Source organism: Vigna umbellata, chromosome 6, assembly GCF_029865625.1.
Source record: "Vigna umbellata cultivar VRB3 chromosome 6, Vumbellata_1.0, whole genome shotgun sequence".
Classification (NCBI taxonomy): domain Eukaryota; kingdom Viridiplantae; phylum Streptophyta; class Magnoliopsida; order Fabales; family Fabaceae; genus Vigna; species Vigna umbellata.
The window spans coordinates 9,655,817-9,727,555 of NC_142170.1; the positions used below are offsets into that span (position 1 = coordinate 9,655,817).

The 71,739-nt window shown below is 32.5% G+C and overlaps 7 protein-coding genes and 1 pseudogene across 17 annotated transcripts; 5 read left to right on the top strand and 3 right to left on the bottom strand.

Annotated features, from left to right (window-relative positions):
* The first annotated feature begins 649 nt into the window (after window positions 1–649).
* LOC124829344 (uncharacterized) lies at window positions 650–1,718 on the top strand. The gene has a single exon (XM_047302831.2). The coding sequence runs from the start codon at window positions 853–855 to the stop codon at window positions 1,360–1,362; it is 510 nt and encodes a 169-aa protein (XP_047158787.1). The 5' UTR covers window positions 650–852; the 3' UTR covers window positions 1,363–1,718.
* Window positions 1,719–8,663: 6,945 nt separating this feature from the next.
* On the top strand, window positions 8,664–12,919 carry RHF2A (RING-H2 group F2A). Of its 3 annotated transcripts, XM_088092933.1 has the most exons (10): window positions 8,666–8,860; window positions 9,149–9,307; window positions 9,398–9,444; window positions 9,879–10,005; window positions 10,572–10,634; window positions 10,745–10,853; window positions 10,934–11,322; window positions 11,438–11,545; window positions 11,630–11,988; window positions 12,547–12,919. In XM_088092933.1, the coding sequence occupies exons 2-9, from the start codon at window positions 9,255–9,257 to the stop codon at window positions 11,940–11,942; spliced, it is 1,209 nt and encodes a 402-aa protein (XP_087949059.1). In that variant the 5' UTR covers window positions 8,666–8,860; window positions 9,149–9,254; the 3' UTR covers window positions 11,943–11,988; window positions 12,547–12,919. The 3 variants fall into 3 exon arrangements, with proteins under 3 accessions (XP_087949060.1, XP_087949059.1, XP_047158784.1); XM_088092934.1 differs by lacking the exon at window positions 12,547–12,919 and having other exon boundaries at window positions 8,664–8,860; window positions 11,630–11,990; XM_047302828.2 differs by lacking the exon at window positions 9,879–10,005 and having other exon boundaries at window positions 8,668–8,860.
* Window positions 12,920–15,742: 2,823 nt separating this feature from the next.
* LOC124829343 (fasciclin-like arabinogalactan protein 15) lies at window positions 15,743–19,496 on the top strand. Its single transcript, XM_047302830.2, has 3 exons — window positions 15,743–17,553; window positions 18,909–19,028; window positions 19,166–19,496. Exons 1-2 carry the CDS (start codon window positions 16,254–16,256, stop codon window positions 18,980–18,982), a joined length of 1,374 nt encoding a protein of 457 aa, XP_047158786.1. The 5' UTR covers window positions 15,743–16,253; the 3' UTR covers window positions 18,983–19,028; window positions 19,166–19,496.
* A 3,483-nt stretch (window positions 19,497–22,979) lies between these two features.
* On the top strand, window positions 22,980–25,024 carry LOC148196768 (uncharacterized). Its single transcript, XM_088093507.1, has 3 exons — window positions 22,980–23,160; window positions 23,317–24,024; window positions 24,207–25,024. Exons 1-3 carry the CDS (start codon window positions 22,980–22,982, stop codon window positions 25,022–25,024), a joined length of 1,707 nt encoding a protein of 568 aa, XP_087949633.1.
* A 234-nt stretch (window positions 25,025–25,258) lies between these two features.
* LOC124848590 (G-type lectin S-receptor-like serine/threonine-protein kinase At5g35370) lies at window positions 25,259–28,651 on the bottom strand. Its single transcript, XM_088093208.1, has 2 exons — window positions 26,048–28,651; window positions 25,259–25,672 (listed from the first exon to the last, which is right to left on the bottom strand). The coding sequence occupies exons 1-2, from the start codon at window positions 28,522–28,524 to the stop codon at window positions 25,567–25,569; spliced, it is 2,583 nt and encodes an 860-aa protein (XP_087949334.1). The 5' UTR covers window positions 28,525–28,651; the 3' UTR covers window positions 25,259–25,566.
* A 4,319-nt stretch (window positions 28,652–32,970) lies between these two features.
* LOC148196769 (uncharacterized) lies at window positions 32,971–38,455 on the top strand. 9 transcript variants are annotated; one of them, XM_088092731.1, is made up of 11 exons: window positions 32,971–33,464; window positions 34,304–35,345; window positions 35,424–35,690; window positions 35,806–36,284; window positions 36,366–37,025; window positions 37,109–37,367; window positions 37,448–37,615; window positions 37,693–37,797; window positions 37,900–37,948; window positions 38,031–38,126; window positions 38,224–38,455. In XM_088092731.1, exons 5-6 carry the CDS (start codon window positions 36,558–36,560, stop codon window positions 37,238–37,240), a joined length of 600 nt encoding a protein of 199 aa, XP_087948857.1. In that variant the 5' UTR covers window positions 32,971–33,464; window positions 34,304–35,345; window positions 35,424–35,690; window positions 35,806–36,284; window positions 36,366–36,557; the 3' UTR covers window positions 37,241–37,367; window positions 37,448–37,615; window positions 37,693–37,797; window positions 37,900–37,948; window positions 38,031–38,126; window positions 38,224–38,455. The 9 variants fall into 9 exon arrangements, with proteins under 9 accessions (XP_087948857.1, XP_087948861.1, XP_087948859.1 ...); XM_088092735.1 differs by having other exon boundaries at window positions 35,292–35,345; XM_088092733.1 differs by having other exon boundaries at window positions 32,971–33,227; window positions 33,337–35,345.
* Window positions 38,456–39,670: 1,215 nt separating this feature from the next.
* LOC148196770 (protein NODULATION SIGNALING PATHWAY 2-like) lies at window positions 39,671–41,618 on the bottom strand. Its single transcript, XM_088093508.1, has 2 exons — window positions 39,789–41,618; window positions 39,671–39,691 (listed from the first exon to the last, which is right to left on the bottom strand). The coding sequence occupies exons 1-2, from the start codon at window positions 41,298–41,300 to the stop codon at window positions 39,671–39,673; spliced, it is 1,533 nt and encodes a 510-aa protein (XP_087949634.1). The 5' UTR covers window positions 41,301–41,618.
* A 23,067-nt stretch (window positions 41,619–64,685) lies between these two features.
* On the bottom strand, window positions 64,686–65,794 carry LOC124846328 (NEP1-interacting protein 2 pseudogene; annotated as a pseudogene).
* Between the last annotated feature and the right edge of the window lie 5,945 nt (window positions 65,795–71,739).

The window sequence follows — 71,739 nt, forward strand, 5'->3', positions numbered from 1 at the left end:
ATTCGAAAGTTTTTGTATAAACAATACAATTCATATTATAATAATGAATCAAAAGCCTCGCATCATTAAAAGGTTTATATACAATTAAGAAAAGGAATGAAAATGATTTAATACTACATCCATAACACTTCCTCTTGAGCAAAAGCCTTTCCAGTTTAAAGTATGAATCTTGTACAGTCGCACCTACATATATGAAGTTTATTTTTTATTATAACATAAGGATTGGTGTGGACCATGCCATAAATAAATTATCTTTGAAGTTTATCTATTACTTAAAACGCCTGAATAATGTTATATCCATTTTTCAATAATCAGGAAACGTGATTTTCTATGACAAATAAAGTAAACTACAAACTTATATAAGCGGCGGTTAGATTCCACAAACTAAGTGCTTATATGTAATTTATTATTATAAAGAATTATAACGGCTACAATTTATATTCAAGTAAAGAACAATTTGTTTTTAGAATAATTGAACGAAAAAAAAAATTGTTTCATGAAAGTGTAAATATCATTTTGCATGTATAAAGGGGTAGCAACCTTAGAACAATATAATATATGGCCTTAAGGAAAATTACTAAGAAGGATGAAAATCGATGTTATTTAATCAATGAGTACATGGTATTTATATTGTTGCGTGAATTTTTTAATTTTGTTACAAATTTAACTAACAAGAAAGAGTATGTTAAAATACACAAATATTTGTATGTGTATATATATAAATATATATTAAAAAGGGTTTTGTTAGCCTGTGAAAAGCTTGGTACTCCCTTGGTTCAAGCTCCCCCATCCATTCACTTCGATTCCACCGCACATTTCTCAAACCCTTCCTTTCTTCTTAACAATGGAGGGATGACCTCTCACTCTTTTCACTCGCCGCCGCCGCTCCCCATGGCACGCCAGCAGAAGGTCCTGCGCCGCTCCCCGCCGGTCACCCGGTGCCGGGAGCGCTGCCGCGCGGGAGAGGTCGCGGGAAATGCAACTGCTGCGTGCGCCGCCGTGTGCTGCTGCGTACCTTGCACAGTGATGGACGTGGTAGTGCTCGCCGCCTACAAGGTCCCCGCCGGTCTCGTGAAGAAGGCCATGCACAAGAGGAAGCGACGCCAGTTGCAGAAGAAGAACAAGAAAACGGAGGCTCTCTTGGATCACGGGCCCGATGGTGTTTCTGGGCCCGATGATGTTTCTGGGCCCAGGCCCTCTCTGGAGGAAAACCTCTCGGAAAACGTGGCGGAGGACACTAGCAAGCTGGAGGAGGAGATGTGGGCCCAGTTTAACGGAACGGGCTTCTGGAGAAGCGATTCTCAGCGCCTCGAACAACAACGACAACAACCCACTGCGGAATGCCCCTGCCAGGCCCAATGATTTCGACCTTTGCGCGCAACTGAAACCAAACCATTTTGGAGCGTGACGTGGACGCGCGATGATTTGTGTGTGCATAAGACAGTGATTAATCAAATATATTGGGTTTAGTGGATAATAATTTTTTTTCTCCTTGTGTCTATTTTCTCATTATTGTGATAACGTTGAGAAAGTGTTTTACGAATTTCTGAAGTGATTAACATGTAGTGGTTGTAGTTGTACTGAGGAAGAAGGGTAAGTAGAAAGTAGGTTCCATTGTCAGATATTGGCATGTTAAGTTTGAGGTAAAAAAGTGAGTGGCGAGAGTAATGATGTATTCATTTTAAGGTTCACATTCAAATAGATTAATGTTGTACATATTTCTTTTTCTCGTTGTTTCCCTTGTTCAAAACGGGAGTAGTAGGTCATATAACACATCAAAAAGCAACATTGCAACATGCTTTCTTGTCTCTTCTCAATGCTATTGCTTTTCAACTTCTTCTCTTCAAACAGCTTTTTCAGGAGTTTTGCTCGCCTTCACTTCAATTAACTTTCATAACTTTCTTATTTGACTTTTAATACATCTTTAATACGGTTACATTTCTCTCTTAGTCTCTCCTTTCTCTTTCCTATTTAATGTAAAATCTAAACTCTTGCAATCTCTTTAATGACTTGCGTTGAAGACACTTTTAAGAGAGATTACCAACTACCTAACCCCTTATTCAACTTTTTAGGATTTTTAAAATTCGGTGTTTCTTCTTATAATTTTGTGTGTGCAATATCACTTTTTATCTCAAATGCAGGGGTTTCACTATTTTTCTACGTTTTCTTTAGTTAGGTACATTTTAGTAATGTGTATCGGATTTTAGTAGACAAAACTAAAAAAATAAGAAACCTTCAACCCTTTACTCACCTCACTCATTCATCTCAACCATTTCTCTTTCATCTCTCTCACTTCAACATTTTCTTTATGATCCCTAATGTAGTCCCAACTGAAAAAATCATAAACATTCACCTATCTCTAATCCACCTTCCTTACTTGTCCAATTTGTTTCTCTCTTATCTTCATATTCACACTCACCCACACAATTCAAATTGAACTGAAATCTTTCGGATAAATCAATGCAATTAGGAGGATTCGATGAAAGGACATCAATTCAAATTCTAAATTTTCGAATTGAGAGAGATGTTGAGAGAAATCAAGAGTTCTCGCTATTTCTTATATTCATGGATAGGTTGGGGCTACAATATCATAAAAAATACCTAAAAAAACCTAAAATACTGACAATTTGAAATGAAATATAGTTCCATGTATTCTTTTTGTACTAGATTCAATTAAATTGGAATGAAATCTTTCATCATTTTTTGAATTATTCTTTTTTATCTTAGTTGTTTTCATCTTTTGCTTAGATTTGAATCCAAAAAGAGTTATAAGTTAATTAAAAGCAACCGGAGAGAGAAACAAATTGGATAAGTGAGGAAGGAGGATTAGGATTAAGCAAATGTTTCCGATTTTTTCAGTTCGGGTTACAGTAGGCATGACAGAGAAAATGTTGAAGTGAGAAAGATAAAAGAGAAAGGGTTGAGAGAAATGAGGAAGGTGAGCAAGGGTTTGGGGTTTCTTTCTTTTTTTTTACTTTTGAAAATGAAAATTATTTAAATACCTTTCACACACATACACACACACATATATATATATATATATATATATATATATATATATATATATATATATATATAACTCTCCATCATCCTTTAAACATATTTGATATACATATACTAATAATGCAAAATTAACTTTTTATATTTTTTATATTAGTATTTAAAATTGTAGATAAGATAACACTTTCATATATTAGAAAGTAAATACGGTGTCAATTTTTGTAATAAAAAAGACAATTTTTAATCTATTTAAAAAGTGAACGTAATGACATTTTTATAATAAAAAAATGTTTTCCATACTATTTTAATTATAGGATTGATGTTATCTGTTTATTAGGTCATAAGTAAGTAAAGATTTAATGAGTTAAGTAATTAATGCGTAATAATTACAATCATTTATCTTTTTATCCAAAACTAGATTTCAGGGCCTAATCACAATCCAATTGGTCTTAATCATGTTTTAATGTAAATTAATCTACATCAAGTCTAATTGTTGTTTAAAAGTAATCATTCGAGCTGTATGGTACAATCCTAAATGTGTGAATTGTCCGATCCTAAGTAAATCGAATGACCATACAATAGTTCTAGTTATAACTACTATAAAATGTATTTTTTATTTGTAAACACATATAAAGGGTTCTCAAAATGCTAACCATCATTCTCCTTTTTCCTCCCCTTCTTAAATCCCTAACATGTCATCCATTCACACTCTCAACACCATGGATTTGCATAGTCGCAAATGTTTGAGCATCATCGTTGCCACAATGCCTACAACCATGACCATTGTCTCCACCACCTTGAGTTGTTAGACAACTATCTAGCCTACTCGATGCCAACATCAACACTGAGAAGTTAACACGAGTTGCCATCCGCCATGACCTCCATCGTTTCATCCATAACTGCTCCCCACCGTTTTAGGTCTAGATCGAATGATTTGTGCATGTTGTCGCCATAAATCACTCTGTTATGGTGCACAGTGAATCCGTCAAGGCATACAAGGTCCTTACTGATATTGTCGAGTCCATCCTATGAGCTATGAACTTTGACCTGGGTTACGACCTAGAGAAATTCTAGACGGTGTGATGGTGTGTACTAAGGTTTCTTTATTAAGGTTTACGTTTTGTGTTGGCTTTTTTGCATTGATTTTTTCTAAGGTGATAATAAATGATGAATTTTAGAGTAGTTTGATTAAATACTTATTTCTTTGCAATGACTCAAAGGATTGCAGAAGAGTCAGGTCTCTCTCATGAAAAAATATTTGTTTATTTTGTTTGTCTTTCAAATGTATGGCTAAGAAAAATCTAGGATGAAGGCATTTAGAATTTTACTGTTTCAGTTATGCTTATAACACTTTCTGTTTCAGTTATGCTTTTAACACTTTCTACATCGATTACTAGCTTAACTTGTATAAATAATGACACTTTTATACTGATTTTAAAACTTATACTTCTTGTATTTATAGTAGTTCTGAAACCAATATAATTTTTTTAAGTTATATAAAAAGGTTTTTTATACTAATATGAATTGTATATGCAATATATTATATAATATGTAAGAGAGTGTTCTTCACATAAATACAGATTATCTTTACCATGTAAATGAAATTATTTTCACTTTAAAAACATATCAAATAACTTTTGTTAGACGAATTTCAAATATTATAAGTAACTGTAATAACAATACATAAAGACTCCAACTTTTAACACCTTGTACAGTAAAATATGGTAAAAAATAATGTCGAAAATAATATAAATATGATTGATACGTCTACCACTACATCAAGATTACATTAATTTGATTATGTAAAATCGATATATGTATTGTTTTCTAAGTTTAAATTTCAATTCCAAAAGGTTAACGGTTGCAACTCTACTTTTTATTCAACTCAATTTAGTTTAAAGTTTGAAATTTATTTGTTTTTATATTAAGTTTTAAGTCATTTGTATGACATAATTAATTTTGTTTGTGTAAAAAATCAAATTATTGTTGAACTTATGAACATAAAATACAAAAATTATTATAATTTAATCTACCACTAAAAAAATATGTGCCTATATTTTTTGAGAAGAAATTATATATTCAAAATGAAACTAATCTTTAAAACAATAGTATTTACTAATATGACCCAAACTTTGAAATAAAGCACTACCATGTCAACAAAACATAAAAATTAATTACCTTGCAGTAATGAATAAAGTCTTAAAATTTAGTTTCAGCTAATTTAAATAATTAAGTCTAATTCAAAGTTTGAGTTTATTTCTTTAACTTAAAAAAAAGTATGAGTGAGTAATTAACAAGTAATAATCATAAACAAGAGTGGTTTATACCACCGGTGAGATGTTTTGGTTCTCTGTTTCATTTGTTAATACAGCGGAAAATACGACATCAAAGTTAAATTTTAATTGTTTAAAGATTTATTTGATTGAATTATACCAACTAATTAAAACTTTGTTTGATCAACCTTAGTATATTAATCCATAATTTTTGGATGAGAAAAAAACATTTAAATTCATAAAAACAAAAATTATTGAATCAGCAATATTCTCTATTAGTTTGTAAGTAAAAAAAGAATAATATATATATATATATATATATATATATATATATATATATATATATATATATATATAAATGTGTGAAGATAAATGAAAATAGTGTTAAGGTTTCTAAACTTTTTTATACAATGGACCATTCTATCAACGTAGACAGTGATTGTTAATTTGATGGTATCAGAGTATAATTTTCTTCTTTATCGCAGTCTCTTTTCTTGATTTTTCAAACTCAATTATGGAAGCACAGTTTGTGCAACTTTTCTATGATTTACAAAAATTAGTCATAACTATAAACAAGACTTTCTGTTTTAACCAGTCAAGAGTTGACAATTTATTGAGAAAACTTTATAATAAACTTTTTATATGATATTATGTTTTAACTTTAAGTTTATTAGTTATAAGGTTAATAAATTTTAATATTGTTCAAACTCATTATCTAATGAATGGTGGTCCAGTTAGTTAAATTATTATTTAAATTTTATGATTTATCATTTATGTTTTGATGATGATTTATTTTGATTATTCAATAAATAATCGTCAAATCTATTAGATGATTTTTCAAATTTTATAATTCTGTTGTCAATTTGATAATTAACTATGTATGAGATTGGTCATACAATCCAATAATATATGCTTGAAAAGATATTCCAATGGGTCATCTCTTTGAAGATAAATTAAATTTTAATTTTTGCATTTAACATTTATAATTCCTAAGAGCAATAGCTGATATTTTTTTTGTGGGCTTTCTGTAATCTTCTAGCTCGAAAATAAATTTGATTTTTTTAATAGAAGAGTTATTGGTCCCTTTCTTTTCGGTTTTTAGGAGAGTTTTTTTTTTTCCTTTGATGGCAACAGGTTTGAATTATTCACACATTGTGAACGATAATAGCGTGTTCAATTTCGGGCAAAAGTCATACTTATTCCAAAAAATAATTAATTTACAAATCATAGAACCGAGGGCAAAGTTATTTACGCCTTTAATTTTGGCTACGAAAAGTCAAACCTAAATTAATCTTCCCAAACCAAATTTCTCAAAAACCTAGACTGAGTAAAAGAAGACTCAGACTAATTAGAGGGAAGAAGTAAATACTGTTAACAGAATGAATGTAATATTCTGACTTATTGAATAATGTCATAGTTAAATTTATTAAACATATAGATGGACCGATAAAAAATAAAATAAATTTAAAATATATAAGTAAATACAATTTTATTTTTTAAACTAATTGTAAAAGATTGGATTAAATTTAAAGTTTATATTTTATGATAGTAAATAACTATTTGAAATATATTATAATGATATTTATTATTTTTTAGACCAATTGTGACTATTGTCAGGGATGATAAGGGGTAAGGTGGATAGAATTTTGTTATTTCATATTCATCTTAAAAAAAAATTTGTGTCATCCTTCTTTTTTTCAGGATCGAATACACACTTGTACGTGTGTCTGCCTCTTTTTAAGGTTTTAATATTAAATAATTAATTTTTCTAAAATAAACAAATATATCAGGAGAGAAACATTCAATATTAGAATGATGTATTATATTTTTTAATATTAAATATTTAAAAGTAAATTATAATCATATATCTTTTAAATTAGAGTAATATATAAAATTTATAAGACCAAAATATTTATTAAATTTGTAAAGTTCATAAAATAAAGTTGATAAAGTTTAAAAATACTTTTAAAAAACTTATTAAAAGGAAACATATAATTAAATTTAAAAATGTTTTAAATGTCTCTTTCCTAGGTTGTTTAAATTATAGTGAATTTTTTTATGTATAAATAAAAGTAATAATAATTGAAATTTAATATAGATATTTTGTCTTTTGAATATGTTGGATAATGATAAAAATTATTTATGACAATACATTAAATTATTACATGATAGTAAATATTTGTTTTATACGATTTATAGTGATAGAATTACACTTATGATAATAAATTAAAAAATAAAAATATTTATATAAAAGACATCAAAACAATATTCTAAACAATAGAAGTAAACAACAAATAAAAATGTTAAAAAGTCAAATATGTGTTTTATAAACAATTTGATATATTGAATATAATTACATGAAAAATATCTTAGCGATTAAACTTTTCAAATATCAAAATTAGTTGGAAGATGATAAAAATTGTTTTAAAAAAATTAAATGAAAAAATTAAAAGACAATAGAAAAGATAAAATTTTATATTGTCTAGTAAATAAATGATTTATGCTATTAAATATTTAAATTAAAAGTTAAACATTTTTATGTGAAGAAACGATAAATAAAAATATTAAAAATAAATATAATTATTCAAATATAAAATATAAAAAATATATAATTTTCATACATTTGATTGAATAGAAAATAACATGAAGATCTGAAGTAATTTCATAATAAAATCAAACAATTAAAAAGAGATAAAAAAATATGTAGCTAAAAAATAATTTATATATATATATATCCCAATTTTCATATCAATTCAAAAATTTAAATATTATTCATATTCATAATTATACCAAGGTGGAGATTTTTTTATTAAAACAAAAATAAATTTAAAAAATATTTATGAAAACAAGTATATTAGTCATCTCTACATACTACCTTTTATTAAATTACCTATATGATATTTGAATGAGTGTCTGAATGGGAAAAATGTATTGAAAATCCTAAGTTTTGTATTCAGAAAGTGTTAATGAGATTGTAGAATAAGACCTATTATGAAAAGTTTGATTGGTGTAATTGCGCGTGAGCAAGTGGTAGGGATTAAACAGTTCCTTATGATTAAATATGAAATGAATGGAAATTTCTGTCACTTGTTTGTGATTCAAAGTGACATAGATAATTTGTACTATTTTAGAAAATCATTAAAAGGAATTAATGTAATTATATAAGAATTTGAATGTGAAAGGTAAATTAAAGGAGGGATGGTGATATAGATAATGTGAATGTATGTATGATGATGGGGCGGAGCAAAAGAGAGTGACGCGTAAGGTGAGAGACTCGTCAAAGAGATTCGTTTGGGAATGCCACGTGTCAGAAGAACAGAGAGTGGTGGACGAAGACCGAGCGAGCTAAGGTAAGGTTAGCTGACTCCGTGTTTGGTTGGTTTCTTCCAAAAAGTAAAACATAAAGGAATGGGTAACCCCCATTGCCTGCACCCACACACTCACTTCACACCGCACCACACCACACCGCACCGTAGAAAACTTCTCTCTCTCTCTCTCTCTCTCTCTCTTTCGCTCTCGCTAGGGTTTTCTTCCAATCGCATCTCGAATCTCGATTTCGCTAAGTCATCGCGCAATTCTCCATGGAGGTAACACCGTTTCGATTACTCAGCTGTCTACTCTGAATTTTTCTCCTTTCTCTTTCTCTCTTTCTCTCTTTTTCTTTTCCCACGCCCTGTCCTTTTCGATTAGGGAATCTTTCTCTTCCGAGACTCTTTGATTTGATCTGATTCCCTAGGAGTGCTAGTTTGATTTGTTTCGCTGTGTTCCGAATCCTGTAGCGTGGCGGCGTGGGTTGTCAATTCGATTGGGATTTTATGTCTACAGTTCTTGTTGTTGTATGTTTGTGTCGATTTCAGCGGGGTGTTGTTTTGTAGGGTGCTGGGATGGAAGGGAATAATATCAGTGATGACAGTAATAAGTCTGAGGCGCATTTGACTTCCGCCGCTGCTTTTGTGGAGGGTGGAATTCAGGACGCTTGTGATGATGCCTGCAGCATATGCCTTGAAGCCTTCTGTGACAGTGATCCTTCCACGGTATGGTGTCAGTTTAATTGTTATGGTCGTGATTACTGTTGACTGCTTGTAAACCCTATTGATCAGGCTATTCTTATACCCTTCTTGCAGGTTACCAGTTGCAAGCACGAGTTTCATCTTCAGTGCATTCTCGAATGGTATTGTTATTCGGTTTCGATAATTAATTCTTTTTGAGTCAATCATGGGGATTAATGTTGATTGGGCTGGGCTGGACTTTGGTGGTAATGATGGGTGTTTCACTTATTACTATTATTATTATTTATTACTATTATTATTATTATCATTACTATAATTATTGCTGTGAATCTCGATTGTTAAAGCCGCTGCTATGTTTCTTGATCAGTGATTTGGGTTCCTAAAGTAAGGAATTTGTATGACTGTATTTTCTGCTGATGTACTTGCAGAAGGGGCTTCTTAATAGAGTATTTTGCGGATATGTTTGTCTATTTTGAAGGAAAACATGCGTCTGGTGCTCAATTTAAAATAAGCTGTCATTATCAGCTGAACGAGAGAGTGTCATGAATTATTGTTATTTCTCTGAAGTTGGAATGAAGCTTTCACTGTTGTGCAGGCTTGAAAATTCCAGCGCTCGAGTATGTCAATGCCAATGACTCTCGGGGCTTATATCAACAACCAATTTCATATCGTTCCTTCAAGTCATTATATCGCCATTGTTTGAGGCACTTTATTGATCTATGGTTAGTCAAGGTTCTTGGAAATATCAGATGAATTTTATGAACAATAAACCAGTAGGGCCTGAACTTGACTGGTTTACAATTTGATAACTTTTAACAGTGTCCAAGTGATAAAAGCAACTTATTAATACTGTCCCAGAGTAAAAACTTCAATCATTATACAGTTGTTACACGTAAGTACAAACTTGCTTAGCTACTAGATCAATTCGTTGTTGTCCAAGTGATCATTTTCCGCTGAACAAAGGAAATGTTTTGGGCAGTCTTCCAGTCTGTTATATGAGTTACTGTTGACTATTGATGCTCTGATTTTTGAAGTCTGTAGATATGGACATTTATAGCATGCTCCTGTTAGGCTCACAAATATGTTATACACGTAATTTCATGTTTCTTCCATGCCTTGTGGTTTATTCTTTAGTTTCATGTACATATTCTGGTGAAAAAGAAATGTTGGTATCAAGGGAAAAAAACATTGGCTAATCTGTGCCCGCAGCCACAATCAATTGTTACGTAAATCGCTTAACAATCTTTGGAGGAAGACTTTGTATTGAGCTCTAACTTTTATCTTTTAGGTGTCAAAGAAGCTCCCAGTGCCCCATGTGTTGGCAACCTATCAGTCTCAAAGATCCAACAAGGTTTGTAGTTTTCGTGATGTTCTTAAATTCTTGTTTATTTATTAATCTGCTTGTCATTATTTGCTTTATAGATTTATTTACTTGCTTCTCTGCTTTTTTTGTATTTGCAGCCAAGAATTACTTGAGGCAGTGGAAAGAGAGCGAAACTTTAGGATCAATCCACCTAGAAATGCCACAATATTTCATCATCCAACACTGGGGGATTTTGAGTTACAACATGTTTGTAGTCTACTTATGCTAGTTTGAAAGTATTTTGAACTGTTATCATGCATTACGGTGATTTTTGGGTTCTCATGCAGTTGCCAGTTGGAGCTAGTGATGCTGATCTTGAAGAGCGTATAATCCAACACTTAGCTGCGGCAGCAGCAATGGGAAGAGCACGCCACATTGCTAGAAGGGAAGGGCAGAGAAACAGGTCATCAGCTCAAGGTCGCCCACACTTTTTAGTTTTTTCGACTCATCCTAATTCGCCTCCCATGGCTCCTACTTCTTCCTCTCCATCTCAGAGGGGAGATGATGAAGCAACTCCTACTATTGCTGTTGCCAATCTGTCTCCATCTCCTGCAACAGGAGAACAATCATCACAACTGACTTTAGTTGCTCCTGTTCAAGCAGAGCAGGTCTCTGCTTCAGGATCTGGATCTAGTGCTCTTGGTACAGAACATCAGGGATCATCGTACAACAATAGGTCATTTTCATTTTCGGTTTTGAATCTCTAGATTATTTTTAAGTTTATAAATTCATAATTGCCTTGTATTCTATATTTAGAAGTTCTCAACTTTTGGGTCTGAAAATTCATACAGGAGATCACCTAATCAGTCATCTCCAAGTAGTCAAGACAGAGCAGGCCCATCAGAATTGCAGTCATTTTCAGAGTCTCTGAAATCTAAACTGAATGCTGTGTCATCAAGGTAGTAGACTTTTGTATGTTGCATGTGGGTCTGGTAAAGTACAATATTCTGCCATTATAATTTCTATTTTTTCTCGTATTTCAGGTACAAGGAGTCAATTTCCAAGAGTACCCGAGGGTGGAAGGAGAGATGGTTTTCTCGTAACAATGCTATGTCTGATATTGGATCTGATGTTAGGCGAGAAGTTAATGCAGGGATTGCAACTGTGTCCCGCATGATGGAACGGCTGGAGACCAGAGACAGTAATAGAAGCAATATTAATTCAGCTCCAAGTAATTTAGAGGATGATTCAGTTCAAGGACCTAATGATCAGGCTTTAACTGGCACTGAAGGGGGCGGTCTTTTGGGAGACAATAACACAAAAGCTTCTTGTGCTGCAGGTTCTAGTTCGAGTTAAGCATACAGAAGGAATTGCAAAAACTGAGATTTGTTCTGTCTAAAAGGTTAGATTTTTACTAGACTAAAATTTATTTAATGTGAAGTACTGAAGATACATGTTTTGATCGCACCTTATCAGAACTATTTTTTGTAAAGTAATTACAGTCCCACTCATTCTTCAAAGATTTTACTTGCATTTTCTTCTTGGCTTTCTGTATTTTTAATCTTTGTCTCCATCCTTTCCTATAAAAAATTTGACAACTTTTTTTTTACAACATTTTAACATCATCTACGTGTCATTTTGTGATTGATCCATGTTAGTGTTTATAATTATTATTATTTTTTGTGGAGTAATTTTGGACTAATCACAGAATCACACGTTAAAATGTTATTATCCTAAAAAAATGTTGTTATAACCCCTTTAGATTTTGCTTTTGAAGCTTTATGAAGGAATCTAGATATGAATTCTTGTTTTAGCTGCGCATGGAAGAGATTTTGTTAGTTCATTTTTATGGAATTGAATTTCCCTCTCAATAGTCCTAATTATCATTGTGGCATGCACTGGTTGTTTACCTGATTGATTGTTTATAATGTCGTGCTGATGAATGTTTCTACTATATCAGGTAGAAATAGGATTGCCCATTGGGGATGTGAAATTCCATGGATGTGATGCATTGCCTATTGGCTGGCGCAGGCCAGGCAAGTGATAATCCATTGGCCTGCAGAAGAAGACCTACAATTATGATTTTGGAAATAAAGAACTTGAAAAGGCTGCAGTGGTCTCTTTCGTTTGAAACTTAGGAACCTATATATGATTGTATATTCACATTGTAAACTTATTTATAGATATTTTTCAGATAATCTTTTTTACATAAAGTGCTATGTCCTCATGTGTTCCCAAACTCAACGACAATTGGGGGCATTAAGTCATACTCTGAAATTTCTGTTTGATTGTGAAACACGATCAGTATAGACTTTGCATCATCGTTGTTAAAATTGCGAGCATTCTTGGTAGGATAGGCCGATTTAGTGAAAAACAGAATGGGTGTTTCTTTCTGCACTTCATAAAATTCTTGGAAGGTGTTTCAGAATTTTATTGAGTGCCGAAAGTTAAAATCGTATTGGTTTAAATTCTTTTAGCTGCTATCTTTCTTGGTTTTGATGTGTTTGTTGCAGCGTGAGGTAGGTTTTTGAGAAACGAGTTGCAAAATTCACAAATTCTCATTCAAATATCTAGCACCTTTTCTCTCATCTCTCACTCGCTCAAACGCAATTTCTCAAGAGTCACTATTTTGAAGTATTGTTTTGTTCTTCCGCGTTTCGCCTCACAACTATCTGCTTTTCTTTCGATTGTCTGTCCCTGTGCCTAGAAGCTTCTCGTTCCTTGTGTTCTGGAAGTTCTTTTATGGTTATTTTATGCGTTTAATGCCTGATATCAGTATACATTTCCTATTGCAAATTAATCAGAAATAGCTATGTATATGATTTTTCAAAAGTCTTATTGCTTAGAGTAAAAATAAGAGAAACAGTAAAATAATTTTAGTAAATTAAATTAGTTTATCTTTAAATTAAAAAAATAGAGAAAGAGATTTTGCAATACAGTTAATTTAATTTATAGTGTAGTGCAGACTATTTTGTTTTACATCTTATTAGCATTTGTGGAAGTCTTGGAAAAATATTATGAAATCTTTTATAATATGTTAGTAATTTTTTTCAGTTTATATTAATGAAATATACTAGTTTGTATGAAGATAGTTTTTTATAATAAAATATTTACACATATACATGATAAAAAATAATCTTTAATAATACGTTACATTTTTAATTTAACTTTCTGTAATAAAAAATATCTTTTTATTGCTTCATCGAATTGTTTCCTTAACTCGTTTCTTCATCATATGATCTGTACGGTTGTCTGTAACGGAAGAAACACGGTCATCTAGTTTTACCTCTCCATCGTTGTCTCTCCAGCATACAAGGTTTCAGATATTTTGTTTACTCTTTTAATCAAACATAGATAAAAGGAGGAGATTAGTTTGCACGGAAAATTCATTAAAATTGTTTCTTTTAATGGATAGAAAGAGACGTATGCTGTCACATAAAAATGGAAATTATATGTGAAAATATTTAACTTAAAAAGAGGTTTAGTTTACTTTTATTTTTTCTCAATTCTAACATAGTGATATTTTTACCTCTATAAAAAGACCACTTAATATATTACTATTTTAATATTTTTCAATTTAAAATACTAGTATACATACATACATATATATATATATATATATATATATATATATATATATATATATTACTAAAATAGGCTGACTGATGAATATCGAAAGAATATGGAGAAACTTGGAGGATCATTTATAATTATAATAACTTTGTAGTGCAAGGGCATTTTGGAGAATCCATGTTGCTCATTGTATATTTTAAGGCGTAACACCCATTCGGTCAAGTCTGAAGTTAGAAAGGACAAATAATTTTTAACAAATGGTTATGTGAAAGGAGTTTAATTTTTTTAATATTATTAGCTGAAAATAAATAAATATAAATTTAATCATTTTCATAAAATTCATTAAATTTATTATACGAGAATAGTCAACTAACAGATATTGTACAAATATTCTTTAAACCATTGGATAGACTATCCTCTTATAGACTTTTCATGTTATGAAGTAACTAAAGATAATGACTGATATTTTAACATACTTTTTATTTGATATATCCATAATTTGTGAAATTATTTTTATTTACTCTTTTAAAATTAATTTAGAATATAGTGGCACCGACAGTTTTGGATGAAATGTGAGAATTGGGATAGTGCACGTGCCAGATCACACCACACAACAAAAGATGTTGTCGTGTGTTAGTGGAAACAAAAGTGCTCTAAACCTCGCAAAATTCAGTATTCGAGTATAAACATTATGACAAATAAACTAGCAAATGACTATTGTTTAAATGTTCTTTATGCTATTCAAGAATATGCCAATTCACATTAAATATATAATACATATGTATTATGTATAACTTTTAAAATGAATAAACAATAATATTATGGAGTCAAACTCACGTTGGCGAGTGTTTATTCCTCCCAACACGAATTCATTCAATACAAAGGAAAATACTCTAATAATGTGAAAATATTAATGAAGAAACAAAAAAAATAGACCATCTTCGTTTATTTCATTTAAAGAAAAAGAAAAGAGGTTGGGATCCACGAATATTAATTTTCCACTTAATCTAGTACAATTTTAAAATACCTAAAATTTTCTAATTGTACTTTTTTATGTATTTTTTTCTATAAAATTCAATAAACTTATCTGTCAATATTGATAATGAATTAGTCAATGATATTAAACTTATTCTAAAGTCATGTTTGGAATTGAAACACACACTACACATGTCCACTAGAATCATTTTTTAATTTAAGAATCGGGATGCTTGTGATAATATTTTGACGTTCAAGTCAAATATGCGTAAGTAAATGATAAATATAGTATTTAATAAATTAAACGGTGAACAATATTACTTATAATATCTTTATAAGATTTTTCCTAGATAATTCTAGATTACATAAATCAAGATGGTAATTTTAAGATTTTGCTAACTTGATTTATTCATTTAATTTTTCATTAATCATATTAACTTTATTCAGAAAAACTTTAATTAATCATATTAATTTTATTAAGTCTATCTAGATTATTAATGTAAATAAGAGCAAGTGGGTTATTAGAGAAAATAAGCATATAAGGGAATGATTACACAAGAGAAAGCAATAGCATGGGATGCCAAGTGGGCACCACCAACATTAACTACACTCTAACAATTTCTTCTTCTTCTTTAGTACGTAAATATCTTGCCCCCTCCAACACACCATGACTTAACTAGTACCTTTTTTTTCTCCTCATCAAATTTTCCAACAACACTGGTTAATGTCAATGTTCCAGCTGGCCAGTGGACCCCACTCTAATGCTGTCCGATTCTTCCTTTCCAACCAATACAAAATCGCCACGTGTTCACCCGCTTCCCAATGCAACCGACACATTCCCTTGCGTTAATCTGCTATGCGCTAAATTCTGCCGCCAACTCAATTTCACTGATTTTCGTAAAAAGAAAAGTCACGAGTTCGATCAGAATAAAACCACCGGATTAAAGAACTAAACACTTTTAAACTCATCCCAAACATGGCACAGTTTCTGTGATTAGCGTACATGTTGTCATGCTTCGGATTATTTATCCACCAGACCGAAAACCAACAAAGGAATCGTACAGTCGCTGCTGCTCCTGGTGAAGTGGTGGTTGGGTTACTCTCAACCGCATTCCGGCCATGGGTCGCCGCATCTATGGCGTCTCCGACCTCCGTGTCTTCTACACCGTTGTCTGCGTTCTCTGTGTTTTTCCTCAGGCAATAACGTCGCGAGACTCATCTCCCTCGTCACCGACGGCTCAGATTAACTCCAACTCAATCTTAGTTGCTCTTCTGGACTCGCATTACACAGAACTTGCAGAGCTTGTGGAAAAAGCCATGCTGTTGCAGAAACTAGAGGAAACCGTGGCGGCAAGCAACATAACAATCTTCGCTCCGACCAACGAAGCTTTGGACCGGAATCTCGACTCTGATTTCAAGCGCTTCCTTCTCGAACCCGCCAACCTTCACTCCCTCCAAACGCTTCTCCTCTCTCACATCGTCCCCAGCCGAATCGGATCCCAAACCCTAATCCGCCACGTCACCACTCTCTCCAACCACCAAATCCGTCTCTCCGAAAACCTCACCACCGTCGACCAGGCCCGCGTTACCCACCCGGATGCCCTGACCCGACCCGACGGCGTCATACACGCCATCGACCGCCTCCTCTTCCCCCGCTCCGTCGAGGACGACTTCAACCGCCGCCGCACTCTCCGTTCCATCTCTGCCGTCAAGCCCGAGGGAGCCCCGGAGGTCGACCCGAGAACCCACCGTCTCAAAAAGCCTCCCCCACCGGCGAAACCTGGCTCCCCGCCGGCACTTCCGATCTACGACGCCATGTCTCCGGGACCTTCCCTGGCTCCGGCGCCGGCGCCGGGACCAGGTGGACCGCACCATCACTTCAATGGCGAGAAGCAGGTGAAGGATTTCATCCACACGCTCCTCCACTATGGTGGATACAACGAGATGGCGGACATTCTCGTGAATCTAACGTCGTTGGCCGTTGAAATGGGTCGTTTAGTGTCTGAGGGTTACATTCTCACCGTTTTGGCTCCGAACGACGAAGCCATGGCGAAGTTAACGACGGAGCAGTTGAGTGAACCGGGTGCGCCGGAGCGGATAATGTATTATCACATTATACCGGAGTATCAGACTGAAGAGAGCATGTACAATGCAGTTCGAAGGTTTGGGAAGGTTCGTTACGATACTCTGCGGTTGCCGCATAAGGTGGTGGCGCAGGAGGCTGATGGGTCCGTTAAATTCGGGCACGGGGACGGGTCGGCGTATTTGTTTGACCCGGATATTTACACGGATGGTCGGATCTCGGTTCAGGGGATTGACGGGGTTTTGTTTCCGACGGAAGAGGAGGAGGAGGAGCGGGTTAAAACCACTACCCGTTCGGGTCAACCCGCTGCAAAAGTTGTTTTCAAGCACAGGAGAGGTACGGTCCACTGTTGCCTATGTTGTTTTTTTCTTGTGCTTTTCTGTGGATTAGGGAAAAGGAAAAAGGGAAGAGGTGACAGCGATGTCTTTGGCTGTCTGGATTTCGTTATTTTTTGTTTTTCTTTTTAAAGTGTCTTTTATTGTGTGGCTGCTTTTGGTTAACTACGTTGATTGGCTCACGTCGTTGTTATTTTTAGTTTTTGCTGTAGAATTGAATTCGGAAAATCCTGTTGAAGTTATGATTTGGGTTTAGTTTTGGCCTTGTGGGATCTAGGTGGGACTGGAAGAGTTGAAATTTGTTCTGTATTAGGTTGGTTTCTTTTGGGGTAGAAAACTAAATGAAGACATGTTTGTCTGGGATATCTTCAATTAGACGTTTCGTGTTGGGTTTGTGATTACATGTTTGGTTCCAGCCAATATGATTCAATTCACGTTAGATATCATTTAGAATCATGGTTTAATTCCAGCTAATATGATTTTAGGTAACTGATTATATAATTTTGGGATATGAAGTTGAAGCAACTTTAAGGAACTTTGGTGTTGCATAAAAATAACCGAGTTTTACTACTAATTTGTTATTAGAATGATAACATCCATAAATAAATCACGTCATATCAAAATCAATTCTATTAAAAATCTACTTTTCAAACACTCCCAAATTGTTTGATATGATAAATGAGGAATTGATTATTCTTGTTAGACAAATGCAGGGAATGGGAATGGGAACTACTTCACGTTATGATGGGAGGACTGTATTATTTGCTTGTTGTTACAGTTCATACCATGCCAAACTTCTTTATTTTTGCCTTCTATCGTTAGATATTTACATGTGTGAGATGAAGTTTCCTAAAGGTGAAACAGAAGTATTTTTTTAGGAGAAATTAAGGTTTTTTTGTCTTGACTTTAAATAAGAAAAGGGTTGAGAAACCCAGTGGCGGGGTTAGTGAATGTATTAGAGTTTTCTGAGTTGCCTTTGATGTGACATTTTAGAGTAGAGTAAAACGTAGCTGTTGCTGATGAAGATTTAGGCCTACCAAATAGTAAATGTGAAATATGCACAAAATTGGTTTGCCTAGCTTTTGCATCTTCCCAGTCAAGTCAATGGCCATGTGCTACGACCATGTATATTTTCATGTCTTTCCTTTTAAGCAAATAATGCTTGTGACTCTCTGAGCTCGACCTACATCCTTAACATATCAAAATGTAAATTCTGTAGTCAAATGATTCTTTTGTTTTTGTGGGGGTAAGTTATTTATACACATCTCTTTTCACATGCTAATCTAAATAAAGCAACTGTTTGTCCAAGGTTTGGTTCTTTTTGTCGAAACTGATTTCGTGAAATGTCATGTGCAGGAAAATTACTTGAAGCAGCATGCTGGATGCTTGGAACCTTTGGACAACATTCTAGATTCACCTCTTGTCAATGAAGAAGCTCACATTTTTCTGGCTTTCCCTAACCCTGAAAAAAATGATGTGAGATTTCAACTAGATAATTATCTTATTAATAGGATCTTATTCAGTGGAATGGTGACAGCATATATAATTTTACAAATGAGTTTTCTTTCTACCATATGTCTATTTACACACTGCTTGCACATGCTTTGATGCAGATCCAGTGGAAATCCGTTCAATGTAAAAAGTCAAAAATGAAGGTCATCTTTTGTTGAATGGGATGTTGGCAGCTGCTTTGGGTGTGATTTTCCCACATTTTTGTCCATTATTTTCTTTTGTGCTTTTGAGTCCTTCAAGTCTTCATACCATATAGTGCATATATGTACTTAGATTCAGCTTCAATTTCATAGGTGGTTGGTTTGTTGGTTGCTGGGATGAGAAGGTTTTCTGCAAATAATCAGGGAATTTTTCTTTAAGACATGTGCCCATTCAATAAGTAGTTTTACTGAAGAAATGGAAATGCAATAATAAAATGATTCTTTACTGTAATCTGACATTCCTTGCCTGCCAACTTATATTTTTCTGTTCTCACTTTCTTCCTTTTCTATCTGTATGAGCAAGACCATGATTGATATATATATATATATATATGTGTGTGTGTGTGCGCGCGCGCGAGCGCGCTGTTTAAGTAGCTTTGGCAAACCATTTTTTCTAATCCAATAAGTTATCATACTTAATCACCATTACCCTCGTGTTAAAATAACAGCTAACCAAAAGACAAAAGTGATTCTTCGAAGTTTCAAAGGGACTCAAAAGTTTAATTGGTTGACGGAATAATGACAATAAGATGATGACATAATTCTTTTATAGATTAAAATTAGTTTATGTTCAGGTTAATTTATAAAAGTTTTCTTATTTAAATATTTTATGGTGTTTACTTTGGAAGAATAATTTGGGGGAGAGTGAGTGGATGAATTTGAGGATGAATTTATTGTTGTTTTTTAGTGGATTTGGAGCTGAGTGACAGTGAAAATTAGTGTAAGATTTGATCAATATGACAAATAATTATAATTGTTTAATTGATAAAAATTAAAGATTACTAAAATATCTCTAGTTATAAAGTAATATAAAATGATAATTGTTAATGTTATATTTATGAATAAAAATGTTTATAAAAAAGAAAAATTAAAAATTAATTATTAAAATTAATTTTAAAAATATAAAAAAATTGTAATAGTGTAGTGATCGTTGGTGGGCAAAGGCATAAGGGACAGGAGGAATTGTTTTAGGTTAAATAAACTAATGTAGGGTAAAAGAAGTTTTGTACATTAGGTTTAAATAAATTTTTTTAGTGGTTTTGATCAAAATTTTTACCTTATTTTATAAACATTCATAAAACTATGGATGTAATTAGGCTTTTGCGGTTGGTTATCACTTCTTTCTCCCATGTTGTCGCTACCATGTCTCTTTCATCTGTTACTCGTTTTCTCCAAGCGTCAATTGCCCATTTCTTCTCTTCTCTTTTGTTAAGTTTTCTTTTGTTAACGCCTCCACCACCAACCTTGGAACCAAACACCAAAACGCCAAGCTAGGTTGCATCCTTCACCTTCGTTAGTGTCCACCACGAACCTTACAACCTCCACCTTCGTCAAAGATCATGGCGCCTCCACCATGATGCTTGCAACCCAAACTGCTCCAAGGGAACCAATTACACCCACTTTGGAACCGAATACAACATCCAACATCCACACCAAAATGCCATGGAACCGAATACAATGCTCAAGAATTGAATACACCTATTCTGAAAATTGGGGAACCGAATAAAGAGAAATGGGAACTAAATACATGTTTATGTGTTTTTCTTCCTAAGCTTGGAACCAAATACACCTCAAAAAAATTTCATCTTTAACCACTATTCTTCGTCTTCTTCATCTTCAAACATGGAATAATGCACAATGGTAAGCTCAATGTGTTTTTCGTATTACCAATGCACTTGTAATCGGTTCTTTATTAGTTAGAATCAAATATGTCAATGTGTGGAATTATAAAACAACTAGAGGGCAAATGAGAGTTTATACCCTCCATCCCTCCAAATCTCACCACATTCACAGGTGATGGAAACCTTCTCCATCATACAATTTCCTGCAAATCAGTCATTGTATTTCTTTTAAAATGAACACAGATTTCACCTTAATTTGTTGCTCTCAAAATTCGTTAACATTAAAGATGGAATTTAATTTATGAATAATTTTACTTTAGTTATAGGAAAAATTAATTCATTTTATCTTTTATTTTCTTTCTCTTGAAGACATTATTAAATAAGACTTTAAGTAGCATATGATACTTAAGATGTCTTCAATAGAGAAAAATGTATGTAATGCCACTTGACACCAAGTTAATCCTAGCTAGAACACAATATTTTTTAGCTATAACATAGACATATGTCTAAGCTAGCTCTACTAAGCTTACTTGTACTCACGATATGTAACACATGAAGTATAAAAATTGATTATGATCGTATAGAGGTATAATAATTTTTTTTAACAAATAAGAAACTTTGTGTACTATTATAAGATTAGAAAACTTATAAGCAGAGATGAACTTACAAGGACATAAAGATCATTAACGATCTTTTTGGTACCTATTATTAAGGGGAAAGCACAAAGGACTAGATATATGAGGTCAAATAAGAAGAAATAAAAAAAGGAAAGAATGAAGGAACTCAAACTAACAATGTAAATTAAATATATAGATTTTTTTTGGATCCACATTAATAACAAAAAAAAGTATTGAATTATAGTATAAATGGATATTTTCTTTAGTTGGTATCAAATTTGTTAAAAAAAAAGGCCTAACATTTTATTCATGAGAATCATTCTACTAAGAGAGAAATAAATAAGGATACATAAACAATATAACATGGAAAGTTCAAATACGCTTAAGCCTTTGATCATTGACCCTAAGTATACCTGCAATCTCTAGAACAAGAATTTAGTTACACCTAACAACACTCTACTACAAAATTATAAGAAATGTCAAACACTAGCTCAGGTTGTCTTAAACTTGGGGAAAGAAACAACATAGACTTATAATCCATTATATAGTTACCAACACTCACTCCCTTTCTTATACTAAGAGATATGAAATTTTTACAAAATGCATTATTTTCATCATACACAACAAACTCCATCATAATTAAAATAGACACATTTTTATTGTCTACATTAGCAATCATACTTCACCATAAGAAAGTATCATCACTTAGGAATTAAATCATTCCAAGAATTTCAATACACCCTATATCAACGTTAACTAATACACGTGCATCATTCCCATACATCATGCATTAATTTATCCAATATCTCTGTAAAATTACCACAATACAATCTCACTTTAACATTGTCCAACCAAATACCGTCACGTATTAGAGTCCTCCAATCTCATATATGACCAACTAAGAGTTGTCACCCCTTAGAGACTTCAACCATTGAAGTCGTGTAGGGGTCACACGACTTCACCTATTGAAGTCGTGCCCCCTCCCCACAACTTCCCTTTTTTCATTTTTATTTTCTTAAATCCTATTTCTACAATTTTCCAGATTTTAATTACTTATGTAAAAATATTATTTTGATACATCTAAATACTACATTATTTATTTCTTAACATCATTAAAACAAATTATTTTCTCAATATCTATAAGTAATAAATAAAACGTGTGATGAAAACCTTATATAAGACCACACTGCAAATGACTTTATACGAAATGAAATCAATGTAATACTACATGACAGTGCTATATTGACAGTGCTATATTTGTGTTCAGTACATCTATTTTAGACCGTAACACCCACTTATCAGTACTTATTATTTCAGACCGTAACAACCAGTTACCAGTTATCAAAAGTAACCTTTCACAGTGACAACTTCTATATATATCTATCTTTAACAATACCATCTTCGCATCCAAACTGAACGCCCAAGAGCTCTCCTTCTACTCCAATCTAACATATTCTCCCAAACATCTATAACATTATGGCATCAGGGAACTTTCCAGCATCTTCATCATCGCAATTCATCGACGAACAACCTTTGATATTAGATAACGTTGATGACTTCAGCACCGATGATGAATTAGACAACATACTTGAAGATGACAACAACGACGACCACATCACACAATCATATGCACATGTCGTTGCAGAGTTGAATGAACGTATGCAGTTCTAGTCAAAGGACGAAACTATTGCTGCAATCAAACATTATCACATAACCAACGGTTACAAATACACCGTCGTTGAATCGAAGCCCAACATTTATGTTATTCGTTGTGTGGAATATCACAACGGTTGTCAATGGCGTTTGAGGGCAGCTTATAGCAAAGTCCGTAAATATTGGGAAATCAAAAATATAGACGGACAACATACGTGTTTCTCAACAATACTATCTGAAGATCATACAAATCTTGATAGTACTCACATTGCCGCGATCATATCAAATTCAGTCAGGACAAACTCATCCATTCCAATCAAGAGTTTGATTGCAGATATTAAAGGTCGATTCGGATATTCTGTGTCATACAGAAAAGCTTGGATCGTTAAACAAAAGGCTCTTGCTATGGAGTTTGGAGATTGGCAGAACTCTTATAACCATATGCCAAGGTGGTTGCATGCCGTCAAGGAAGCAAACCCAGGTACAATTTTACAATGCACTGGTTCTCCAGTGCAGATTGATGGACAAACCGACAATAATTGCTATATTATGGAAAGAGTTTTCTGGTCTTTCGGTCCTTGCATACAAGGATTCAAATACTGTAAACCCATTCTCCAAGTTGATGGTACATTTCTAATGGGTAAATATCAGGGAACTTTGCTCACCGCCATAGCTCAAGATGGCAATAGAAATCTTTTCCCATTGGCCTTTGCCATTGTAGAAGGTGAGACAAAGGAGGCCTTGATATGGTTCTTTCAACTACTTCGAGAACATGTTTGCCATCAGCAAAATATTTGCATCATCACTGACAGAGGAAAGGGTATCCTATCGGCCTTAAGATCAGAAGAAGTTGGTTGGGAACAAGATGGTTTGAACTCTGTTTATTGCATACGTCATCTAGCATCCAACTTCAACAACAAATTTAAAAATCACGACCTCAAAAAACAATTCATCAATTTAGGTATTACTACAAACATTCTTCATACATTTTTACTTTTATAATTTTGTTAACATTATTCTTCAATTTATTTATTCATTACATCATTACAGCTTACGAGGTCAAGCAACCAACTGTGACGGCAAAACTTGCTGCATTGAGAAATCAATACCCACAACAAGTTGCTTGGATAGATAAAATCCCATTACAAAAATGGTCTCAGGCTTTTGATGGAGGGAGAAGATATGGACATATGACGACTAATCTTGCTGAGTGCACCAACTCCATTTTAAAGGGAGCACGTTCATTACCAATATGTGCTCTCATCAGAACAACATTTGAGAGGACACAATCATGTTTTGTTGAATGCGAATTAAAGGCGAACTGTATGCTACAAGCAGGACACCAATTTCCTGAACAAATCGCCGACATCATTAGGAAAAACCAACAACAATCCGCATTTTGTCATGTTCATCGCTACAACCGTGAAAATTCTGAATTTGATGTTCAGGAAATTTCAACACCTCACCACTACCGCCCTGTTCCACTTTCCTACAAGGTCAGCCTAAATGAATGGTGGTGTGATTGTGGTCACTTCCAAGCTACTCGTCTCCCATGTCATCATGTCATTGCTGTTTGTGCATTTTCGCATATCCCACTAACCCAAGTAATCGATCCAGTGTACAGTCTTAACAACATTTTCAAGGCTTACGAAGTACAATTTCACCCAATCCAAAATCAAGATTATTGGTCTGCGTATACAGGTCCAAACTTCATACCAGATCCTAAAATGCGACGCAAGGCATCCGGAAGACCATCCACAAATAGGCTTCATAATGAAATGGATCAATCCAATCCAGATAAGCCAAAAAAATGCTCTTACTGCCGCAACGAAGGTCATCATAGGGAAAATTGTCCCTTTCGTCATTAGTTTTTTTCTTAATCTTACCCAATTGTAATCAAATCGATTATTGATATATTAATATTAAAATTTCTTATTAATAATTATTTTCTCTTTTCGTTTAACACAACCAATACATAACATATGTAAAATGCAAAATCATTTTCAAAAACCAACCAAAAACACACTGGTAATCGATTACAATAAGATTGTAATCGCTTACCAGAGTGATTCTTGCACCACAAAAACACTGGTAATCGATTACAGAAGTGTCGTAATCGATTACCAGTATGTTTTCTGCCTACTTATTTGAAGTCGTGCAGGGGGGTCACGATTTCAACACTCTGTAATCGATTACAGTGTTCAGTAATCGATTACAGCACCCAGAAGTCGTTTTTGGGTTGCACGACTTCAACACTGAACAAATGTACAGTGTGAAGTCGTGCTGGGGGGCACGACTTCTTCATTTGAAGTCGTTTTGGCCCCCACGACTTCACTTTGCGTCAATTTTTGCCCATTTTACTAATATTGAAGGCATATTTGCCTACTTTGGTGAAAAAACCCAGGATTCCCTATCTCGGCCCTGAGATATTTTGTGAAGACATGTAAGAAAAACCATGGGACGGTGAATCACTTGGTATGCTTGTAGATCTACGTGCTTCTTGATGCATCAAAGAATGATAGCAATATAGGCTTTGGCCCAAATTCTGATGTGTTGAATGGGCCTAGCAATGACAACAGAGGAAATATGAGAGAGAGGCCTAGTAGGGAGCACAATATGCCAAATTATCTCCAGGACTACATCACCAAGTAGAAAGATTTCTAGTATTTTCTATTTTGTCAGTATTCACTATAATTGCTGAGCTGTACTTTCTGTTATTGATGCTCTCTGTTTCCACAATTCACGGGTAGCCAATCATTGATAACGTGAACATTGTTAAATACCCAAACTTGAAATGAATAGAAAGAAGAAGAATTTTCATCATCTTTCTCTGTTAATTCTAGGAGGCTCCTTGATCCTTGAAATCAAGGCAACTTATACCTATCAAAGAACCATACTCATTTTCTTCCGCTATTGTGGAAGCCTCAGTAAACCTTCGCCCATAAAAGCGCAGGAAGTTCAAAGATTCTATCCTCGGATGTGGCAATGGAGTCCCACCTTCCAACATACCAACAACAGTCACCATGTTTGGCCTCAGTACAGGTTCTTCATGAACGCAACATAAGGCAATGCGAATCACTTTCTCCAGTTCTTCATATGTCACACGTCCTTCTAGTCTTGGATCAGCCAACTCCAGGTAACTCTTCTGTTCATGCATCTCCAATGCAAATAGAGGAAAATAAACCAACCCAGTTGTTGATGATGTCGAGGAATGGCCTCCACCACTGTTGCTTTCATCCATGCTATGGCTTCTTGACCTGAAATAACAGTTCTTTCTTCCACTGACGAGTTCAAGAAGCACCATTCCAAAGCTATACACGTCAGTTTTCTCTGTAATGGCAGAGTTGGTGAGCCACTCTGGAGCAAGATAACCACGTGTGCCTCTCATTGTTGTGAACAGACCGGACTGTTCGGGGCTGAGGAGTTTGGAGAGTCCAAAATCAGATATCTTAGCCTGAAACTGATCTTGCAAGAGAATGTTCTCGGGTTTGATATCACAATGGATAACCTTCTGCTCACAGCCACTGTGAAGGTAAGCAAGTCCACGCGCTGTTCCAAGCGCCACATCAAACCTCTCTTGCCATTCTAACACGGGTCCACCACCGAAGAGGTTTCGGTCTAGGGATCCACGGTTCATGTACTCATAAACCAGCAACCGGTGTCTCCCTTGAGCACAGAAGCCTTTCAGTTTGACCAAGTTCACGTGGTGGATGTTTCCAATGACAGCGATCTCAGTGCAGAAATGTTTCTTCCCTTGAATACCTATGTTCACTATTTTCTTTACTGCTACAGCAGATTTGTCAGGAAGCACACCCTTGTACACAGTTCCAAACCCACCTGACCCAATAAGAGTCTTGAAGTTTTCTGTGGCTTCCTCAAGCTCTTCATAATCAAACCTTGCAGGTAATCCAGGAATGTAGAAGGCATCCAAGTCCCCTGAAGAAGGTGAGTTTTTCCCTAGTTTCACTTCTTTAATCTTTGACAGAAGAATCAATCTTCTCCACCCAAGGAAAATTATGGCCATCAAAATAATGAATCCAATAATAGGTAACACCACCGCTACTGCCACAGGAAATCCCCCATTTTGAGAATTTTGCTTATTACCACTATCATCGTCAGTACCAGTTTTAGATTCAACAACGTTAATTTTAATAAACCCCAACATGTCTCTGTTATCTCCATCACTTGCCTGAATGGACCCCAACTCATTCTCAATCGTGTAGCAAGAACCAGATGTGTTTTTATACAAAATTCCCAAGCAGGAACAGTTATTGGAACAAAATTTTTGACAGGAAGATAAATCCCCTTTATACATAACCGGATCCGAGTAAAAAGTGCCAAAGTATTGAACATACCCTATATTAGAAAACGAAACAACTGAAGAATTTTCGCAAGCAAGTGGCAAGGAATGGGATCCATTGCTCAGCACACAACCACCAGAAGTACCTGAGCCTACGCGGAAGTTTGGGGGACAAGAACAAACAGGTGAAGAGGAATCAGTGCTCTTAGTGCATAACCCTGCTCTTCCGCAAGCCAAGGGAGTTTGACAACCATCATCTGGCCCCACAAACTCCTGCGTCAAGCCAGCGCTAGAAAAGCTGTTGATAGTGAACTGCCCAGAGGAACCCAACGTGGCAATTCGAAAATTAGCCAGTGGCAATCCCAGTTGAAAAGCTGTTCCACCATCTCCAAATAGATAAAACCCTGAATTGTTTACGGCCATGTATTCCACCATATTATTTGAATTCTTAAAAACTTTTGTATCAGTTGAAAGTTTCCAGTAGGTCTGTCCATACCATTGCAGCACTGCATCAGAGGAAGAAATCGTGAGCTTGAAATCTCCTGTTGACAAGTTTGAATTCGATGCTGCACTTGACAAAGACGCTCCGACAGGTAAACGCTGTCCAATAACAATTGTATCGGTTGGGCTTTGGAAACTCTCCCAGAGAGAACCATTGGACGTATCCTGTAAGACGAGATTTCCCATCTCGGTCAGCACAAGCCTATTTGCTTGTGATTTGAGTGATGGCGTTGACCATTTGGTGTTCCCATCGTAGTCGACAATTGTGATCCCTTTGACAGTTAAAAGCATTTTTCCAGAATCTGAGATGGGGGCATCACGGTTAGCAGACCAAATGATAGTTTTGGACGCATCGTGAATGACACACAGGTAGAAACTTGTTTGCTGACCACCGGGGTTGAATATAGCAGCCTTGAACGTGTTATTGGGAGACACCAGGAACGTACCAAAGTCATCGATGAAATGAAGATACGAGGCAGAGAAATTTGGAGTGATATATGAAAAAGTGTGAGCCGAAATGGTAGTGCAGAAAAACAAAATGCAAGAGAGAGTTAAGATAGGTTTCATGGTGTAATTTGAAGAAATGCAGAACTGAGACACGTAAGAAATGGCTTTGTGGTTTCAATTTTATTTTCTGGTATGCTGCTGCTACCCATTTCTGCGTTGACTATTGAAAAATTGTTACAGCCCTCACTGATAAACTCTTTCAAATTCCAATTCATAGTGAAAGCGAAGGTGTGGTGGCAAATATTTATTCTATAAGATGAATAGGCAGAGAAGACACGGGGATAAAATTTAAGGAACAGAAACTTTTTTTAACGTAAGAGTCATTGCCATTTCTTTCTCACGTTGTATGATATTGTATCAGCACTCCTTCCACAAACCTTCTTCTCCTCAAATTATTGTTTGTCTAAATAAAGCAGACTAATTTTAAAAAACAGTGACTTATGGGGCAGCATGACGTGAGTATTTAATATAATATAATCAGAAATAATTGCAGTGCATGCATGCATCATACATTCCTCCACAACTCATGTGTTAGTGTATACTTTATTTATTTAACAAAAAAGAAAGAAACAGTAAACCTCTTTCTTTTTAAAGACTTAGTATGGGAGATTGGAAAAGGAGAAAACATGATACACAAGTTGTCTGCATCATGAAGTCAAGGGTGGCACGGCCTCCAAGCGCAGATAAAAGGGACAGTGAAACGAAAATGCCAAATGGGTCAATTCCAGATTGCGTGTTCACGCAAACGTTGGAGTTGGAGATGATAACTATCAAACGAGAGAAAGTACCTCTCGAAGAAAACGATTTTCGAACAGAATCCTTCTAATAATCTCTTGTTGTTTACTTTTCTCATTTGTTGGATTGGAGAAACGATATTATTTATTTTTTAAAAATTGATTTGATTTGGGCTATATCTCTAGATGTCAAAAATGTTACTCCCACTATAATTATCAATTAAACTTCAATAATATATTATAAAATTTCATTAACAAAAAGTAGATTCACCCAGAAAAATCCATAAGAATGCTTAAAAAAATAATAAATTTATTTAATTATTGATGTGTTTAACAATTCAACATCTACAAAAAGCTAAAACATACACACAATACATAATATTTACTTTTTATTTTAGTTGCATGTTGAAAATCACAAACAAAGTACATGAGAAAATTTGGAGTATGCTATAATGCATAACATAGTAATCATTCTAAAACTTTTTTTTATTGATTGTTGTGTAATATATTATTTTTAGTTAGGCTAATTTTTTTATAAATTAATAATCATGATTATAATGATTTTTAATGAAAAACTAATACCTAGTAGATTATATCATGAAGTGGATTTACCATCTAAAATATGTATACATTTATAGAAGTGGTAAAAAGAAAAGGTTATTGACTCTCCTATGAATTTTATTTCTTTTATTGAAGTGAGAAACAATCATATGTCCTCTAGTCAGTTTGACAAGCTTGTCGTGATTATTTGTGCAATTTGAATAATATGAAAAAATGTATAATCATGCAAAGTTTCAAAACCCTTTTAATTTGTCCTTTGTTATTCAGTTCATCTCGTAATTTGCAAGGATGGTTTATACTTCTTCAACTAAATCCATGTATTAAATATAACATTTTAATGTGTTGAATTTTTTTATATTCTAACTCGGTCTTATACCCTTCTCTTTTGATCTTAGTAATTTGAGAATTTGTGAAAGTAAATATTGATTGTGTTGCAAATGGTTGTTCATGTTTGGCTGCTTGTGGTGGTAGATTGGTAGCTTTCTGCTTTTTGGGCTTTCAATTTTTTTTATAAAACTTATGGGAGTTATTTATACTATAGAGTGTATTTTGAAGGAAAAATTTTCACGTCTTTGGTGAAATTTGACTCAATTTTGGTGTGTAACGTTTTTTATAATCAAAATATAATTCATTAAACTCTTAGAGAAGGATGGAGAAAGTGTCTAATTCTTAAAGATATAAAGTTTAAAGTTTCACATATTTGTAGAAAAGAAAACCATTACGTAGATAAGTTGACTAATACAAGTTTGGTAAATAGAGAAAACTTTAAATGATATTCTGTTTTACCTTAGAGTATTAGTTTGAATTGTTTTTTTTAACAACAGATATCAACTTGTAATGTATAGTTTTGGTTTAAAAGTGTGTCATGTAATCTTGATAAGAGGTTTAGTTTGGCTCAATAATTAATTATTTTTTATTTATTTATTCTTTAATAATATTTATTTTGTGATGGGAAATGATTTTTTTTGGGTGTCAAACAATTAAAATGTAAAAAAACATAGTTATGTCATGAGTTTTAATAATAATAATAAAAAAAGACTTACAATAATTTAGAGGAATGAGAAATCTTATATTATATTTAATTAAATTATATATTTTTGTATTAAAATTTTGGAGTTAACATTCAACCTTTTGTGTAATGAAGATAATTACAAAAGTATTGAAATTAAAGCCATCAATTGTCAATAAAACCTCAATAAGACATATCGATCATCCTTTCTTAGTAGGAATAATTTTTGTGTTAATACTAATGTTTCACTTTGTAGGATGATAGATGGCATCTTGAAAACTTATGTAATGTTTTAAACTTTCTTACATGTAATATTCACTTATTTAAGGTAGATACTTTCTTACTAAACAAATATTCATTAATATAAAATATAATTGTTATTAAAATACAAGTTGATAGCTTTATTCCTTGTCAACCTTTCATGATTCTCTTGATCACTAAACAAGAAAACTAAGAACTTTGGACATTAGACATGTAAATTTCTTACTCTACTATGTCTCTTAATAAGTTAGTGATAATACTACTAAATTTAATACTTAATACAATTTAATCTATATTTTTTATGTCGAAGTTTATTCAAGGTTGCCTAGGTTGCTTATAAGAAGCTATAGTTCATTACACTTAATGTAAGTAATATTCCACTATTGTTTAATTATAACATAAAATATATTTTAATTGTTTATATTTAATTTACAATGCCCGTATCAATACAAGAATTATGAGTGTGGATATTATATAATAAACACATGCACATAATCATATCAATAACGTTATTGATTTTCCTATGGAGAAATGGTATAGAATTAACTCAAAAAATTTAATTAATTAACTAATTTTATTGATTAATTTAAATATGTTGAATACGTAGTTATTCAACAATTTATTTCTATTAAAAGATAAGGAATATAAAAAGTATTAGGATCCAATTAGCTTCATTCTTAAATATTTTTCACAATTTATCATCTTATTATTTTATTTGAAAATATTTTACTTGAGGATTTTCTTTGTTATACGTGGAGGAGAGGAAATTGTATATTGTTATTGTGGGAGAGAAATTACTTAAACAAATAAAACATTTTGTATATTGGTTAGGGTTATTGTCTTAAGCAACATAGAAACTAAGTTATATATAGTCATAACTAATATAAAAAGAAAAAAAATATATTACAATTTCTTTAGGTATTTTTTTATGTTGATTGTTTAACTAAGATAAAAAAAATCAAATATATTATATTATGTCATCAATTTATGTCAATTTTATAATTACATAAAAAAATAATTTAATTGTCATAAAAGAAAATTCTTAGTAGAATAGTGATTGCACATATTATTTTAGTTCCTACCATATTTTATGTATATTTTTCTTTCTCCTCTTTTACTTCATCCTAATAATTAGATATTTCTTCAACATTCCGGCCATTGGAAAACTCAGAATTTTCAAAATAAAGAAGTGATTATATAAGAAAACGAGATATGCAAACTAATTAAATCAACTAACGCGGCTACAGTTAATGTCAAATAACTACGTGAACAACAATACTATAAGACGTTTGTTGAACATGATAATGATATACTATTTGTATTAAAATGTGTTACAAATTTGTATGGTTCTAGATAGAGTATTCAAAAATAAAAGTGCAAGTGTTTATTAAATATCTATATTAAGGTTTTCAGCCTAGGGGCAGGTATTTAATAAATAAATAAATAAAGAGTCGTTGTCTATATTTATTAAGAAAATATTAAAAATTCATTTAGAAAAGATTGATTTGCGAAACTAAATTTTTGAATTTGAGAGTCTAATATGTGTAGGGGATGTGTTATCCTTCTGCGATGTCTATTATAAATATGATTATTTATAATTAATTAAACATACTTTTTTATTTTAAAATATTTGTCTCGCTCTAATAATTAAAATAAATATTAGTCTATATTTTAATATTTTAAAAATTTAAATTTATTATCATTATTATTGTTATCAATTTATATATAAGAAAAATTACCAGGTAAATTATTATATCACTACATAAATAATATATTTTAAGAAGGGTTATTTTTCGGCGATTTTTGAAACCCAAATAATTCCGGCGGTTTATAAGCTAAACCGCCCCTAACATTTATTTATTTTTTTAAATAATTTTTTGAGATAATCACTAAATATTTTCAATTAACCCTAGTTTCCTTCCGCACGCCTTCGTTCCCGCTTCTCGTCTCTGTTGTCTCATTTTCTTTTAATCGTATCCCTTTCCAGCGTCGTTTGTTCATTTTCAAGGTATGAAGTTCTTGGGGGTTGATCTCACTTTGGCAATCAAGCAAGTAAACTAGGAAACAAATCTGTCACTTTTCTTCTCACTTTGTCTCACTTTCTCACCGATTAAATTTGCTCAAATCCACCCTCAGTTCAATAGGTAGGGTTTTCTACCATTTTCTACCGATTCGTCTTTGTTCCTCTTAGTCTAGAGGTTTGTATCGTTTAAAAACATTCGTAACTTTTGATTTCTTCATTTCCACTGACTAATTCATCTTTTCCACCGTTTAAATTGTTCTCTTCCGCGAATCCTTCGAACCTAGGGTTCGTAGTTCGTTTCCCCTTCTTCCGCGGCTTCCTCTGTTTGCCCACTCGATTTTCACCAGATTCATGATTTCTCACCAATCCGCCATGACCAGGGGTCATCATGTGGTATCAGAGCCTAGGTTAGGTGCGTTCGCTTGAGCTAAGTGTTTCTCTTCACTTTTCTGTTGTAAATTTGACTTTCAGAATTTTGTTCGACTTGAATTGATTTTGCAGCTTAGCTAGGATTGGCTTGTAATTGTTTTGTATAATGGGTACTATTTTTATTCATCAAAAATTTTATGATTTACTTTGGTTACAAATGAACAGAGTCACATTGATAGAAATGCTGATATCACTGTTTCATGTGCTGTTGTGGGTAACAGGTGTGTTCATGCATATATGTTTCTTTTTTGTTGCTTGATAGTACCCTCTTTTATATAAAGAAGAAAGTATAGTTTTTTTTTATAAAAAGGACCGGAGCAAGTATTATAGTTGTTCTTTCCAGGGTGAGTAAATAGAAACGACTAATTTCCTTGTAACAAAATTTACATATTTATTTATCTGCTTTACAACCCTGCATCAGATTATGGATTGGTTAAAGTAGATGATAGAGGCCGCATCATTCAATTTTTTGAAAAACCAAAGGGTGATTATGACGACAATGGTAATCCACAATCTAACGTAACTTTTTGTCTTCATGCTATCTAGTAATTTTGTTGTGGTTTCTCACTGCTAGAAAGAAAAAGAAAATTACCATCTTCAATTTCAGGAGTTTTTCGTCCTTGTAGGAGTGAAAATCTTTGCATTATAGCATTTTCCCTGAACTTGCTGGACCAAAATAAGCCTTCATTCCTGATGTTTCGTCCTTTTCTTTTTTCTTGACATATTTATTTGATTGTTGTACAAAACTTGTTGCCACCATAGTAATATGTTCTTAATATATATTATCTTATATGTATTCATATTCCTGTGGTATTCTCGCAGGTTCATGGATTTTATCTTTGCATACTCTGTATTGGGATTTAAATTATGTTTTAAGGAAGAGAGACAACACATTGTTTTAAAAATTGTTATTGTTTGGTTAAATTTTTTATAGGCTCCACTAAATCATCATTTGGGTTCACTTTTTATTAGTGAGAATACTAAAAAAATTTACCCAACAAGAAGAAATGTGTTCAAAAGATAATCTAGCTATAGTTAATGCTTCCTTATGTAATTTAATGTATGCTTCCTTTGTCAAACATGAGTTTGGTTCCATCAGGTTTCATGTTTCTCAATGTTTCAAAATGGATCATTATGTGAATATGGAGTTGTCAGATCTTTTAATGGATGATTTTGTAGGAGCAGTATCAGTATGATTACCTGACATTTTATTCTTAAAGTGTGCATTTTTTATCCTTAGAGAGGGAAAAAAATCTTACAGGTTCCAAGAACTGTAGAGCATATTTATTATTCTTTCCGGCACACCCTCTCTTTTGGGAGTGGTTGTCGTATGTAGAAACCAAAAGAGGCTTCCCTCTTGGACAAAGGAAAAGACACTGTCAGCCACTTAAACCAAAAGAGGCTTCCCTCAACGTCTATAATATTATAAACGTTGGGACCCCTCCAACGGACGTTTCAGTGGCTGAAAAAGTTAACTCTTCAACTACCCTGTCAGCCACTTAAACGTCTGTTGTGGAGGGGCCCCGACGTCTATAATATTATAAATTCTGGTGTCATGACAGATGACTTTGGTTTCACATTGGTAGACTTGGACAAGATGAATTACACCGATAAACCATTTATCATGGCTAGTCAAGCAAGACAAATATTCTACGTAAATGATCCAGCGAATAAAAAATGGTCAGTGGTTTTAGAAGGAAAAAACATGCATGGACATGATGATGACGATTCTCTTAATATACTTGAGACAACATCTGTTGCATCTAGACTCATTGAAGACCCAGTTGATGACGTTGCCGATGTCATTCAGGCAATTCGTAGTGATCACAATGAAATGATTTGGGAGAAAACAATATCTTAATAGGTTGTTATATTTTTTGTGTTGACTTTATATTTATGTTCATTATAATTGAATTATTACTAACCTTGTATAATTTTTCAGGTATGTCGGCCTCAGACTCAGGATCGGGACAGACCAGACGTGGTCGAGGCGTCACACGATTGGCAGATGTGACATCCAGACGCGTTGATGGGAAGAGGAGACATGTTGACATTGACCCCAGATCAGGTCAGGCATCAGGGCCAAATGCTGATAGTTTTAGGAGTTATCTGAGTAAGTTAGCAAAAAGTCATGTCTCTATCCTTCATGCAACTTGGGATGACGTCCCAAAGGTCGACAAGAACCTCTTATGGCAAGATATTCAGGCATGTTTACTTAAAAGAATTTTAATATACTTATTTCTTTCATCTTTTCTTATCAATAACATGTTTTTTGTTTTAAACAACAACATTATGATATTCCAAACACAATACAAATTAGAAAGAAAGTGTTATCGCATATAGCGATAAGATGAAGGGATTTCAAGACAAGGCTGACACGACTATATGTCTTTGGAGACAGACAACATGAAAATTCATGTCAGCGATATACCTTCACAGAGGAAAAGTGGATACAGTTTCATGCATTTAGAGAGTCTGAGTAATGGAAGATATGTTTCTTAACATCTGAAAAGTCTTTCATTGAGTTCTTATGATTTTACACTTATTTATATACATGGTTTCACAGGGTAAAATGTTAGCCGTCCAAGAAAGACAAAGGCTAAACGATGCACCACACTTGTTATCAAGAGGTGGTTATGCAAAACTGGAAAAAAAAATTAGAAAGTCTAGAGCGGATGCCTTGGGACTTGAGTCGCCGGACCTAGCACCTACACCTGCTAGGTACGAGCTGTGGAAGACTGCTCGGACTAAATCTGATGGGAACATGACATCTTCCTCAGCTGCTTTGATCTCACAAAGAATTGTAAGTTCAAATTCTAAACATTGTTTGATTGTGTATCTATCACAGCATGTCTTCTAAGTAACTTGGTTTTTTTATGTGCAGGATGAGTTGGTTGAGCAACAGACTTAGGGAACATTTGTTGGCCAAGGTAGGGACGACATTCTAAAAACGGCCATTGGAAAGCCCGAGCACCCAGGACATGTACGTGGAGTTCCTGGGGCGATTGGCCTTCGTGACTACTTTGGCCCTACACAGAAAACCACTCAATCAATGAGTTAGGAGGCACTAAGGCAGATGGATCTTCAATGGAAGGAAAGACTCAACCAAAGCATGAGATCAATGGAGCAACGATTCATGGAGCAGCTACAAGAACAAAAAGAAATACAAAGAGCGCTTGAAGAGAAGCTGCATTCCATGATGCAGGGCAACATGGGGCCCGCTGAAACTCCCACACCACCTCGTGTCAGCACTAGAGGATCATGCTCTGCTGTAGAACCTACTCAGTATAACGGTCAATATGAGATGTTGGTTGATGGGGATCCCCCACGCATTGTGGCTGTCGGACGAGTGCTTGAGGAAGGGCAAACTATTCATGGTGTTCCCATATTACCCCACCACGTGCGTGTGACGATTGACGAGATTCGGGATCCCCAGGCTCAGGTGCCTGTACCCACTCCAGAAATTAATTTTGTGGGGGAGGCCATAGGATCATTTATAGCCTGGCCTAGAGCATTGATCATGTCACACATCGCTACTGCACAGGTATAATGTCTTTGTTATTAGTATTTCTATGTTAAGTTTAAAAATATTTGTTGATAATTCTTTGATGAAATTCTTATCTTCAGTTCACACGTCCTCAAAAGCAGCCGATTCATGATAAAGTCATACATGAAGATGATGACATGGCTGAAGCGGAGGATGATCCTCTATCAAAGCTAATGACAAGATTATCCAGGTTGAAGAGAGCACCATTATAACTATACTGGGATTTAAGAGTATTTGGTCTGCCCCCCATGTGCTAGTATATATCACATTGTCTGATGCATTGAAGGTGATTGGGGGAGACAGGATGTTGAATATTTCCATCATTCAACTGTGGTGCATGTAAGATAATTAATTTTGTCTTCCATATTCCTTTTATTTAGATTCCTATAGTTTCTAACAACTTAACTTTGTTGTTTTAGGTACATGGACACAATCATTGTAGACCAAGGTCGGTCTTCCATGTACGGATTTTTTGAACCTTAGATCATTCAACCTTCTGGTAACACACTTGAAAACAGACAACATTATTTGCAAACATGGATGGATGAGTCAAAAAGAGACGTATACCTTGTGCCATACATTGATGGGTAGGTGTTGTTATATGCAAAAGTTCATTATTAAAGTTTCCTTAATTAGTTAAATAACTATTTGTCCTTCGTGATAGGTCGCACTGGCAGCTGATGGTCATCATTCTCAAACAATGTAAAATTATATGGTTTTGTTCGTTGCACAGGAAGATGAAAAATGACTTGAGGACCATGCTTCAAGGGTAAGTGTTTCTCCAAAAATGACTTTGAATTTGATGTTCACCTTAAACTTTTATGATAAATATAGTTATGATAATTTTACTTTGTGTTTTCAATCTGTATAGAGTTATTGATAAATCTCGAGGTCAACTAGTTCAAATTTTGTATCCAAAGGTTGTAAGTCATTTATAGTTCTAATTCATTTTCTATGTTATTGAATGATCTAAATTCTTGACTATTTAGTTTGTCATTTTAGTGTAACCAGCAGCAAGATTCATGGGAATGTGGCTTCTATGTCATGTGTTGGATTAAGACCATCATTCGAGTTATCATTACAGATGACTGGAATGAGGTAATGATGCATACCTTGAATACATTACAAATCAAATTCTTCTTTAAACATATATGAAACCATAATGAATCTTTCTTTAATTTTGCACCGCTTCAAGAGTACATCTCCTATACCAGAGGGCACAATTAGGCAGATAAGGCAGGAGTGGACAGCTTATCTTCTGCAAAGATGGAGTTAGGAACACTTTTATTTGTTGTTGAACATATCTTAGTTTAAGTTTTAGTTTAAGTTTATATCTTTATAGTTTTGGTATTGGATTATTTTGTACATTAAGTAGAATTTTCTTTATATGAAACGCATATATACTATACTATATTATTTTGGGACAATTTTCTACTTTTCAGGAGTGGTTTTAATGCAAAAATAAATTAATTTAAAAAAAAACCCCAGTAGACGTCGATTAGTGCATTGACGGACGTCTATAGACGTCTGGTAGTGCACAAACCGACGTCCAACCCCCTAATCCCTAAACAACCCGTTTCAAGCATATGGACGTCGGGGTATCTTCTTTCGATGTCTATATAGACGTCGGGGGTATGCCTCGGACGTCTATATAGACGTCGGGCCTGACCACAATGGACGTCTATATAGACGTCCGAGTCTTACCCCCAACGTCTAACTAACGTCACCCATAAAGACGTCGGGTACAGGTCAGACGTCAAAAAACCAAAAGAACAGACGTATAAAGCCCTTTCTGCAGTAGTGTTTGTAACTTTCAATAGAAATTTTGTAAATAGCTTTTGCTATAATAAATTATTAAAGAAAGTGACACTTGACATCTTTTGAACATGACTCCATCATACATACCGAGTACCCCTCTTTATTTTAAAAATCACACTAATAAATATTTAACTTTCTTTTAGGCTAGTTTAGCATGAATTTCAATTAACTCTAGATATATGCACAAGAAAATTGAATCTCAAGGTGTTGCATTTGAACCTTATATATGTTAAATGTAATTGAACTAAACTTAAAAGACGCTTTTATATATGTATAAATTATGTGATTCGTTTTTTTAATTTGAACTGAGATATTATTATTTGATTTTGAATAGGTTGGGCACACTATATGTTGAAAATTTCACACACTTGAAAGTATTAAAATAACGCTTCTGTGATATTAAAGTGCAACTAAAAATAAGAGGAGGAAAACAAAGGAGCCTGCAGGTTTGACAAAAGAGTAACGTATATTTACAGAGATATGGAGACAAAAGCTTCGAATAATTCAAATTATGGGTGTGTTGTCGTAAAAACATCAATACAAGAACATAAACCACATCGTATTTTACAATGAAAATTTTTTAAATGTTTTTGACTATAATATTGTAATATGATTGTCCTAGCCTGAATTGAAAAATCAAGTCCAGTATACCAAACAGATTAAATTTGAAAAAGTAGATTAAAGAAGAGATAGAGAATGTGTTGTTTTTAAGGTTGGAAATATAATATATGTTTGGAAGTTGTGATGAGTTTGTTGCATGTTGAGTAAGTTGGTATCACAAAGGAGATGAAAAGTTGCGTCATGCGAATAATTGATGTTTTTACTCATTCCTGTATGACTGGTAACTATCGAAAGAGAGCCTCATATATGAAATAATTAGCTTAATTCGTAGGAAGAAATAAATTAATGGGAGTCTGAGGAAAAAGAAAAAAAAAAAAAAACAAAAAAAAAAAAAAAAAAAAAAGAAGAAGTCCAAAGGGAGGCAGAAAGCAAGCGCCGAGATTTCCAATCCAACACCAACTTATTAGTCCCCAACTCCTCCACCCGATATCCGTCGTTGAAAAGACCCAGTAGAAGCTTCGCTTGGCAATGATTGACGAAGCTCATCGGGACTCCCCTGAACCCTGCCGCACCCAACCACTCCCCCCATGACCTTCTCTCCTCCAGCGCTTCACCCGTCCGATATATCCGGGCCAGCGAGCCAACTATCCTTGGGCCTAAGAAAATCCGCTCTACAAGGGCCCTGGCCCGCCCCTGCATCGGAAACCCAGCCTCCAGCGAGTCAAACACCGCCGAGTAGTGATGCAGCGAGTCCATGAACCTTCCCACGAACCCTCCCACACTGGACCCCACCTCTTCCTCCACCAAAGTCACCAGCCTCGGCTTCAACTCTTTCGCTCCACTCAAAAACGACGCAATCGAATCGGGCGCGCGGTAACTCAGGTGCGGCAAGTTTAACATACAGTTAAAAACCAAAGCCTCTCCGCGAACCAGCTTCAGAGAGGAAGGTTTAAACGTTTCGTCGGGATCCAACCTGCACTGGTGGAACGTGAACGGCTGCACAAGGGATGCGGCAAACGCCGTCAACCGCCTCCCGGTCTCCTGCACGCTGGCGATGGAGCGGCGTCCGGTGCCGGTTCTGGACAATGCTGTGATTCGAAGGTGTGGGCCCGGGGGACCTGTTTTGTCGGAGGCAAGGGCCTGCATGAGAGAAGCCCACTGGACGCCCTCCATGATGTCGTAGTCTACGATGTGGACTCGGCGCTCGTGGGCCACGGCCTCGAGGATGGCCTGGTTGGCGGTGAAGTGTCCGAACTTGACGTAGGGAGATATGTCCTGGAGCAGTTGGAAGGCCGCGAGGGTGTCGTTTTGATGATGATGATCGTCGCGGGGGTGGTGGGACCCACATGTGATATAGTAGTGATGTTTGCTGTTATTGTGCGCACCCCCGGCGCCTTCTAGCAGGCCCTGGAGTGCGTCGGTGAAGTAGGCGGCGAGTCTCTCCATGTTGGAGCCGTGCGAGGCGTGGGACACCAAATCCCTGAGCCGAACCAATATCACTCGAGCCAGGTCACGACTCTTGGTGGCGCCGGTGAGGGCCTCCGCGGCGGCCATGAGCAGATGGACCAGTCTTAGGCCCTTGGAATCGTCGGCGGCAGCCGTTTCTTCCTCGGCGTCATCTTCCTCGGTTATGGAGGCGGAGGGGGAGTTACTGGCGGCTTGGTCTTCGGGGCTGGGGTACTCGGCGGGACCGTCGGAGACGATAGAGTCGATGAGGTGGTGGAAGTCATCGTGGGATCCGGTGAAGGCGTCCCAGTTGACGAGGGGGGACCAGTGGTTCCAGTTGCAACCGTAGTCGTCGTCAGAAGAGGGGGTGGTGTCGGTGATGGTAGTGTATCCGGAGAAGTGGAGGTTGTGGATTGCATCGATGTCTGTGTTAATGTCTATTTCCATGGTTGTTGGAGTTGAGTATGTTGGTGGGTGGGGAGAAAAGAAGAGAGAATAGCAAGAAGGTGTGGGTAGATGTAGAAATGGTGTTGTGTTGTGTGGGGTGGGGTGGGAGATTTATAAAGGGGTTGAGGATGGAAGAAGGGAAGAAGGGTCTGGAGCATGCGACAGTAGAAGTCCAAAAATTGATGGGTGACTACAGAGTTTTGCGGCCGATGACTGCCCAGTTTATGTTTCTTTCAATTTCAATAAAATATTACCTATTCTTCATCATTACTAGTGCCGTTTTTTATGGATTTATACAACTTTTTAACTTTTAATTTACTCATAACCCCTTCCTTCTGTTTCTACTTATCTTGCAATTCCCTCCTTACCAATCAAAGAAATCAAGAATTAATTTATAAAAAAAATACATCTTCAAAAAAAATTTATAGTTGAATATTGCGTTATATACAAAGATATAATTACTTATGCTTTTAATATAATTTGTTAAATTTTTTATTCATATTTACAGATTTTGATGAAGTTATTTGGATGAAATACGTTTGTGTCCTCATAAACATGATATAGAAATCATCAACACGAAAGCTAAGTTTTGTTCAAAAGTTTAATTTTAACCTCATACGATGCATAAGGAAAAAGACATATAGGCCTCAATATCTCATAGTGGTATCTCAAAGGAAAAATGTTAAAAAAATTTGAAAACTCTCTCGAGCCTATCTCAGTGGCCTAGCCACGTCATCTTGAAGTGTCGCTCTCTCATTGGCCGAGACCATCTTCATCCCACGTCAGCACTTGGGGGGAATGTCTTCTCCTCTGCCATTGGTTGAAGTTCAAAAAGTCTCCACAGAGCTCAATTAGAATATAGGAGGGCACACAATTTTCATTACCGAGATAAACTTCTAAATATACGAAGGGCTATGGAGTGTCTACCTTTAAGGGCACACACATATACTTTCGATAACGTATTCAGTGACATAACTCCTCGTTTAGGGTTTTTAAATAAATGATCCCACCCATGCCTAGAGCTCTTTCATTGCGTTATTCCCAGTTGCAATAATCGATGCTGCCGCCAATAAACGTGACGAGCCAAGTTAATTTGATGTAGAATTACTTTTTATTTAAGAGTGATTCTTCCTACACCTCACTGCCTTCATCCTGCACCTCCAATTTTACTTCTTTACCTTTTATTAACAAAAAATCAAAAATTAATACCGTACTTCGAAGTACGTTTTAATTAATTTTTTTCTAACCGCACTTCGAAGTGCGTTTCCTATTTTAATTAATTGTTTCTTTCCTAACCGCACTTCGAAGTGCGTTTCCTATCTATTTAATTGTTAATTGTTTCTTTCCTAACCGCACTTCGAAGTGCGTTTCCTATCTATTTAATTGTTTCCTAATCGCACTTCGAAGTGCGTTTTAATTAATTGTTGCACTTTAAATTCAAAATAATATTTAACATTACATATAATAATTATTATTTAATTCAATAAACAATTTAATAATTATTTTAATTTCATAAAAAATTAAAAAAGTTAAATAAAATTAAATACATAATAAATAATATATTAAGAAAATAATAATATGTTGAAAAATAACAAATTCAACAAAATTTAACAAACAAATAAAATAATTCAAAATATATTAAAACAAAACATTTTATTTAACAACTAACATAAAAAATTAAATTTATTATACTAACCTAATAAAAATAAAACCTAATAAAATAAATATACACTAACCTAATAAAAAAATTAAAAAACTAAACCCTAAAAATCTAACGCACTTCGAAGTGCGGTTTGTCTCAGCCGCAGATCGAAATGCGGTGGGATCTCCGTGCTTTACGCATTTTGAACTGCGCTGGTGGGTTTGTGCTTTCCGCAGATCGAATTGCGGTTTCTCTGTGAAGGGTATCATTGGAATTAAAATATGTTTTGGAGATGCAGGAGGAAGTTGCCGCAGTTCAAAATACGGTTTCTCTGTGAAAGGTATCATTGGAATTAAAATATGTTTTGGAGGTGCAGGAGGAAGAACGGAGGTGCAGGGAGAATCACTCTTCATTTAATTATGAGATCGTGTTTGTGTCACAGGTACAAAACTAAGCACCTTGAGATATTATGAAGGGACATAATTAAATAGCCCTATTAGAAGACGACCCCGTGATTAGTGCTAACCAACACGTTAACAATGTGCAGTATATATACACGTAAAATGCCTTTCTACGTACCTAAAAGTTATAAATATTCTGTGTATGAATCGATTTACGTACATATACTTGTAAACATGCCATTGGAAAACGTACTTTGATTTTTGCTACAGAGCTTGACTTTTTCATGTTCATGAAAGTTGACTCATCGCATTTTATATTCGTCTCTCTTGGCCAATGAAGGAGTCTAATTGTAAAAACTGTCACTTCTCCAATCAGTATATAACCTATGTCTAGATATTATGAACAGATAAGGATACTGTAAAACTAGAGACAATTGTTACTGAAACAAAATAAAAATTAAGAAAAAATGAGTAGATCATGTTCTGACAAACTTTTCCTCAAAACAAAATGAAAAAAAAAATTGTTTGACACCAATAACGACGTTTGACAACTACGGTCATAATAAAAGTGAGGTTTTGTAGTTATAAGAAAAAGAGAACATGAATAGTAATAAACTATATAATCAAATGAATAAAAAAAACCTTTTGGGTTGTAAAATATAATTTTCCAAACAAAGTATATTATCTTTTTTGTCTCTTTAATTTACACGGGATGTCCTTTTATTTTAACCATGGATTAATTATTATTTTGGTCTTAACTTCTGTGGTATTTACCCAATTTAATCTTCTTATTTTTGTTAGTTCAATTAATCTTCATGTGAAATTGATTTTTTCCCCATTATATTTGTATAAATGACGTTAGTACTGTTTTCTAAATGTTACGTGTTAAGTTGTAGTATTTTTTGTTTTTTTATTTTAACTTTTATGATTTTTTATTTGATTTTTTTTCATATACCAGTGTCAATATTATGCTACGAATATTTCACTCTTAAATCACAAGGTGGATAGGAACATTTTTATCAAAAAAAATTAAAAACTATAAAATTTAAAATAAGTATTTAAAAGAAATTAAATTAAAAAAATAAAATTAATTTTAAGTAAGATTGTTTGATATATAAATTCTAAAACACGTTATTTTAACATAAATATATAAATTGTAATTAAACTTAATTATTAATTTCGTTATATTTTTTACAAAGACTAACATTGTTCAATTTTAAACAAATTTAAACTCAATTCAATCAAAAAATAAATTAAATATAAAATATTAACATTTAACACTAACATTATTACATGATACTAGCAATGACAATAATACATGAGAAAAAAACATAAAAAAATAAAATAAAAACAAAAATACAATAAATTGACATGTAACGTTTATAAAAACGAAGTTATTATCGTTTATTTAAATCTAATGAACATTCTAGTATAACATAGAACTTACTCTTACAAATTTTCCTTGACAAACAACTTAAGTTTATATGGTAGAATGAATCTAACCCCCATAACAGTAAGACCCTGTTGTTTTGAGTGGATTTGAGAGGATGGATTTGAGGGGATTTGAGAGGATTTGAAGATAATTTTTTTTGTCGTTTATTTGAGTGAATTTGGAGGTAAATGAGAGTGAATTTGGAAATAAAATTTGTGAGGAATTAGTATAGAATTGTATTGACATGACAAATTAAAAAAAATTATTTCCAAATTCACTCTCATATACCTTCAAATTCACTCACATAAACCACAAAAAAAATTATCTTCAAATCCTCTCAAATCCTCTCAAATCCCCTCAAATCCATCCTCTCAAATCCACTCAAAAGAACAGGGCCTAAAGAAATTGCAGAGTAAATGTGTTTGGAGATCATATTACCGAAAGATCACAAAAGGATATAAACATATATGATAGCAGTAGATAGGACTATTACTTACTGACCCAGGACTCTTAATACTTTTGACAGTCAGAGAAAAATATTATCAATTAATCATTAATTAATCGCGATGTGATATTTAAAGATAATTATTTTGAAAAGAAAAAACTTATATTATTTATGTGCAATCAGAGAACAGTATAAAATTTTCACGTCATCATTATGTATTAATTATTCAACACAAAAGAAAATACAATTATGTGTTAGAATTTAGTTTGCAAAATGTTTTTTTACCAATAAAATGACCTATTTAAGAAAATTTCAAATATCAATTTTTCCGTCTATTCGCTTCAAATATATGTCCTCTCCTTTAATTCTAAAGCATAAATAAGTTTTGTAATTTAATAATTTCGGATATTGATATGATTTCGTATATTTAAATTCAAACTGTTTGGATATCACTTTACTATAACGAGATTAGGATGGAATTATTGATTTTGTGTATTTAAAATTTTACATAATATATTTACAATGATTAATTCATGTTAATCCCATAGTAAAAAAAATAGTGTCTTAAAATTTTAAAAAAGTAAGTTTTTAAAAATTATTTGTAGTCTTTCAAATTTAATATTTAAGAACTAAAATCAAGTTTAGTTAAATATTTAAGAGATTAAAGAGATATGTTTAAACTTAAATGATTAAAAATAATCTATCCCAAACTAATAAAGTTATAATTGAAAGTAGACGTTCATATCATACCCAACCTTATGTAATTGTTTCTCATTTAATAAAAGTATTCTACAAAAAAATGTTTTTTTCCTTCTCTTTCTCGGATCTTAAATCATTCACATACACTCCAATATTTTATAGTAACTGGCGTGTCTAAAATATTATATATATATATATATATATATATATATATATATATTATATATATATAATATATATATATATATATATATATGGGGTTTGCTAACGCGCGTACGCCTGTTTTTCAGTTGGTACATTTTAGCAATGTGTACCAGATTTTAGTAGACAAAAATATCCTTATATAGTATGGATTCCGAGTTTTAAGGTTAAGGGTATTTTAATAATTTTCATTTTCAAAACTTAAAAAAAAAAAAAAGAAACCCCAAAACCCTTACTCACCTCTCTCATTCCTCTCCATCCTTTCTCTTTCATCTCTCTCACTCCAACATTTTCTCTGTCATCCCTACTGTACCCCCAATTGAAAAAAATAAAAAACACTTGTGGACTAGCAATTGCATTAACCGACAGTTTATATAATATATATTGCACATAAATAGCTCCAATGAAAAACATATGTACGACCGTTTTAAATTATGCTTCAAGACTAGTGTCATCAATTATTTAAGTTAGTTGTAGGGAAAAACCTAGAAATATGAAATTACTTGTCTTTTTAACCATCTGAAAACCAACTAAGAAAAGAAAACGACTCTAACATTTTATATCTATATTTTGTTTAACAATCAGTAAAAGAACTTAGATAAGTACTAACCAATATATTCTTAGGATATTTAACGAGAAATAAACAAGTCAACAAATGTGAAAAATTTGAATTCTTAACATAAATATTGTTGCAATTTATATGAACCTTTTAATTACCGAATTCAATTTAAGCAATAATGATATAGTGTTTATTTTTTGTTTACAAAGTCACTACATTTTTAAAGGGTAATAAATACCTCGTTTAAGAAAAGCATTATATTTTTAGTCACTTCTAATTAAGTCTGATTATGAGTTATTTTTCCACTACTTCTGATAAAATTCAATTAGCAAATTCATTGAAACTAAAAAATAATAATGAACTTAGTTGGTAGATTTAAATTTCTCGATAAAATTATATATCTTTAAAGCACTCTTAACGTTAATAAGACATACTTTTATTATTTTTGCAATATTTTATGTGTATTTTATTTTTTCACGTCATTAATATATTTTCTTTGTTATCATTTTTATAAATTATTTATGTATTCAAAATATTTTTTTTTTCCTAAATACTCGTAGACAAAAGCTGGCCAATGTCTTGTAACAAATAAAAACGAAATTTGTTGAAAGTGCATCGCTTTTAGAGTTTATGAGCGCAATAGGATTTCAGTAAATAAATATTTTTAAACTGGTTAGAAAAACGCATATTTTCTTTATGCAGGATAAAGTTAAAGTTATAATGAATCTGGAAAAATAATATATTTCACCTATCACTTAATTGAACTTCAAATAAATAATTAACGCTCAAAACATTTTAAATTGAACCTTATTATAGAATAAAGTTAAAATTTTAATCTGATTCCTACAACAAAATTAGAAAAAATAATGATTAAGAAATGTATTTCCTATGTTAATTTATTAAAAATGTTTAAGTTATGGAATTGAGATAACTGTTTTTTTATGTCATGTGTGTTTTTATTTTTGTTACTCTTCCTTTTAAATTTATTTGATCAAATTAGGATATGACATATAAAAGATGCTCAAATGTGAAAATTAATAAAAATTCAATTATTTAAATAATTAATGCATAATAAATATAATCATTTATTTTTATCTTATAATTTTTTAAATATGTTTTAGAATAACTATAACATAATTATAATTTAATTGTTAATAATCATATTTTCTTTTAAGTTAATTAATATTAGTGGTAATATCTTTTGGACCGTTTAATTCATCGATAATAGCTTACCATCTAACCATTCGTCAATAACTAACCGTCCGATTATATATGATACAGATGTCATTAATTAAAGTATTTAGAGCGCATATACTAGTGAGTGTCAACTCCGTTTTTATAACTGAACCAACTTTCGGCAACAAAGGTTGCAATTCTAGAATCTGAAGATGTGTGAGCCAACTGCAAACAACAAAGAACTGCTTCCACAACATTATTCTTGAACTGATACTTTATCTCTTCTTCAGATTAATCGACTGTAAAAGCACGTTTGTATCAGTGTATTTAACTCAATTTTACTTGAGTGATTCAGTAAAGTGAGATATGTTATAATTTATATATTATAATTTGTCTTTATATCTAACTAATAATAATTAGAGATCGCCAAATCAAAACCTACGTGATCAGAACACCATGATTAACACTTATGAGATAAGAATTTTTCCAATTTACAACTTTTCAGAGACATGCATGTTTTTCTCTAGTAGCTATGTGGTCGGCAATGAGGAACTTGATAGATCATGGTAACCCCTACAAAATCTTGTCTGAAAATGACATTGAGTTGTCGGGCTAGCAACTAATTAAAGTTTGTATCCCTCGGTTAAATGGGCACAAGCCACGCCCACAGCTTTAAATAATTGGGCACAGCATATAATGAGAGTGGTGGCAGTGATAGTTAATAATAATTTAGTAGCTGATGGACTAAAAAAGTCAATGGTTGACTTGATATGTACAAGTTATGAGATTGTTGCAGTACCCATAAATGCCACCCAAAGAGTTATTACCTAATCAAATGGCTGGCATGTTCCTCAAAACCAGGCAAGGAGGCAGTCCCATTAGATACAAAGAAACAACCATGATTATTCATCTCGACATTTCATTCTACCATTTCTGATTTCTTCAAATAATGCAAAATCCAATAAAGATTTAATGAGTTTTTTAGACCAGGTTTCCAAGATCAAGACAATGAATTCTACAAATCCTAGAGACTCCTGCTCCACCTGCACGCGTTTCCTTACCTCATCTTTGCAATTTGAGGAGCATGGCATGTCACAATACACGACCATCAAATTCCTTCTCTATCTATATATCTCAAATATTAGAGTTATAATGCTGAGAAAACACTTTTACATACTCTTTAAAATATATATATATATATATCAAAGATCCGAAAGCATTAGAGATTCTACATAAATATAAGATCTATTTATATTACATAAGTGATGATAATGACTTAAATTTATTTTTTAATATAATATTATAAGTAAAGTTATGTTAGATTTATCTAATTATTTATTTTCGAACCATTATATATATGTTGTTGTATTTAATTAAATAGTGAGTAGGTCCACACTAATTAATTAAAAGTCCAATCCAAAATCCATAGCGCAGACACAGTTTTTCACACAATGTTTTCGCTCCAATCAAGCAAAGTTCATCACACACATCAAGATGAATGTACAATATATCAATGATGGATGTTTTGCCAGAATTTGAACATGTTACCACACTTAAAGAACTCAAGGAGCATATAATTCACATTTGAGGTTTCCTAAAGCCATTGTCCCTTCAGCCCATCTCAGTTTCCTATAAATAAGTCATAAGGTTTTGTTGTAGGTACCCAAATGAATTTGGGGCCTTTACTTCTAGTGGCATGAGTTGGTTCCTTAGGTATCCACTTGAATTTTCCTTTTGGAACACCAACTTTTTTATAATAGCATGACTTGGATAAGTGAGCAACTATATTCCAGTAAAAACAAGATATAGAAGAAGGTTTACTCAAATCAGAAAACTTTTTAGCATTAATCTTATTGCTTTTAGCAGTTTAACCTATCCCTTCTTTGTTTATTACTCTTCTTTGTAATCCTAGCACAACCTCAAGATTAGATTTTTGATGCGGCTGTCGTGGCCCATCAAATTTGATGTGCAAATAAGAATGATGTATAGTGCTAGGAAGTGACTCATAGGTCGTCTCTCAAGGACCAAATGTTGTTCGAGACTTAGGTCAAACATGTAGTGCGGGGGTTTTGAAAGTGTTTTTGCAAGGAAAATTAAACTAAATTGAAATCGGAAGTTAAAGACAACCAAACAAAATTAAAAGCTGAAAGCAGAAAACCGAACGGTTCTAACAATAAGTGTTAAAACCGAACGGTGCTAAGAAGGACCGAACGGTGCTAAGAAGGACCGAACGGTCTAAAGTAGTGACCGAACAGTAAACTATAAAATGAAGAGCAGAAGTAAAAGCCGAATGGTAATAACATTGAGACCGAACGATTTCTAAAAAACGGAAGAGGAAATGAGCAAACGGTCGCTAAATCAACGAACAGACCGAACGGTCCTACACAGAAGTGTATGACCGAACGGTATCACAGTATAAAAGACGAACGGTAATACAGCAAGACAATGTAACTAAACGCAGAAAAAGTCGAACGGTCTCTAACAATGAAGCATGTTAGAGACCGAACGGTATTATTTTAAAACTGAACGTACTACATGAAGAAGCTCAAAACGTTGCATAAATGAAGCAGAAAATGCGATGAACAGTAAATTAAACCAGTAGAACTGGAATGAACATACAGAGCTGGAATGAAGCAAAACGAACTTCTAAACACAACTATAAAACGTAAATTAAAACACAAACAGAAGCTGCAGTGAAAATAAGCTGAAAAATATAAATGGACAAAGTTGAAAAACGTGAACTGGAAAGCTAAAATCTGACAGAATTAAGATGCACAATTGGAAATAAACAATGGAACTGGATGCAACGAATTAAGTAGAGAATTGGAAAATGAAACAAATTAGATCCAAAATCTAAACGTGAAAACAGAATTGGAAACGAAGGTAATGCGTAGATGAAAATAAAGATTCAACAGCATCAAATGAAAAACGTAAAGTGAAAATTACAATTAAAAACACAGAGATTTAATACATGAAAAATAAAAATGAAAACAAACCAAAACCTCCCCAAAGGGGAGGAGGAAAAAGATGCTCCCCACAAAACATAACTGGCGGCTGGAAGACTTAAGTCAAGTGAAGGTGAATTTTAGGGTATATAGACCCCAAAAGACAAAACTGGCCTTCTAACACTGACGTGGCCACCCTCTTCAATTGTCAAAATGTATCTCATCTGACCGTTCGGTCAACAATTGCTGAGAGTGTTCGTTCTAATGGTGGTCGTCCATTTCACGCTCTAGCTCACCGTTCCGTCATGAAAGGCTCATGTCGTTCGGTTCAAGCAGCACATGCACTGCCGTTCGTTTAAAATTTAGTGTAAGCTTTCACAGACCGTTCGGTATATGCGTCCACATACCGTTCTGTCATGTCTTCAGTAGACGTTCGACCAATGCTTCAACAAACCGATCGATAGTGTAGTGCTCGGCCATGTCTTCAGTAGACCGTTTGATCAATTTTCATTCCTTTAGAATACTGTTCGTTCCAGGCTTTAGCAGACCATTCAGTCAAGGCTTTAGCAGACCGTTTGGTGATGGCTTTAGCAGACCGTTCGGTCATCTTCAGCAGATCCTTTCTCAACCATTCAACCGTGATTGTCCTACACAAATGTGATTGAAATAATTAAGCCCAAGTAATTCAAATTAAATAAAATAAGAATTAGTCTTGAAATCGAGCCCAAATAATGAAAATGCAAGAATAACTGATAATTAAGCACAATTCACTAACAAAATATGGTGTTGGAAGCTAAGTGTATAGTGAAAAATGGTGACTCATCAATCTTCCTAGGGAAATTTAAAATTATTTTATTTTAACACATAATGAAGTCACAGTGCCACCTCAACCAAAATTGTACAACTCATCAGTTTTGTGCCAGCTGGGCAGTTGTGCCGTTAGTCTTTTTAACGCCGTAACCAAAAAGGACTAACGTGCATCGTTTTGGCGAGAAGTAGGATGTTAGTGAACTTTTGAAAAAAAGGAGGACCACTTTGAACAGACCGTACGAAAAGAGGGACCAAAATAGGTATTAAACCTTTTTTAAAAATATCTTTTTATATAATAATAGGAACAAAAAATATACTTAAGTTGTCCATTGTGACGCATCTCTCTTTCTTGGGAGTGGACCCAAACAAAGTCTCTCTTATATCTTATTTGAAATCTTTCTCTAAAGCAAGAACAAAAGAAAAAGAGAAGTCAAGAACAAATAACCAACTTCAAGCAGACTACGTAGTGCATGACCAGAGCTAACCTGGGAGAATTTTATCAAATTAACCCGGAAGTTGAAAGGAATTTGCGTAAGCTACGGAGAAGTTTGAAATTTGGGTGTTCTATTGAAGGAACACTTCCTACACCTGAAGCCATACCACCTTCATTATCTCCAGTCACAAACATACCATCCAATCCTTTACCTGATCCTAACCCAAACAATATGACACAAAGAACCATCAGACAGTTAGCCACCTCCCATAATACAACTATCCGAAGTAACATTGAATACCCTTACGAGGAGTGGGAGTTGAGACCTGACATGTTAAATGCCTTACCAAAGTTCAATGGGTTATCAAGGGAGAATCCACACAAGCACTTGAGACAATTCCATATGTTGTGTGAAAACTTTAGATCTCCTAGAATCACAATAGAGAGCCTTAAAATGAGAGCTTTTCCTTTTACTCTTCAAGGAGCAGCTCAAGATTGGTGGTATTATCTCTACACGGATTACAAATTGGGAAACTATTGAAAGACTCTTTCTTGAAAAGTATTTTCCTGCATTCAGATTATATGCCATTCGTAGAGAAATACAAGATATAAGACAGAGAGATAGAGAGAATCTTAGTGAGTATTGGGAAAGATTCAAGAAACTACGTGCTTGATGTCCTCAACTCCAAATGGAAGATTTTATTCTAAGCTTTTATGAAGGCTTAAGTCCTACTGATAGGTCATGGGCAGATGCTGCAAGCGGAAGATCTTTCTTAGATAGGTCACCAGAAGATGATATAGATCTAATAGAATGGAAGGTAGTAGATAATCAACAATATGACACAAGAGAAAATTCAGTGACTTTGTTGAAGGGAGTGCATGAAAATGATAATGGTGTAGTTGATGAAAAGAGGATAGATGAAAGATTGAATAAAGTTAGAAAGCAAACTCGATCAGATTGCAAGCTTGTTTAAAACCTCAACTCCACAAATTGCTAATAAGTGTGGAATTTGCATTTCAACTAACAATTATACTGATGAATGTCCTAGCTTGATGGAAACCACTATGGAAAATCCATCTCAAGTTTTTGCTACAAGCATGATTGGAGGAAATAGACCATACCAAAATTATCATGACTCATCCTCCAATAGGTATCAACAGAACAAACAACCTTATGTTCCACCTCAACAAAGGCAGCAACCTCAACCTGAAATGTCACTACAAGATTTCATGAAAAGAATACTTGAGAAAAATTCAGAAATCAAGAAATCAATTGTAGAGTTGACTCAGAGGATGGAAAAATTAGAGGCTAAGGAGTCAAATAAACTACCTGCACAAATAGTGATCAACCCGCAAAATGTAAGTGTTATTACTTTGAGAACGGGTAAGCAAGTAGAAGGCCCTGAAGGAGCCCAAGAGGATGAAGATAAGGAGAAAGAAGGAGCGCAAATTAATGACAATGGAGGATCAACTGAACCATCACCTGAGACTACCACTGATAAATCCAGGTTAATATTCTCTAACTCTTCTAAAAATTCTTCTTCATCTTATTCTCCATCCATATCCAAATCGGTTGAAGCCGAGAAACAAAAAAATGAAGGAATTAGACCAAGAGATCTTAAATACTTTCAAAAAGGTGGAGATTAATATTCCCCTGCTAGATGTTGTTCAACAAATCCCTAAATACGCCAAGTTTTTGAAAGAAATTTGCACAAATAGAAGGCGTTTTAGGGATAATGAGGTTGTGAATTTGGGAAGAAATGTGTCAAGCTTGATTAGGAAGCATATTGAAATACCGCAAAAATGCAAGGATCTAGGTATGTTTTATGTTCCATGTGTTATTGGAAATTCAAAATTTGACAATGCCATGCTAGATTTAGGGGCTTCCATAAATGTAATGCCTTTATTAGTGTTTACTTCTCTATCTTTGGGACCTCTAAAGACGACTGGTGTGGTCATTCAACTGGCCAACCGTAGCACAGTTAACCCTGCAGGTGTGCTATAGGACGTCTTTGTCCAAGTAGACAAATTAATTTTTCCTGCAGATTTCTATATCTTGGACATGAAGGATGATGAAGGAATCAGTCCAACAACTATTATCTTGGGAAGACCCTTCATGATGACAGCACGAACCAAGATAGATGTGCATGTAGGATCATTGACAATGGAGATAGGAGACGAGAAGGTGCGATTCAACATGTTGGAAGCTGGGAAGCACTCGATTAAAGATCATTATTTGTTTTGTATTGACTTATCAAGTGATGTTGTAAACAATTTTTCTTTTCCAAATATGTCGTGCCTAATTTTGGACGAAAAATGAAACTGTAAAGCAGGTGATATTGAGGACGCCGTATTAATAGATGATACTTCTGTGGCGTCCGAGTGTGATGTTGAGGTGGCTGAGATTACCTTAGGCAGTAAGATGTTGCCATCTAGGGTATAACCACCCGTTTTGGAGAAGGATGCTAAACCAGTGAGACAACCTCAAGGAAGACTGAATCCTCAACTGATGGGGGTTGTAAAGAAGGAGGAAATCAAGTTGCTACAAAAAGATCTTATATATTCAAATTTTGACAGCACTTGGGTGGGCCCTATACATGTGGAGAAATATGGAATCACAATGGTCAAGAACGAGAAGGACAAGTTGACTCCTATTCAAGACAGAAGTGGGTCACATAATTTAGTAGTTGACCATCTTAGTAGGATTAAAAAGGGAAAAGATAACATTCCTATCCAAGATGACTTTTCCAATGAAGTCCTACTAGCATTCCTTCCACCATGAAGGAGGTAAGTTCCCTCATACTTTTTCTTTGCATTCTACATATAAGACATACATTAAGGACAATGCATAGTTTAAGTCTCGGGGTGTGGGGAAACAATTAATTTTGTTCCCTATTTTGTTTTTTTTTAAAATAAATATTTGCATTGGATTGAGAGTTTTAATCAGTAACTGGAATGATCATGAATTCAAGAGAAAAAAATGAGTCATGTTGATATCAGTGGATTGTTTCTATGATTTGTTGATTGAGTTGACTTGAGAATTTCTTAATTAAATCTTTTGTGAAAGAAATTTGAACCATGTGAGTTTTGAGCTTAATGATGTGTCATACCTATTTTTCTTGTGTGATTTGGCCATGTTTTGTTGATACTCTAATAGTTAGCTTGATTCTGTGTTGTGCAACTAAGGTAAATATGTTTGATTTGATATGATTGAGGCATTTCTTGTTTTAGTTATTTGGCCAAATAAACTTGTCCTAACATTAATCCATTGGAACCCCCTTTGAGCCTTAAGCCTATTTTTCTTGTTTCCATTCATTGTCAAATGAGAAAAGAAGAAAAATCATATGTTCCTTACCTTAGGAAAGAAGAAGGAGTAATGGATTCTATTAGAAGTAAAGTGATGAATAAGTGTGTGGGTGAGTACCTCACCCACAAAATAATAAAAAGGACAAAAAGAAAGATGAAAAGTTGAAGTTTTAAAAAAAAGAAAAAAAAAGAAGTAAAAGAAAAATAAATCTTCCTTAAAAGAGCAAGAAATAGATTTGTTTTTTAAATCAAGTGTCATTACTCTTTCTATATCAATTTCAAAAGCTCAGAAATTCCAAGAAAAATTCTTACATTTGCCTTGGCCTCAATAGAACCTTTAAAAAGTCCTCATGATCAATAATTGCATGTTTTCTGAAGTATGTGAATGATAGAGTATTGTTAAATATCAAGGGTGTCAACTTACATGGGTATTTTGAGTGTAAACACAAGCCAAAAACACTTGAGAGAGTTGAGGAGAAATAGATACATTTTGACTTAAGTGTTGTCTTTCATATTTGATTTTCTTGAGAATTCAAAAAGGTTAACTCATGTGTGAAGAATAGAGTGATTTCATTTGCATGTCCATGACAAAGTAATGCCTAAATGATTGATCTATGTCTAGTGCTGCTCATTCTTTTGATCCAAATGCAAATATGGAATAAAATGACCTAGAACAAAGTTTTGAAATTAATCAATTTTGCCTATGAATGCAAAAGGATAAGTGTGGGGTGTGATGAGTGCATATTTATGCTCACATTTATGCTCTAAAATTCAAATTTTTGATGGGATAATTGTGCTTAAATAGTTGATTTTAAGTGAATTTGTGATGATTGAAATTGTTGGGTTTGGGAATTAAAAGAGACGTAAAATGTGAATTTTAGCGCATAAATTATTCTTGGATATTCTTACATTTATTTTTGCAGCTGAAATATAAGTTGTATTGGTCCAAATGGCAATTCAAGACCCAAAATTAGATTTTGTTTGGAAAATAATATACAAATGGGCCAAACAGACATACTTTATTTACCCTTGCACCTCCTAAATTTCCCTACATACACTCCTATTTCTGAAACAGACCCAACAAGTAAGCCCAAACACTAAGCCTTTTCTCCTACACCCCTAAATTTTCCTACCCATACCCCTCTTACCACTAACTAGTCAAACTTCACCAGATCATGCCACGTGTCCAAATCCTCCACTAACATATTTAGTCAACCACATGCTGCCACATCACCTTCCTCTGCCACATCATCGCCTTCTTCCACCGCCGCTGCCGCACAACCTCCACGGCCACCATCATCTTCTTCGCATCACCGTCATCACCCTTGATTCTGCCAGAGAAAACACGCAGAAACCCAATCATAGAAAATAAAAATCGCGCCGTTGTTCGAAAGTCATGGCGCAAGTCATCTTCTCCTTCGTTCACCAGACCTGCAAACAAACCCAGAATCATAGAAATCGCCGCCATCTCCATTCGAAAGTTCTGGTGCGAGAAGCGGAGTTCCTTCAAGCAGGCGGCGTAGGCAGACTAGGCGCTGGAGCAGGAGTATTCCCTCAATCTGAAACCCTAATTGGGAGGGGAGAGTTCTGACACGTGGCAAGATTTCATTGGTGCATCCTTCTCTGGTCAAAGTCTGGTCAAACAGGGGTTCTGTTGCAATTTTGGAAAAATCAGTTGGGGCTAAAGTGTAGATAGAGAAAATTTCAGAGCATTTGTGCAATTTTGGAAAGTCAGAAAAGCTAAAAGATAAAATTCAGTTGTTGAATTAATTTAATTTGGGAATATCAACAGAAAAATATCTTCCAAATAATGTCATAATTATCTAAATCTTTTAGTTATTTGGAAGATATAAGATAAAAGATTTTGTCAACTGAATATTCAGAGTCCAAGCCCAATCAGTTCCTATATAAAGAGACCCAAGGAAACTTCAACTCCATTCATGGAGAGCTAAGCATCTAGGGCTATTCTGGTGTAATTCCATTATGGATTCTGAGGTTACGTTAAGTTAATGCAATTATTTATTTTGATTATTGATTTAAGTTGTTCTCTCTCTATGTCTTTCATCTCTATCTTATTAAAAGTAGATTCTAGGTTTAATTGAGAATCTACTTTGATTTAATTTAGGAACTTTCATATGATTAAAAGGTTTTTACTATCAATTGAGAATGTACTTTGATTGGTAGTAATAATTTCAACTATAATCAATTGAGAATGTACTTTGATTGATTAGCTTTTAATTTGGTTAGGAGATTTGAGAATAGACATGATTAAACACAATAGGATTTGATTGAGAATGTACTTTGGTTGAATTCATTGTGAATAATCTAGAAAAGTTTTGCATTTGATTGAGAATTTACTTTGGTTAAATGCATGATCGACCTCAAATTAATTAAGAATGCAATTTAATTAATTTGAAACTTAAATATTAATCAATTGAACAATTATCTGTGAATAACCGATGATGAATCTATCTTGAAAAAACAGTGGAATTAGCCTATTTCATCATAATTGTTTTTAAGTTTCTTATTTGTTCTTAATACATTCTCCAAACATCACTTTTATTCTTGAGCATTGCATTGCATTTATAAAATTCAAATATTGAAAAGCGATTATGTATTCATTGGGAGACGACTCAGGGTTATTTTAACCCTATCTACTTTCTTGACTACTGACTTGACAATACTGAAGTTGCCTTGAAAAGTAGTATTAATTTGATAGCTTCAACGACAGCGTATCACACACCTAAAAAAATATTAATTTTCACAATTTTTAATAAATTTCTTAATTTTTAATAATGCCTTAAAATATCACTCATAACCATCAATCTTTTGTCTTTATAATAAAATGATAATTTCTTTTTTCAACTTATTTTCTCGTGTAATAAAATATCAATTTTATTTTTTCTATATTGTTTTTAATCTTAACTTTTTTATTTCAAACATTATAAAAATATTTTCGTTTTATATAAATTACAATTCTATTACATTGTTGATAATTAAAAACAAAATTTAAATAAAAAACTTACTACTAAAAGTTTAAGGTAGCAGTATTTAATATGAATCTTAATCAATGAACTCACCTAGGATGACATGGTCTAGCCTAATCAAATTGATTGTTAGCAACAATTAATAATATCTATTTAAAGCACAAGAAAAAGTCAACTTACCATATGAAGATGGTAACTAATTCCTTTTGTTATAAGTTACTCATTCACTAGGGTATTGCAAAATTAATCTTCCCTTGTAAGTATTTAATATGTTCAGATGAGAGGAGGACTAAACATCTTAGGATGATAAATACACCTCTTTTTGTAGATATTGACTAAATTTATAAAAGATTTTGATAAGGAATTGTTGCATTGAATAAACATGAATATAAATATATATAAATAATATTGAGTTTTTAGATTGGGTATGAAAATGATATTAGGGTGACAAATAAATTTATCTTTGTGAATATTGTTTCAACACGTTTATGCTTTGATGAAATTTTTTTGCATTGATTAGACATGAGTATAAGTACGAGTAATATTTAATTTTTTCAACTAAGTATGAAGATGAAAATGATGTACTTAGCTGCTCGTCCTCGTTTTTATACCTATCATAATATCCATTTTTGTTTAAATTATTTAAATACTTATAATCTATTAAGTAATTGTCATGAAATTAATTTAGATCTCAAGATATTTTTTCTTCTTATACAGCAATTATGTTCAAATGATGTATCTCATTTGTATTACTTTGTCTCATATTTGAATATTTATATTCTTTTAGTTATTATATTTTTTTTTCACATGAGAATGTTTAAGTTCTCAATTTAAATGTTCAATGACATAAACATTATATTTATTAATTACTATACAAAACTTATATTTTTATTCTCTTGTTATTAATTTTTGTTTCATTTGAGGAATTCTTTTGTTTCACTAAAATAATTTTTGTTATCTCTCAACAGTTCCACTAGGTTGATATTTGAAAAGTTTTTTTAATTTTTGTGTTTCATGTTATCATATCTCTAATTATATATTTGTTTTGTTTGGTGTGATTTCACTTCATAGTCTAACAATTTTTTTTCCTAAGACACACATTTGATCATTGTTTTTAATATTTTTATTTGTTACTTATTTTTATCATGTAGAATACTGTTTTGATATTTTTATATAATTATTTTTATCGTCTAACTCATTATTATAAGTTTAATTTTATCAATATAAATTGTATAAATAAATTTTATTTATTATAATAAAATAATTTAATGTAATTGTCATTAATTATTTTTAGGGTTAAATATGTTTTTATCCTTAACTTTTAGTGAAGTTTGAAATTAGTTCTTCTTCAAAATTTTTGCCTAATTTAGTCCACAAACTTTAAAAATGTGTGAATTTAGTCTTTTGAACTAAATTTTGTTAGGTTTATTTGATGTTTCAAGTGCATTTCATGATAGTATTTGAGTTGTTTATACCATTTGACACATTTTTGCTTCAATGTTAACTAAGAAATGTGTTTGAAACATCAAATAAAGTTAACAAAATTTGGTTAAAAGGACTAAATTCACACATTTCCAAAGTTTAGGGACTAAATTAGTCCAAAATTTTGAAGAGGGACTAATTCTAATTTTCACTAAAAGTTAAGGAATCAAAACATATTTAACCCTTATTTTTATCATCATCCAACACATGTTGGAGTTTAAAAGATGAAAAATCTGTCAAATTTTAATTATTATTAGTTTAATATTTGTTCTTTGTATGATTTTGATCAAGTGATATATTATAATTCTTATTAAGTATAGAAGAAAGAAATTTAATTAGAATTCAAAAAATTGAAGTAAAAAAACATTAATTTTTTAATTTGAATATTCTTTTCCTTTTATATTTTTTTTAAAATATTTTTAAATTTTTTCAACTTAATGTTTCTAAATTTAATAAATGTTGACCAATTCTCATAAAAAAAATATTTAATGTTGAAGAAATGAAAATACACTCCTTTTTATATTACATATTTGATAATATCAGTACCTTTGACATAATTTTTTTATTTATATTACTCGGCAGAGATAAGGATATGACAAAAATTTTATACTAACAAAGATAAAGACGATTTTTTTTCTTTCCAATAATGAATACGAGATAGCGAAACTCATCCCTTGTTGTTTTATCATTCTTAGATGAGACCTTAATATACAAAATTTATATTATTTTTTATTATCTTTTTTCCTAACTTATTTTTAGTTCAAATACTAATTTTTATTTTATTTTTTTTATAATTATGTGACATTTATTTAATCAATATGATATTATGATATAATTATAATTTTTTTAATATTTGAATATTGATGAAAAAAGTATGTATGCTTTTAATATGAAATCAGTTATAATATTATGTTCTCTTTATTATGAATTTAATTTTTTTATAAAAATATTATTTAATTAATATTTTGAACAGTAAAAAAACGTGTATAAAAGATAAAAAAAGATAAAAAGATATTTGTAATCTTCTTTCAAATTACACAACCTATACAATCTATAATTTTATTTCAAGTAAATTTAATTTTGGTTTAGATTGTGTAATCTAAAATTTATATTTTACATATATTATGATAATATATGTTAATTATTGTTATAGTGCTACGGGGGAGTGTGAGAAGAAAATATAGAGTGAGAGAAAGAAAAGCAAATTCTCTTAAAACGCCAATGGCAATAGCGAATATCAAAGTCAAAAGCATTGAGAAAAGAAATTGGGCCACTTGACTAGCCCAACCCAATGTACTATTCCTCATGCATCTTTCAACCAAAAACAGAAACCTCAAAAGAAGTAATTGAAGTCCCAGGTTTATGTTCATTTCTATTTTTATCAGTTCTTTATATAACATTAACCACCTCATGTTTATTAATATAATATTATAAGAAAAAGGTTCTCAGAATAAATCTCCTTAATCTAGACTTAACCAGCCCATATGACAAACCAGAAAGAAACGAACACAAATATTTCACTTAATATTGGTAACAAAATTCTTTACATATGAATAATACTGGTTTAGTCCAACTAATAATAATTATATACATATTAATCTTTTATGTATATATATTTAACATATTTATAATTTTGTGTTATTATTAATATAATATGTTTTTACACTTGAGACATATATAAAAAGTAAAATAAAAAATGAATGTGAAGAAGTTGCAGAGACAGGTTAAAGAAAGAGAAGAATCGATATATTCCCTTATGTTGGAGGGATAGTGTTACCTAGAATGAGCTTGTACCCTAAGACACATGTAGTTGTTAAGGGCTCCCAAGGGAATCATTTGCCCTCTTGTGGGAGAAGTTTCTATTGTTTATGAAAGAATGAAAAGTCATGTGGTAAGAAGAGATGACACAAAGGCAACAATTAATGAGGCTCATCAAATAAATATTCCCTTCATTCTTTCAGTCTCTCTTCAAAATCCTTAAAGCATGTTTAGTCTTATTTCATACCCAATTATCAACACCAAGAATCTCACTTTCCTGCCATTCCTCACATGGAACATTTTCTTTCCATCCACACTTTTCAAACTTCCTCTAACCAAAAATATCACCAAAATATGAACCATAAGTAGATACCATGTTTTCTGTCTTTAGTAATAATCACCATTGCCACATTTCCTAATAACCTCAATTTCACAATAATTTAGGTGGAAACATTCCTCATATTATATACCCTTTAAACTATAACCTACTAAATAAAGAAAATGTACTTAATATCACATTAAATATTAATAAAGAATTAAGTAATAAGAAAAACAAAATCTATAACCATTAATTTTTAAAACTTTATGTTGGAACTTGTCTCCAAGTGTCTTATATATAGATAATTCGTCGTCAATCTTCTTAATATATTATAGTGAGAATCTAAATATGAAAAAAAGAAATTATAAACATCATAGTTTTTAAGAATTTGTGTTAGAAGTAGTCTTTGACGATCAATCTCTCCAATATATTAATTAAGTAAAAAGAAATCAGAAGAAGTTGAAGGCTATTTATGAGTAATTAATTACGGATTTTACTTTGGATTAATTTGAGTGAAGCTTTGATTATCCTGTGCAGGCATCCCTCTTAATATCTTGAATTCAGGACCATTGATATGTGAATAGGACAAAGTCAGAGTTGTTAAGTACAGTGACAGAACTGACAAGTTAGAAACTTGAAATCAACAACAGAGAAAATTAAGCAGAAGTGAGTAAGAGTAGATGATTAATGCTAAGTAACTAGAAACTTGATTTTATGGAAATGGTAGTAAGTTATGTGAGTTACATGAAACAAAAATTTATGGTGAAAATGATTATGTTTATGGTGTAAAGTTAAGTAGGGAAAATCGATTTGAAAAGACACGAAGCGTGTTTTGAGGAAGAATGCCATGATGTATGGCATCTTTTTGACAAAATGATGTGGGTTGATTTATTATTCTACGATTTTTTAGGCTGTTTGTACATTTTTGTGGCAACTATTTCAAGAAATTATACAAAAGAGCTGTACTTTTCTGTCTCACCCTAAACTTTGCTTCCATCTCTTTCGGATTTTACTAAAAAAGATAAATTATATATTTTCTTTTAGTCTCGCCTTTATTTTTTTTTTTAATTTTCTTTTCCATTTTTTTCTTTTAATTTACTTCTTTCTTTTCTTGGTCACATTTTGGTTGTAGTGGAAGAAAGATATTCTTAACACCCAAAGTAGAAGAATCTGAAAAACTCAAGATATTAGCATAAATATAAACAAGTTGGATACGATTTATTGCAATTGGAAGAACATGTAAGTCAAGATATCAAAATACATTCCTCCTAGTTGGTTTGCTTAAGATATTTAACAAAAGTAGATAGAATAACTAATATAAAAAATAGGTTTAATGTTACTCTTCTTGGTCTTTATGTTTATTGTAATGATTTAATATCTTTCCTCTATTTTTTTTAACTCAATTATCCTTTTATTTTTTTTCAAAGAGATTAAATATTGTCCTTTCTATTAAATTAGACTTTTTTCTTGTTATCCACCACTTTTTAATTTTATTAACGATAATAGATCATAAAAAAAATATTCTAAACCAGACAATTTACTATTTTTTTATAATTTTACAGCTTCTTTGCTACTGGAATTATATTTTTTTTTTCTGAAATTCTGTGTTTTGATAAACGAATTATTAGCAATAAAAGAAAAAAAAGGGAGTTTAACATAGATATAATAAAATAAAAAACATTAAATTATTATTATATAAAATAAAAGAATGCTATTAAATCAATAAAATTATCTTATTATTAGATATGTTTTTAATACGAAATTGAGTATCTTTTTATTTAATTAAATTCGAAACAATATTATAAACTGTTTTGAATGTAAGATTGAGAATTTTCACAAAATACTCATTCATACTTTTTTTTCAAGATAGTTTAAGTTATCGTGTACATATTAAAATGTTTTTTTTCAAGCTTCAAAGTTTTCAACAATCACTTTGACACTCAAATTAATGATTAATCTAACTAGAATGACAGTAAATTTTAAAATTTACAATAATTGAAATCACCTAATTTTCAAAATACTACACGCATTTTAAACTAAAATCAAAGAGATCATTATGGACCATTTAGGGACCATTTTGTTTTTATTTTTAATTAAAAATGTAAAAACTAATAATATTTTTTTATTTTAAATTATATGGGGAGAAAGTAGTAAAAATACACTTTTATTTACTCATATGCAGTTTTTAAAAAGGAAAGAACAACGTAATGAATTTATAATTAAAAGTAAAGAAAACAAAAATAATGGACCACAATTAAATATGCACATGAAAATCAATAACAAGTACAACCAATTGAATTTTATGAAATATATCAAATATAAATCTTCTAGTATTAAAAGCTTTTTGATTTTCTAAAATTGTTCAACTAGATTCAATAAGTTTCTTTTATTGTTTTTATATAAAACAAATCATAGAAACAATCCAAATTGAAGATGGACAAAAAATAATACTTAAGTTGCATACTTTCAAAATTTTAAATAATACAACTCATGCCTTTAAATTCAATACTAGTTCATTCAAGGTTTAATTGCTTGGTTTATCCTAAGTTTGGAAGTGTGTCAAACTAGTCCTCTCTTTTAAAAAAGTTACTATTTCGTTCACACGTGATTTAAAAGTGTCAATTGTATTCAATAATAGAAAAATCTATGTCAATAAAGTCCTCTCCGTTAAATACAGACTAATAGTGTTAAGTGACTGATAATTTGGCAGTTGAGAATTAAAACTTGTCAAAAAATGGAAATATTGGTAATGACGTGTGAATGAAATTAAAATTAGGAAGTATTTAAAATCTATACATCAACAAGGCCCTGAAAGCTAAGTAAACTCTCCAAATATAACATGCAGCCAATTCCAGATTCGTCAAATTGCCAAAGAACAAGAGACAATTCAAACACTTCAATGGAAAATACAGTTCCTGATATGGCTCCAACAGCAGCCCCTCGAATGAAGCCACTCTCAGTTTCTTGTCCTATCAAAGCTCCAGTCAAGGCCCCCAACGAAGTTCCCACTGTAGATAAAACAATCCATCAAAACTCGTTGTACGTTAAGCATAGCACATGGTGCCAATATGATTGGAAAAACATTAACCACAACACAAATTTGTATGTCTTTGAAGATGAAAATAACAAAACAAAACAACACAAGCAAAACAATCCAACCAAGAAATGGCGCACCTCCACCCCATGTTTCAAGTTTCAATTTTTATAAAAAAAAATACGCATTTCTGTCTCAATTGAAAGCCCCCAACAACACACAACAGAAGACAATGACAACAATCCACCCAAAAAGATTAAAAACACAACAAGAAAAGGCAAAACCCATGACGAAAGGAGGAAAACAGAAGCAGATTAAGAGTTTGGATTAGATTATAAAATGTAACAAAAGGAGAATGGAAATAAACAAAAGAGAAAGAAGAAGCGAACCTAATGCAAAGCAGAAGGTAAAGATCGCAGAGAAGATGTTCCCAATGACGGCGGAGACGGCGAGGGTACCAAGCTGCTTAACCCTTTCGACGAGATTCCCGAGCGAAGACGAACGCAAAAGAAAGGGATTTGGCACAATAGAACCCACTTCACACTTCGAATGGACCTTCGAATAGAACCACTTCGCACTTCCAAATACCCTACGAACAATGCGAAAAGCACTTCCAAATCACCAAACGCGCATATGCTTTTGAAAGCTCCAATTGCAATTTTTCACTCATCGTCAACTCACAAACACATTATCTCAAATGCCCTAATTTGATTTCAATCATAAGAAAACCCGTAATTTTATTTCGTTCACAAATAAAAACCCCTAAATCAATTAACATTTTAATTTCCCCAATTCAATAACCTATTTCCATGTCACTCTACATTTCATTCACACGTCATTACCAATATTACCACTCTTTTGACATGTTTTAATTCTCAACTGCCAAATCATCAGTCACTTCACACTATTATTTTGTATTTAACAGAGAGAACTTTATTGACACAAACTAAAAGCAACTTTAAATCACATGTGGATACCATTAACACTTTTAAACCACATGTGGATGAAATAACAACTTTTTTAAAAGAGAAGACGAGCTTGACACACTTCAACCAAATTGGGAACAAACTAAGCAATTAAACCTTCATTCAATATAATATAACAATGGTATGAAAATTTACAAAAGCCAATAAAACAAGAATATATAATATATATAAATAAAGTTAACAATGAATTATATATATATATATATATATATATATATATATAACAGTGACGCAATGATGCATTGTTATGGCAAATTCTCACGGGCTCTAATGTGGGTTTAGACAACTTTTGTTTTTGGTGATTTTGATTGTGATGTGCATATGAATTTGAGTGTTGCCTCCACTTTATATATATATATATATATATATATTGTTTTCTCATTCAAAGATGTTATAAGGTTTTGGATAGCAATGGAACAAAAGCAAAATATCAATAAATCTCAATTATGCAAAATATAGTGCACCGAATGTTCACATTTAATAATTATTTATAGTAAATCTACTTCTCTTCTCCTTACCAATTAAGTTCAGAGAATACTCATAATGGTTATATTAATGTAAAATTTGATTGCCATGTAACTAATTCAAATTAAGATCTATGTTAAAAAATTTACTATCAAATAGAAAAGAATGTTGATTAAAAAAATAATTGCAGAACTTAAAGATGGTAAACAATCTACGTCAGAGAAGTTACTTTTGAGAGCACTTTTTGCATGCATGTGGCCACTTCCATGATAAAGTAGCATTATCTTGAACACTAGGCTACAAATCACAACATCAAATTGGGTTGGTCCACTCATATCTACTTCTGAAACAAAACACCATACTAAATATCAAATCAACTATCCAACACATTTTTAATGTAGATAATTCTATGATGTTAAAAGCAGATCAGATTCACAGGAAACAGATAATTCTATGATCTAGATTGCTATTTTTAACTCTTTTACTCCATTTCACATATTTCATTTCCCTTCCTAATCTATTAAATCTAACTAATCAAAACCTATATGGGTTAACTCGTCAATCTCACTTGCTGTCACTTTTCTTAAATTAAAATAAAGTTAATTTTAAAAAAATAATATTTAAATGTAAATATGTAATAATACATTATAAATTTAATTATTAATACTTATAAATTAAAAAATTAATGATATTTTTTATTTCTAAACTTTCACTCGAAATTTAAATTTGATTTTATTCAAAACTTTAATAAATCCTAATTTTAAACTTAAAAAATAAATGGATATATTTTTTACATTACACAGGCTCTAAATTTTAATTACATATATAGGCATTGACTTTGAAAAAAAAATAAGATATGAGAATATTTGTGTACTCTGATACTTAAAATTGAATAACAAGAATTATGTTTTATAAACCTAGTTCTATATTTAATTATTCAATAGAGAAATAGTAATAAATGTTCTTTTTAAATCTTAAGAATTAAAATATTCAACTTATAGATTCTCAAATACTAATTTGCCACACCATTATAAAAAGTACTTTCAAATATTTTATTTTCTATAAAACAATTAAAATTATGAAAATTCAGCTAAAATGTTCTTAATATTTTAATAAGTTTTTTTTTCATTAGAAACATATTTTCCATATAAATATCTTTAATAACTTTGAAAACGAAGTTATATAACCAATAGAGGAACCTCATTATATATTTATAGATTATTTCTTACTCCATTTTTGTGTAAATGGGATAGTGATGTGGATGGTATTTCAGACTACAGTCTCTTTGATGTGTTTCTAAGAAATAGTATATATTAGATTCTAAACTTTCCAATTTTTAGGGATTAGGTAGCTCAGTGACGGATTGATATTTTCTCTTGTATTTCTCCTCTTTCATTAATGTTAGACATATTTTAATTCAATTTTAGATGTTTTGTGTGTGCCTATAACTTGATTGTTTTAATTTAGTGGTGTATTATATTGAAGGTATATTAACATAGTCCAACATTTTTTTTGAAACTTTTAAAACATTGTGTATATCGTATAATAATGTTATGATTTTTTTTTCAAAAGGGTTGTGCAGTTTGAATTTTGGTAGATTTATATCATCAGATGTAACAAAAAAAAAAGTATACAATAATTTTAAATAATAAATTTTGGATAAAAAAATGTAAAAATTTAAAAGTCCTTTATGAACTATCATCTTTTTACTCATTGCTAAAAGTTAAGGTATTTGTTATCGCACTACAAGAATAATTGATATTACCGACGATCCTAATTCATCGGTAATGTATTAAATTCGTCAGTAATTTTCGTTTACGACGGTCAAAATACCGTCGGTAAAACCGTAACTTTTACCAACGAATATTTTAGTCGTCGGTAATTACCGAAGGCTTTTGACCTTCGATAAAGCCGTCGGTAATTACCAAAGGCTTCTGGCCTTCGGTAAATCCGTCGGTAATTACCGCGATCTGGTTCTTCTTCTTCTTCTTTCTTCCTCCCTGTGTGTCATTTTTTTTTTCGTTTTTATGAACTCCACCACCAAAAAAGCATCATGGCAGTAACAAACTAATTTCCAAAGAATCAAACAACCAATTTATTTTCAATAGTTAAAATCATAGGAAATCATGGAGAGTTTCTCTGTAATTCTCAGATTTGTAAGAGAAATGTTCCTAATCGCAAAAATCAACTTTGCAATGGATCACCGGAAAAGTTGAGCTTGTCGGAAAGGCTGAAAAGTGGACAGTGGTGGATTGCAACAGAGCAGCGGTGGTGGAAAGCAGCGGTGGTGGAGAGCAGCAGCAGCGGTGGTAGAGAGCAGCGATAGGAAGAAGTATTACACTAAAATGGAGAGAAATGAGAAGGAGAAATGAGTGTTTGCCACATATATTGGCACTGGATGCGAAACTAGGGCCGAAAATTTTTTGTTTTTTTACCGACAGTCAGATGCCTTCGGTAAATCTGTCGATAATGTCGTCAAGCGAAATAATGGGCGGGAAAATTCCCGCTCTTTTTATCAACGGCCAAAAGCCTTTGGTAAATCCGTCGGTAGTGTGCATACCACTTACTGACGACCAAAAGTCTTCGATAAATCCGTCGGTAATGTGCATGTCACTTACCGATAACCTTACCGAAGATTTTTGACCGTGGATAAAAAAGATAAAAAAACCGTCGGTAATTTTGTCGAAAATTAAAATATATCAATGGATATTTATCCGTCGATAAAATATAATAAATTTTAGACAAAGAAAAATAAAACTTTACCAGTTCTCTTATTTTAAGTCTTTATATACTAATATTTTCTATTTTTATTTAAAATTATGATTTTTGTTGTCTAATTAGATTGAATATGATAATTTGTCTATGATTATCTAGTAATTTCTATATAATCTGCAGATAAACAATAAAAGTCATGTATGATAAGCATAAGTCTGACTATCGAAAAAGAATCCCAATGATTCGGATCAAATTCTTACACATCTATTAAAAAATTACATAAAACCCATTGGAATTAGTATACTCTCTTAATTAATCCCCTAGCTTAGTTATTTCCTCTTTTAATTTTATTTTATAATTGTTACTCAATTTTCTTATAGGACAGAGATATATTAATGAAACATGAGTAGAAAAGAGTACTTCAACCCTAATACTCGATCTAAGTTAATCTTTGCTTGATTATTTATACGGAAACAATATTTTTTATGTTATATATTTGATATTGTTTACATATTAAGTATCAAACTTTTATATTAATATTTAATTTCATACTTAAAATGTATATATTAAAGATATGTTAGATATATGAAATTGATTAAAAAATAAAATAAATTCACAGTAAGCATAAATCTTAATTTATAAGCTAGTTGTATTTATAATTGTATGCGATTGAATTAGACTTAAGCTTTAAATGTTTTTTATTAAAACAAATATGACCTATTTATCTTTGCGATAGGATTATTTTAGGACATAGTCATTGGTAACGTCTTATCGAAATGGTATAAGGCACGTTACGGACAAAAGGAACAAGAAAATGCTCTTTAGATTCTGTATAATTTTTACAAAGATCATACCTAAGGTCACAATCATGGGAAGAAACTCTTAAATTTTATTTTGAAGGTATTTTATTTATAATTAGGTACAAAACAAAGACCTAATTTTCGTGTCTATGAATGATATTGCATATGATGCTTCACAGAATACTTCCATGAAGTATATCCATCTTCCAATGCCTACAAGCTAGTTGGCCCTTCCACTATATCTACATTAACTATTTCCTTCTCTAATCTTTCAACCATTCAAATAACTTTCTGATATTTCAATCCACTACAATCGTTGCTCCTTCCCCACCAAGATAAGGAAGAATTTAAGAATGTTTTTGTTTTAAATTATTTTCCCCAAAAATCTTTCTTTCATTCTTGTTTCCTTAATTGTTTTCTTAGTGACAAACCTTTATTCCTCAAAGAAGTATTTTGAGTTTTGCGTCCCTCAATTATGTTGACCACTTTTTGAAAAAAATTGTTGTTCCTCTCCTTATGGCCTCCATTTCACATACTTTGCTACTAAATTCCTATTCCATATAAAAAGTTCCTTTTCAACCAGTACCCTCAGTAGAGTTAAATTCAAAAGTTATAACACTTTCACACCCTCGCCTACCCCTATATGCTTTTCAATTGGAAAAAAATATATATATTATCAATTTTAGAAAAATCAGAGAAAATAATGAATTACGCTAAAGTAAAAAAGAATATAAGAATAAAACATCATATTATTTTGTTTGAGTAAAGAGATTCGACATCTGACAGTCCAGTTGTCGAGATAACATCTCTTATTGAAGGGGGAAAAATGCATTATTCCAGAATCAAAGCTTCAGCGTGTTCGCATCACACCTACAAAATCGCACTATTCTAATCAGAAGACAAAAATATTAGAATAATATAAACTAAAAGCTTACCTATTAAGCAGTCCCATGTAAGTTGTAAAAATGGTATATAATTGTTTGGAATTCAAGTATTAATCTATGTTCCATAATAAATGAAAATAAGAAAGTTGAACATCATAAAATGAATTCATAAACTCAATGCATAATATCATCAAATTCATATATTAGGTCATCCCAAATGGATAAATTCTTTGAGATTAATATATGTATCGTTTTAATACAAGTTTGGTTTAGGTCTTGAAACAATAAAATCATATATCACTGTTGATATGTACCTCAACAGATGCTAGCCTTTACAAATTATTAGTTTCTAAAAAACCTATTACTGCAGTATAAATTAATACAATATATAAAATCCTAACATGACTAGTATTCTGTAGTTAGGCTTATTGAATAATATTTATTCTCTTACAAGTGTTTCCAAAATATAATAATTTGTAAGTGGATATACTAAACATAAATTCCTCTCATATAGACACTTATGTTGAATAATATTACAAACATATATACTCCGAATAAATTAGGCTAACGAAAACTATACCAAAATATTGTAAACTGTTATTGTTATTCTTTTTTGTTAATCATAATTTTTAATGACCTACAATGTTGGGCTTCCTTATTTAATATGCTTTTAATTTTAAGAAAATTAGCCTAACTATTTAATTATTATGTTTGACTTCACCTATGCTTGATGTGAGTAAGGAGAAAGCCGCTTAATCAGAAAATATTATTTACAAACAATTCCAAAATAAATCATAAGAGAACGGAAAGAAAAAGTAAATAAGGATAGGAGTGAATTAGAGAAAAGAAACATTTCCGATGACATGGTGTAGAATTATATTGATTAAATTTGAGTATTTTCATACATATGATTTTTTAATACCACTATTAGTAATAAGATATTTAAATTTTTTTGATTAC

Excerpts from the sequence above, each read along its gene's own strand:
- LOC148196769 (XM_088092730.1), top strand. The coding sequence starts at position 36,558 with ATGGATCTTCAATGGAAGGAAAGACTCAACCAAAGCATGAGATCAATG. Across the intron at positions 37,026-37,108 it reads CACACATCGCTACTGCACAG|TTCACACGTCCTCAAAAGCA; the intron begins GTATAATGTCTT and ends TCTTATCTTCAG.
- LOC124829343 (XM_047302830.2), top strand. The coding sequence starts at position 16,254 with ATGGGTCGCCGCATCTATGGCGTCTCCGACCTCCGTGTCTTCTACACC. Across the intron at positions 17,554-18,908 it reads TGTTTTCAAGCACAGGAGAG|GAAAATTACTTGAAGCAGCA; the intron begins GTACGGTCCACT and ends TGTCATGTGCAG.
- RHF2A (XM_088092934.1), top strand. The coding sequence starts at position 9,255 with ATGATGCCTGCAGCATATGCCTTGAAGCCTTCTGTGACAGTGATCCTT. Across the intron at positions 9,308-9,397 it reads GTGACAGTGATCCTTCCACG|GTTACCAGTTGCAAGCACGA; the intron begins GTATGGTGTCAG and ends CCCTTCTTGCAG. Across the intron at positions 10,854-10,933 it reads GGGATTTTGAGTTACAACAT|TTGCCAGTTGGAGCTAGTGA; the intron begins GTTTGTAGTCTA and ends GTTCTCATGCAG.
- LOC148196768 (XM_088093507.1), top strand. The coding sequence starts at position 22,980 with ATGGCATCAGGGAACTTTCCAGCATCTTCATCATCGCAATTCATCGAC. Across the intron at positions 23,161-23,316 it reads CGTTGCAGAGTTGAATGAAC|CTTATAGCAAAGTCCGTAAA; the intron begins GTATGCAGTTCT and ends GTTTGAGGGCAG. Across the intron at positions 24,025-24,206 it reads AGTTGGTTGGGAACAAGATG|CTTACGAGGTCAAGCAACCA; the intron begins GTTTGAACTCTG and ends ACATCATTACAG.
- LOC124829344 (XM_047302831.2), top strand. The coding sequence starts at position 853 with ATGACCTCTCACTCTTTTCACTCGCCGCCGCCGCTCCCCATGGCACGC.
- LOC124848590 (XM_088093208.1), bottom strand. The coding sequence starts at position 28,524 with ATGAAACCTATCTTAACTCTCTCTTGCATTTTGTTTTTCTGCACTACC. Across the intron at positions 25,673-26,047 it reads GCGGAAGAAAATGAGTATGG|TTCTTTGATGCATCAAGAAG; the intron begins TTCTTTGATAGG and ends ATATTGCTATCA.
- LOC148196770 (XM_088093508.1), bottom strand. The coding sequence starts at position 41,300 with ATGGAAATAGACATTAACACAGACATCGATGCAATCCACAACCTCCAC. Across the intron at positions 39,692-39,788 it reads TTTTTTTTTTTTTTTTTTTT|TTACCAGTCATACAGGAATG; the intron begins GTTTTTTTTTTT and ends CTCTTTCGATAG.